Raw genomic sequence first — 52,053 nt, 5'->3', positions numbered from 1 at the left:
TTTACTCAGAAAATAATTTTAGATTAGTTAATCGTGTTCATTTTTCACATATTTACTTTTCTTGTGTTGTATGTTAAGGTGAAACCAGTTAAATTATTAAACCATAATCTAACTTGAATATTTGTACGACAATAATATTATTATCGATTTATAAAACTAAAGTTTTTGAAGTGTTTTGTTAAAAAAGTCCAAAATTCAAATTATGCAAAAGAGTCTGATATTTGAACAATTATAATATCTATATATTCCGCGAGAACATTATCCCTTTTAAGAAATAGAAGTGGCTTCACTCATAAAGTAATTTAATAAAATATTAGTATTTCCCAATATGGAAAAGTTAAAAGAAAATAAAAAGATCGATCTTTTTTTTTCTCTTTTGTCTTTTAGTGAAATCAAAGGGAATATAAAATTAGCAATGTGCCCAGCCACTTGAATAATATACTGTGAATTGTACTATCAAATATCAAGTCGTCCGCGTGAATTATCTCAGTCGAAAGTCAATGTCAACAGTGCGCGCCGGAGCATCAAACGAGAGATATAATTAATAAACACCGAACCGACAAGTTTGCCATGATTTGATGCCATTTTTGGTCAATTAATGAACACTCAACGAGCCCTTTAGTATTACCATTTCACGCCTCAAATATAATGGAACATATCACGTCAATGTTTATGTATATAGCAGCATGTGCTTATTTCTCTACATACTAATAACTAATAACCCCCCGTCTACACTAACTAGCTCTTGCCCTCATCTTCTTTACCACATGAATTTGTGATTTAAATTGAATGCCATTTACTCTCACAGAAGGTAAACTTATATAAATTGTGTTCCAAATTACATATTTCACTTTACATAATTAAATACTACTACCACTATGCTCATCTAATTTTAAGTTGAACATTCGTTCTTTATTTGTAAATTAAGTGAAAAGAAAATACCAGAAAATAACTAAAGAAAAAAGGTCCGTAGCTTCCATGATCACACGTTCACACTCATGAACTAATTCACTGACAAATGACTATTTCGTAAACAAATCTCTCTTCCTCCAATTCTGAAACAGAATCTATGCCTCAGGATTTTGTTGTGATGACTCTGTGATATGCTCACTCGCCCCACTTTCTCTCTCTTCTCTCGCACTAGCAAAAATTCTAACTCCACTTTCTTTAACCACTGCTTCTGTCTGCAACTTCAATAATATATACTTCAAACCTCATTCTTCAAATTATTTTACACAAATAAAGAGAAGTGAAATCCCTTTCACACAAAAGGCCTAAAAAATATTGAAAAAGGCGAAGCAAACCCCCAGTTTCGGAATTATTTTAATTTTTTGCTATTTTAATTATATACTCCACTATTACGGATAAGCTCGGTGGCTGATGCCGACGCCGGTGGGCACAGCCCGCCAATGCTTGTCGGACTCGGCGGCGGCGGTGCTGGACGACGCTGTGGCGGCGGCCAGGCGCCGCAGCCACGCTCAGACGACCACGCTGCACGTGGTATCCGCTCTACTGGCTGTGCCTGCTTCTCCTCTCCGCGATGCCTGCACACGCGCCTGGAGCAGCGCGTTCTCCCCACGGCGCCAGTTCCGCGCCCTGGAACTCTGCGTCGGAGTCGCGCTCGATAGGGTTTCGGCGTCAAAATCCGCCGCCGCGGAGGAGCCGCCGGTTTCGAACTCTCTCATGGCGGCGATCAAGAGATCGCAGGCGAGCCAGAGGCGCCATCCGGAGACGTTCCATCTGTATCAGCAGCAGCTGAATTCGAGCTCGCCGCAGGGTACGCCGTCGATTTCCGCGGTGAAAGTTGAGCTGAAGCATTTCTTAACCTCGATTTTAGATGATCCGATCGTGAGCCGCGTCTTCGGCGATGCGGGGTTCCGGACTCAGGAGATCAAGCTGGCGGTTCTGAATCCTCTCTCTGTGTCCAGATTTGCCTTCACGGTGTCACGGCCGCCGCCTCTGTATGCGTGTGGTCTGGACAATTTCGAGCTGGACAAACGCGCTCGCAGTTTCCCCTTCGTCGATGCTGCTGCGGTGGAGAAACTCGATGAGAATCCGAGAAAAATTGGGGAAATTCTGTTGAAGAAAACTAGGAGAAATCCATTGCTCATTGGCGCGGCTGGAAATGATGCTTATAGGAACTTTTTAGATTGTTTGAAGAAGGGCGAATCCGGAGTTTTGCCTAAAGAACTTGATGGATTGAGTGTGTTTTCGATCGAACATGAGATTTCCGAGTGCATCGGTGAGCGTTTCAGCAAAGAGATGGTAGGGTTGAAGTTCAAAAAAGTCGATGAATTAGTCGAAAATTGCCAGGGCACCGGGATTATCTCCAACTGTGGGGATTTGAAGGCATTTTTGGATGCTGAATTGGTGGAATTTGCTAGTAATGTGGTTTTGAAGCTGAAGAGGTTGTTGATCAACCATGGTGGAAAGCTGTGGCTGATTGGCTTCTTGGCTGATGATGATGGCTACAAGAAGCTGGTAGAGCTGTTTCCTTGTATTGAGATGGATCTGGATTTGCATCTGCTGCCTATCACTGCTTCATCCATGGGAGTAAAGCCTTTCAAGTCCAGGTCATTGCTGCACTTTTTTTATCTTGGTTGGTCTCTTCTTGTTGGAGTAATTATTTTAATGTTTTAGTGACCATGCTTCGTTTTGTTTTATTGTGTTGGACAAGTTGCTGAGTACTTTTATTAATAATTTAATTGAAAGATGGATTGGTGAGGTATGGAACAAGGAAGTTGCTGCTTTAAACTTGGATATTGGTTTTCTTTTCTTCTGTATTCATCTTTCAGATTGTGCACTTGTTAGATAGTTTTGATTTCTGTTCCTCACTTGCAAATCAGTGCAAGACGGAACCCTTTTTAGTTGAGCATTCTGTAGGCTGGGTGCATAGAACTCAGTTGAAGTATTGAAAATGTTTATGATGCTTTTAGTTTGTTGCAATCGTACACTTGTTGGATCTGGATACCTGCCCTAGTTATTTTGACATTGATATTTGGATTGAGGGTTTTGATCTGAAATCAATTTATTTCTATCGTTACTTAATTCAAGTGGAATTTAGATCATCTGAACACAGTCATGTAATGAGAGTGATGGATCTTGAATCCATCCAAACAACCAAAATGGATTAACTACCATGGTTTTCAAGTACATCACTGGGAATAATCGATCTAATAATCTCACCACTCTTTAAAATGTTTAAACTTTCTTTGTCTTAATTCTTCTCAATCTTGGAGAATATTGATAATTCTATACTACAAAATTCAAAAGGCTGGTTTCATTTATCTTCATGTCCGTACTGTTCCATCAGCTCCAATAATCTATGAAATACTTGTATAAATGGTTTTGCATGTTGTTTATATCTAGCATGTACGTTCAAGGTCAAGCTTCTAAAGTACTTTCTGGCTTGTGAACATGTTCTAAATATGTTTGACAGTTGTAACCTCATATGCCTGCAGCTTGATGAGGTCTTTTGTTCCATTTGGTGGATTCTTCTCTATGTCATCTGAGCTTAAAAGTCCATGCACAAATGTTACGAAACCCATGAAACTATGCAGCTCGTGCAATGAAAAGTATGAGAAAGAAGTTTATGATGTCCCGAAGGGAGTTTCAACCAGTTCAGTTGCTGATAAGCAATCAGTAAATCTATCTCCGTGGCTGCAAATTGCTGAATGTGAAACAAGCAAGAAATCCTGCGCGGAAGAGGTTCGTTACTCCTTCAAACTCAAACTTGTGTTTTGGCTTAGATTGGTAACATGTACATTTCTGAATTATATTGTTTGAGTTGGTAGGAGATGTTTGGTAAACAGGTGGTCTGTCATTTCAGTGCAGGCTAATAAAGACAAAACTATATTGGATGCAAAAATATTGGCCTTGCAGAGAAAATGGAGTGGCATCTGCCAGAGGCTTCATCACTCTCAGACATCTCAAGTGGATACAACTCTACCAAAGCCACATACTTTTATTGCAACAACGCTGCAGCATGTACCCATACGAAAAGACGCAGTTAGTGCGGGTTCATTATCCGATGGAAGCAATGTGACTAATATGAGTACTTGCATGCTGTCAGACTGGCAAAAGAACTCTCTTCTAAAGCAAAATTTAAGTGCAAGAGTAATTGTGCAGGCTGAAGTACCAACACAAGGTTTGGGGCTGAATGATTTTCAGAAGTCATATAGCTCTCAGCAAAGGACGAGCCTGCCCATTGTTTGCACATCTTCAACCTCTGTTGTCTCTGTGGCCACAGATTTGACGCTCGGAACATTTTGTGATTCTTCTGGGGAATTCAGAAAAAATCCCAGCTTGCGAGATGATTGCAATGGTCTTCAGAATTCTGAACCATCTAGAAGCCTTGAGAAATCTCTGAGCCAACTTTCTCAATCTTCATCTTATTCTCAACATCATGGAAAGCAAATGAATGCAAAGGACCTCGAACAGCAATGGCGTGTTCTGTCTGAAAAGGTTTATTGGCAGTCGGAAGCCATTCAAACTATTGGTCGAACCGTGTCACGTTGCAGAAATGAAAATGCAAGATATCATTGCTCAAAGAAGAGGAATCTTTGGCTGAGCTTTTTGGGGCCTGATAAAGTGGGGAAGAGAAAAATAGCTGCATCTGTTGCCGAGATAGCATTTGGGAGAGAGAACCACTTGCTATATTTGGATCTTTGTGCTCAGGATACAAACCCATTCAACTACATTGTTGATTGTTATGATTCAAAATACCTCAAAATGCAGCCTGGAAGGGAACTGATAGTTGATTACTTAGCTGGAATGTTGAGCAAGCATCCCGACTCTGTTGTGCTTCTTGAAAATGTTGAAAAGGCTGATTTCTTGGTTCGCTCTAGTTTATCTCAAGCCATCAAAACAGGTAGATTTCCAGATTCACGTGGCAGGACCATCTTCCTCAATAACAATATATTTATCCTCGCCTCAACTGTCGTAAAGGGCAGTCAAGATCTGCTTTTTGGTAAAGAAGCCTCTGAGTTTCCAGAAGAGACAGTTTTGGAGGCCAAAAATATGCAGATGCAACTTTTAGTAGAACCTGTTGGTGATATCAACAGAAGGAATAGCACTACACTCGTTTCACTTTTCTCAAGTGAAATAACGCCTAACCAATTCTGTTCGAGTAAAAGAAAATTGATGAATGTTGGCTCAAGCAAAGCTGAGGTATCGAAACGTGCTTGTCAACTGTCCAAATCCTTTGACTTAAACTTGCCTGTTGATAGCAGGGGAGAGGATAGTGATATTGACAAAAGTGATGATGATTACTCGGATGATTCAGAGGCATGGCTGGGAGAGTTGCTCGAGCTTATTGATGAAAAGGTGGTGTCTAAACCATTTGACTTCGATTCTCTTTTTCAAGAGATATTAAGGGAGATAGATGCACAGTTGAGAAAGATGGTTGGAGCAACTGTTTTTCTAGAAATTGATAGACAAGTAATGGTCCAAATACTTGCAGCTGCTTGGTTGGCAGAAAGAGAGGATGCGTTGAGGGATTGGATCGAGCAGGTTCTCTGTTCGGGCATAGATGAAGCTCGTAAAAGGTGCAATGTTGCTTCTGATTTTGTATTGAAATTAGTACCCTGTGACGACGGGCTTGTTGCGAAAGCACAAGCCTCTAGAGTGTGTCTTCCAGCAAAAATAAACGTTTAACCGATCTTTTTTCAGGTATGCATCTTATTAATTGTTATAAGATGTTGTCTATATCTGTCTATGTTTAGGTCATGTAACGCTATGCATTAGCTTATGTTTTGCATATAGTAGAAGGAATAAATAGGTTTATTGCAACTTGTCAATGACTTCTTCCTGTATGAGGTATAGCCAGAGAACTACTATATTTTTGTATCTTATTTTTCTCATGATGCTTAATGTAATGATATGAAAGTTGAAGGATTAGGCACCTCTTGCATGTGTATTTTCGGAATAAAACATTTTCTCGTCCATGTTTCCCTTGCTTTTTTTCCTTGAATATTCCTAGGTTGCAATTTGCAAAGAAAGAATGTTAGGATATATGCTTAGTCGAAGCAGCAGTTGCAGGTTTTTATAAACACAAAAAGCAAAGGAAAAAGAAAAATGAGAATTGCTTTTTATCTTAAATTGTCAAAAAAATCATAAAGTTTAGTCAAATTTTAATAAATCCCACAACTTTCATAAATAGCTAGTTATATCATCATTTTGATATTTTTCTTTAACTGTCCTATTTATTTGTTTTTAAAGGAAATTGTGTGTAGCGTCAAAGATGAAATCTATTATTTATTTATTTTTTGCAAATTTGTAGTATTTCATTCACAAAAGTCATTGATTTAGTAGGAAAAATATGCAGTAGAATAGTATAAGATCGGGCTAAATTATTTTTGCTTCAATTTATATATAATTTCCTTCAAATCTATCTCAATGAGATAATTTAAAAAATATTTAAACTTTTTTCAAAGTTTCAGAATAGACCAAAATTCGATCAAAATTCATGGTTTTTGTGATAATTGGCTAACTTTTATTAGGTATTGATTGAAGACTAGTAAAAAAAGTCTAATTTCGTCATTTTAATAAGTGAAATATTAAACGTTGAAGTCGCGACATTCATCTGAAGAAAGTAGTGACGAAGACTGATTATTTTATACTGCTGCTTCAATTTTCACTTTATTTTACTTCGTCCAATTTTGCAAGCTTCAACTTTCACTTTTTTTAGGCTTTTTATAATTATTGCGTTTCGGAATTGCACGCATTCTTTCTCAGTTTTGCAATACATAAAAACAGAGTGTTTTATGATTTTCCAATTTATTTACCCAAATTGAAATCTCAGCTTAATGTTGATGCACGGCATTTGCATTATTGGTTCGAAAGAGGAAACAACGTGGGAATATTAAAAAATGCCATTCCAGATTACTCAAAAGATCGATATATAAATAAAAGAGCGGAAGCAGTTTAATCTACGTAGAAACAAACCATAGTCTAGTGAGGGCTACCATGTCACAAAAGCTGAGTAGCAGCACCCTTCCAAATTAGCACACAAACGCTTGAGAAAGAGATTACTGATAAAAGTGCATCTCTTTATCCCAATATATACGAAATTATGCGAGCGTACATCTCACAATCCTTTATTAATTCAATACATGAAAGTCACACACAGCACGCAAGTTGGTTGAGTGCGCTTACCATCCTCTCTGAGAACCAGCAGGGTGTCCGTTTAACCTGTCAAGCAAAGCATTAAAATCGATCGCCTGGCCACTCTCTTCCAGCCTCTGAATGACACCAAGAACATGGTCGCTTCTGTATCCCATGCTGCTCAACTTCTCTATCAGCTCACTGTAAGGATGGCCGCGCATAGGCTGAGGTGGGCCTAACATGTTACTGCTAGGAACACGCGGTGGATTTTGTGGAGGGATGCTATTCTGAGGATAAACATTTTGTTGGAACTGAGGCTGTGGAGGCAGATGATGTGCCCTTCCTGATTCACCATCGAAAACCATGTATGTATTTCCAGGGGGAAGTTGGGGACGAGGCCCGCCAGGCATGTAACCATCTCCTGATTGAGCTGTGTATCCAGTCTTGTGTTGTTGGGTCGGGACCTGCTGTTGGATTGGCCTGGCAGGAGGAGCACCGTACCCATAAGGTAATCCATCAGAACCTGCCGAACCAGGTCGGGATGCTCCTGCAAATGATACCTGCATGTGCATGCTTCCAGGAGCCATTTCAGAAGGAGATTGATTTGGCTGACCAGAAGGATAAGGAGAGTAAACCATTGGAGAGGAGGCTCTAATCTGTGGCGGCATAGCTGACTGTTGGGATTGTTGAACAGGCTGCTGCTGGGACCATTGCTGTGGATATGACTGAACCTGCGGGCTCATGTTTCCCTGGGGCTGGGACTGCTGTGGTGCCATCCTGGAGAGGTCTTGAACTTGAGATTGTGCCGGCAGGTACTGAGTTTGAGATTGTTGGGGTGGGGGGATATTGGTCATTTGTTGAGGAGGTAAGCAGTATGCCTGTACTTGCGCCATACTCTGTGGAGGCATGGATGACTGGGGTGCAATTGAAGGATGCTGATGCTCAACTGGCCGAGCATGGTGAGAGGGCTGCGGAGCTACTTGATGAGGTAGTGCGAGTGCCAACTGCTGATCATGATAATCTGATGAGTTCTCTGCACTTTTAGGTTCAGAAGCAGGTGCAGAAGTTCTTTCCTCATTCTGTTGTTTAGTGTTAGCTGAAGTGGAATCCTTTTGTGCAAGCTGAAGTTTGGCTAACTCCTTCTGAGTATCAGCAAGTTCCTGCTTATCTCTTAAAATCTGCACAGACCTGTGCACCTGTATTCCAGTTATTAGTTCAATCATTCAGAAAGGTTGGATATGAATCACAGTAAGGTAGACAGAAAGAGAAATCAAAGAGTAATGTTTGAAAGATAACTCTTTATCCAACTTTGCAGTTTACCTAATGATGTATTTTAGACTTTTAGTTTGCAACGGTATCATCTCACTATCTCAATTTGCATAGCTTACGACTGGTATACAAATTGCAGTCTAGTTCCAAGAAAATATTAAACAAACAACTCGTGTAGAAACAGCAGCAAACACTATAAAACAAAATAACCACCGATTGTGACAGTATATACAGCATGCCGACCATAAATATCCAAGACAGTACATGCTTTAGAGTATAGACACACGATTTGAAATAAAGAATGCTCAGTTTCAGTTTCCATGAAAATCAAGATTCAACAGAATATTTATTCATACATTTTCTGGAAACTCTCCAGAAATGAAAAGCAGGGGGATGTCACTAATGAACAAAGAGCCCATTCCCGTATTATAGATAAAGGACATCAATTTATAAATGGTAATGGTGAATAGCAAAATTAATTGCAACACATACCTCTTGAACATGCTTCTCCAGAGATCTGAGCTTGGAATCTGCCTCTCCATGATCACGAACCCAGTCGGCATGCATTTCTCCAATTGATTTATCCAGATTGTAACAGTATAATTCCAACTGTGACAGTCGTGAACTAATTCCCTCAAGAAAACGCATGATGTTGTCAGTGTATTTCTTCATGGTGTTATCAACAGTGGAGATTACATCATGACTAAATGAGGATTCTTCAGGTGTACTATAAGTTGATGCAGGAAAAACAGCTGATCTGGCCATTCTGCTTTTGTTAAACTCCTGTTTAATCCAGAGCAGATATCAGTGATGACACTTGGACAAACTTAATTAAAAATTAAATAAGTAAAATAACAGATATCAGTGATGAAACAAGCCCAGCATTTTGAACACAGTCCAACGAAAACTAATGCTGCTGCCTACAAACTCAGAACCCGGAGGGAACAAGATACTGATGTGCACAGAATAGGTATTCAGCAAACCATCAACGGCTCATAAAATTTAAATGCTTTTGCTCTCAATCATTCATCTTTTTTCCTCAACCAAATATAACATCAGATCCCTCAGTTTAGAAACCCACTCCTTAAGTTTAATTGTATTCGGGAATAATACATTTAGCAGAGAAATCACAGGCAATAAGGAACTGCAGCACGAAAAAAAAACAGAACGTTGCATATGCACCAGATACTTTTTTGTCATGAGTCCGAGTTAATAGTTTAACAAAATAAGAAATATATCAATTCAACTGTAGAACCGATCAATCTCATCAACACAAAATAGTCAACACCTTCAATAAGCAGCAAACCCTAAATCAGACGTAATAATCCAATACCGCAACAGGCGAAAATGAAAACATAATAGAAGCTCCGAATCATCAACAAATGATAATTAAAATGAAATATACCTTGGAGGGATTGGATGCAATGGAAGGATCGGTGTGGATACCATTATTTCCATCCTGATTTCCGTAATCCTCGTGGGAACATAGAATATCATCTGAGCCGAAATCGAACGATTTTGAACCCGAATTTGGGGCGCGTGCCGATGCCATTGCTACTAGGGTTTGCTGCGAGAAAATATATTGGGAAGGGAGAGAGAGCGAGAGAGATGGAGAAGGAAGATAGAAAAGCAAGGTGTATCTTGTCAGATTAATAACAAATCTATGAGAAAAATATTACTACCACTAGTCCTATTATATTGTCAAATATTTAGGCTAAAAAAAATTATAAGAATGTCTTATTTTTTGTTACCAATAATTTCTCACTTATTTTCTAGAGGATGTTGACTTAAATTTCCTACTTATTATTAACTAATAATGGCGTTTTAAAACCTAGACTTGATAATTAGAGAAAAAATTTGAATGAACTACAAAAATGGTCCTTGGATTATCGGAGGTTTATCTCGCCCATAGTCTCTGGACTTTAAAAATATCGCCAGACATCCCTGGACTAAGGGTTTATCTCGAAAATTGTCCATTTTCACTGTTTTCGGTCGAAAATACCATTTTTGGAGTTTTGGGGGTTTGGGCAATTTGGTCTTTTTACACTTTTAACATTTTAAATTTGATATTATTTCAGTTATGTACTAAATCTGATATTATTTCAAAATTATCATTTTTCTTCCCTTTTGTCATCCTTCACTTTATTTCTTTATTTCAATATTAGATTTAGTTTTACAAAATTAAATTTTAAATTTCAATAAATTATTTTAATTATAAAAATTATATTAAATAACAAAAATTAATAGTCATAATCAATATTTGATAGTGTCTAATATTTAATCAATAAGGTATGACAACGCCTTAGTTTTAATCAATATTTAATAGCTTTAATCATAAATAGATCATATAACATGATTTATTCTGAAATAAATATGCATCTAATGTAAGATTAATATAATTTTCGTTTATTAATTTGAAAACAATCAAAATTTACTAGAAATTTTCAACAAAAATACTCCTGTATAAAAATTTTAGTAGGATCAAAATTTTAGTCAACTTCATAATATTCAATACAAGCAATTATAACAACTGAACGAAGGCTAAATAGAATAGCTCTTATTTTTCCATTATGATTAATATTAATTTTTTTTACTTCTTCAATTCAACTGAATATTATATTAAATAACAAAAATTAATAGTTTTAATCAATATTTATAGTGTCCATGAATTAATAGTTTTAATTAACAAAATTTATTGATATTTAAAAATTAAAATTTAAAATTAAATTTTATAAAATTAAATCGAATATTGAAATAAAGAAACAAAGTGAAGGATGACCAAAGGGAAGAAGAATGATAATTTTGAAATAATATCAGATTTAGTACATAACTGAATTAATATCAGATTTAAAATGTTAAAAGTGTAAAAAGACCAAATTGCCCAAACCCCCAAAAGGTATTTTCGACCGAAAACCAGTGAAAAATGACTGTTTTCGAGATAAACCCTTAGTCCATGGATGTCTGGCGATATTTTAAAAGTCCATGAACTATGAACGAGATAAACCCATAGTTCAGAGACCATTTTTGTAGTTCACTCAAAAATATTTACCAATTACATATACATATCATCATCTAAAACTGAGAATATTGATGTTTGTACCTGTGTTTTGGTCTAGTGGTATTGTTACTGTTTGAGGTTAAAAATAAATCTACTATGATTAGAAAATTGTTAATACATTTTATTTTATACAAAGTCTATAATTTGAGGCTTAATCAAATACATAATTTAAAATATTTTTGATAAAGTAAGTAATAATTAGAATTTAAAATTATATTTATGGACCACTGAATCTCAATATATCACCATCACCATCACCATCACCATTCACCACCGAATGCATAGCACAAAAGGGTTAAGAGCATCCACAACCGTGCTCTTGCCAGCGGCACGGTTGTGGGCCCGGGCGGTACTATTCATGCCTGCTCTCTGGCAAGAGCACAACACCCACAACTGTGCTATTCCGCAAGGACGAGCACAATTAATTTAATATTCAATTAAACATAAACATTTCCATAATACTAAAATTCATTAAAAATCACAATAAATATTGCAAAATACAAATAAAATAAAAAAGACATAATTAAAATCCTAAAAATTAAAAATTACATAATTAAAATACTAAAAATTAAAAATTACATAATTATTGGCTAATATTACCCGAGGAAGACTACTCATTCGGCGGCAACAACCCCAATTATTTTTGGAGACCCACTATCATGCCCTCGTGCGTTTGAAGTTGCGTGGGGGTCATAGTTGACCTATCGGCCATATTGAGTTGGGCCAAAAGGGCCCACAACGAGTTGTTCGGGGGTGGAGGTGGAACATAGGGTGCGGGTTCAGGGGCGGGTTCGGATGGAGTCGTGGAGCGCCGGCGCTCGGCCGCCGCCTTCTTCCTTCCTTGCGGTCGGCGTTGGGAACCGCTTGGTCCGGCGTCGGGGCTACCCAAGTTAGCTCCGGCGAGTTGGCTAGCCACTTCTTCGAAGGCGGAGTCGGATAGGGATACCGACCTTGACCGTTTGGAGGAGCCGCTAGAGGAGGATGTTACGCCTCCCAGATACCTCGGGTGGAACCGCGTTTCCTGCCAGACGTTGAGGTACTTGAACGACTTACCGTTCATGGATTGGTATGTGCTCAGCGCCGCAGTGATGATGTCGACCTCGCTCCGGCCGCTCCCGGCATTCCGCGACTCCTGGAGGAAATAGCCATTGAACTTGCCAATGCAGTTGCGCACCTTACTCTCGTTGTGCTCGATCGTTCCCGGCGGCCGGTTTGCATTGTACCGGCGAGATACGCGCCACCAAAAGTGATCGCCCGATTGGTTCGTGCCAACCGCCGCATCTTCGGAGATTTCGAAGTACGCCTTGAACAATTTATCCATCTCCGCCGGCGTGTACGGTGTGCGGACACCGCTGCCACGAGTAGGAGCTTGCGGAGGTTGGGAGGGGGCGGTCGGCCTAGGCTCCGGTGTCCACCCGTATCGTCCTTCGGAGGCACATTGGTCGTCGATTGGGTATGGACGATAGCCACCCGGAACGGCCGAATCTTGGGTTTGCGGAGGGGCCGAATATTCCGTTTCCGGACTAGGAAACGGTTGTGAATCGAACCATTCGAGGTTCCAACCGTGGGAGCCCGTAGGGTTATCGCCTTGGCCGGACATAGTGATGTTGTAGGGTATGAGAGAATGAAGATGAAAATGGATATGAGAGATTGAAGATGAGAATGGAGATGAGAGACTGATGATGAGAATTGTGTAGTTTGATGTGAATTTTTGGGAGTGAAATTGGGGGTATTTATAGATGAAAGTGTGTATTTTTTGGGTAAAAAAAATTAAAAAGTGGGAAAAAACGGTTATAAACGGATATAATTTTTTTGGGAAGTGAATTTTTTTTTATCGATTTTTTTAATTAAAACCCGATTTTTAAAAAAAAATTATTTAAACCCAACGGCTATGCCGTTGACGAATGATGGCGCGCCACGTCAGCTGCTCGCTGGCACAGCGCTGCTCGATGCATCGAGCAGCGCCGTGCCAGCGGCGCGGACGGCGGTGGCGAGCAGCGCCACCGTTGCGGATGCTCTAAGAAATCAAACGTGAGAATATTGAATAAGACGAAATAATACCGTACTCAATTAAAATTAAGAAAATCTCTAGGTACACCCAATTAATTCTAATCTGCCTTTTTTTAAATTTTTTTTAAAAAAAAGGCAAACGTTGGAACATAACTGTACTCCAAGTAGGATGGAGGGATTGTGAAATAAATTGAACTGCCCAGCCAAGTGCAAGCCATGAATTATTATCAAATAAAATTGAAATTGTCACATAATCTATTCCATGTTATAATTAGTAACCTGGAAAATCATGTTGTCTCAACATGAACAACCACACGAGTCTTAAAAAAACAAAATCACACGCCAAATTCATATTGCAAACTTTGTATCTCTATTAAAATATACTTAATGAGTAATAGCGATCCCTTGTCGATATCTAATCGCCAAACAAAACAGTTTACAAAGCCACAGCAACCAGCTCTAGAGTGCATTAGAATCATAATTTAGATGAACAATATCTAGGTTGACACTTCTCATTATCCAACTCCAGCCGGCCGCCTAAGACGGGTAAGGACTATCTGATATTTGTCTTTGTAGCGACCTTGCAATTCAGAACATTCTCTGAAAGTTACCTGCAAATGACAAACAAGAAACACACAAAGAATATAAGCAATCAGTATTCATTTTCAAATGTGAAACAATAGAGATCACCCAGATAAGATCTATTGAACCTATATGTGATGGAGATATAAATCGGTTCAGTATAGTAAATAATGTTCAATATTAATGTGTTTGTCTCAGTTTATATATCCAACACAACAATTCCCACCAACAACATCCAAAAAAAGTAGACATTCCTTCACAAAAAATCTGCTTCATGATTGGTCACGATCAAGTATCATGCATCGTATAAAATGGTGAGCTAAGAAAATTAAACTGATCCAATTATTTGAACAATGATAAATTATGATTTGTAAGTGCTCAAAGGCCAGCACTACCTTTACTGCATATATATCAACCGGTTATATACTCACATGAGATGAATAGATGAAGGTCCAGTGAAAGCTGCAACTTTTTGAGCACGATGAGACTCAGACTTATAAACCTCTTTTGTTTCCTTTTTCAATTGCCGTGCCTCGCGCCGTTCTAATTTCACAGCAGACTGCAAAACAATAGTTTTGTGTTCAAACGATGGTACATTAAGCATCAGAAATGGGAGAAGGGAGCGCATGCATGGTTGGAGGACAGGGCAGAGAGGGAAAATCATCAGGATAAATAATATGGCTAACTTAGTAGAAATATTCCTATATAGCTATCAGAAAATATGTAGGGGGCATGATAAACAGAGCTATTTATACCTTCCTCTCTTTCTTTTCCTCCTTCGACTCTTGAGCGCGTGGCTTCTTTTTATGTAGATCACTTTTCTTGTTATTCACATCTTTCTCATCTGTTGCCTTCTCTTCAACTCTTTTTCTATTAGCAGGCAAAAAGTCTACGGGAAGTCTCTCTCTCCCTCTGAGTGTTATAATTTGGCTGGTGCCAGTAGCAGATCCAGATAATGCCTCAGCCATCTTCTTCTTCCTCCTCCTCCCTTCTGGAGCTCCTATTTTAGCAGGGTGATTGTCGAGTGTTGAATAAGTAGTTACGATAGTCTCACAGTCCCAAGCTTCTGCTTCATGGCTGCTCTCTTCAACCAGCACTACTTCTTGATCATCTTGATCTTCAAACATTTCAGCATATTCTCTGCATCGGCGAATCACTTCAGCAGTTAATTCAGGGGGCTCATCATCAAGTCCTTCATTGTTATGATGCAAGACATTCGATGGATGGCCCTCAAGAGCATTGCTCAGCTTTTCTTTAAGGGACTCTTGGCAATCTTCCTCATCCATGTACCCCATAAATTCTTCTTCATTGTCAGAACCATATTCTTGGAGCTCAAGCTGCATTAAATTATTTCCAAGTGAGTTGTATACATATGCCTATAATACAAACAACGGATACTTGAACAAAATAAATACTCCCTCCGTCCCCAAAGAGTATGAACAATAGGTTTGGCACGGGTTTTAATAACTAAGGGGAAAAGTATGAGAGAGAGTGAAAAAGGGTACTGGAAATAATGTTAGTGGAGAATGGGATCCACACTATTGTAATGGTATAAATTGTTAATGGCAATGGTATAGGTTCTAAATAAAATGATGTGTAGGGGTAATATGTTGTTTGAATTTTTCAAATTAGAAAGTTCATACTTTTCAAGGACGGATGAAAAAGGAAATAGATCATACTCTTTGGGGACGGAGGGAGTAGTAAATATGAAATCATAAACTTACCATATCAAACTGCTCATCAAGTGGACGACGAACTCTAGGCCTCTCATTATCTAAGTATGAGGAAGGCCTATTCTCTGTTGAGCCGGATACAATGGTGTCCTGAACCCCTGGATGATTAAACCTTGAACGTGAAGTAAAACTCAACTTCTCATCAAGTTCTTCACCATTAAACTTCTCATCAACTTCTTGACCTACACTTCCTTCGAAAAGATTTGCTTTGACAACAAAATCCTCTTCCAAGTCCTCAACTTCAGACCCAAAGTCTGAAGAGTTACGATCATCCAGCAATGCCGCAATTTCAGGATCCAGCGCTTTATGCAATCTCACATTAACAGTCTTTGCTGCCACACTGTAAATAGATTTCTCAACAGCATCACTCACATTGGAAACCTCAACCCTTGAAGCATCATAGGCCTACCACATTGAAAATTAAAGTATTAGTTGCAGTACACAGAGTTACACAATAATCAATGCGCCAAAACCATGACAATATACTAGCATCAATACAAGCAATAAGGTGCTAAAACTCAATGATTGATTTTTCCGCGTAAGAAATGTAAGACTTTACAGCATCCATGTTCAGCCCAACAATTTAACAGATCGATATAATTCTAACTAGCATAAATATGAATTGTTACATAATATAAAACTGAATTTCAGTTTTATAGAACTCAGAGATAGATGAATTCAGTTATACCTTAACGTCTTGCGGAAGCTGATGGACATCAGCCTTGGGATTATTAAAATATGTTGAACCACCGCCTGTGTTCTTTATCTCCCGCATATGGGCCAGATAATTGTACCCATCATCTGGAAACCCTAGCTCCAGAATCTCCCTTCGTATATTATCAGGCAAGCCCGTAGTTTTAGATTTATGATCGACCACTTCTCCAGAGCCACCATATGGATCCTCCTCATCATCATAATCATCAGGGGCATCAGCATAAACCGAGTCAGGATCAGCAGAGTCTTCCATTGTGGTAGGTATATACTCATTGTTGTCTACACGTACAAAAACACGATCACCCATTGGGTCCGATGAGTAATTCGGATCAGATGTGTCCCTGGCCATGAGCTGGAATGTGGCTGATTTTTTCTTATCAAAGAATTTCTTCTTTCCCATGTTTTCAGGTATCCTTATGTAGCTTGAAACTAGACAAAAAAGAAAAAAATAAGTTTATATACCAGAAACTTAGAGCAACACATAACTATAACTTCGCATGACTAGGCCATATCATCGTTATCATCCAGCTCTTACAAATAAAATACTTTCCAGTTCCTATGGATTAAGTCCCAAATTACTATGAAACACCCCTGATCCTAATTCAAAGTCATGAATTCAAAACAAGTTTGAGCATTACATGAATCCAATTACTATGAAGTGATTCCAATTCAACTCATAAATTCTCGCTCCCTTCGCTAGCCCAATTCACGAACAACTTTCTCCTAATTTAATATTTTAATTCAATGCTAGAATACAAGAGGAATAAGATTTAAAAAAATCCTTACCGGCAATGGGTGTGAAGCTTCAAGCTTTAAGCTTTTAAATATATCTTCGAAGGAGGGTGGATAACGAGGGATGGTGGGCTGAATAGGAGAAGAGACACAAGCAGGCAATGGAGAAGTGCAGCGGAATTGATTCAGGCTTAAACACTGGAGATTCGGAGAGGGAGAAGGCAACCGAGAGTAGTAAACGTAAATGTGATAGAGAATGTGGAGATATTTCTAGGGTTTTATCTATCTTGCATTTCTTTTCTCTATTTCTCTTCGGATTATTTCATTAAGGCCCAACAATAATGGATAGTGAGTATATAGATAGCCCAGTTTATTTTTCTAAATTTTCCACTTAATTATAAGATGGTACATAAAACATATACACAATATATAAATATAATTAGGGAGTACATATTACTCCATTTATCTTTCACATTAACTAAAATAAATTCTAACTTATTTCGTTTAAACTGATTTTCACAGTGTTAGTGTAACATACATGCCCATAAACTCTGTTTCTATGTCTATTCATATTCATATTAATTTGTTGATACCAAAAGTGTTAAATATTTTTTTTAAAAATATAAACAATTCAATTTGAATTGTGTATTACTTGTTAAAAGTATGAATATTATAATGATTTTTTTGTTCTATACTAACTTATTATGAGTATTCGGTTATTGGTGAACCACTAATTGAATCTATTGCGGCGCATATATTTGTTTCACGGCCATAAAGTTTGTTCCATTTTATTATTTCCGTTCATCCCATAAAGTTTGTCCAGCTTGAAATTTATCAAAAATAGACATTAAATGCATTCATCGATCTCCTCAATGAGGATCCTTATTCAACTGCACACTTCCATTTAATATAAAGTTAAATAATTTCTTAAAATTCGCATTGGATCAAACTGGAACAAATTTTATGGGACGGAAGGAGGAACCAAATAATACTAGAGTGCAGTATTTTTGCTGTTTATCGGTTGTAACCAAATAATGGAGTGGGGAATATTGATAGAACAAAATATGACGTGGGCTAATCCCACGCAACTTAGCCAAAAGCCCAATCATTTTTTTAGATCAATCCCTAGCAAATCCAGTGGTGAACAATCATTTTTTTAGTAAATTTTTAATATATACGGAGTAGTATATTTTAGTTTGACAATTTCTTGGAGTAGCGTTTTCTAAAAGAAACAAGTGTAAGAAACCCAAAATATCAAGGGTTGACGATAACAGCAGTTTATCTATCTGGTTTGGATTCTATCACACGTGGTTGGTCCGATCACCACTTCCCCAAACCTCAAACTCTCACAGCTTAAATTTCATGATTCCCACGCTAATGGAATAAACCAATGAATTTCAACAACTCAACCATTTCATTTTTCTCTGGTGAGCCATGAACGCCGCCAGAGGTCTGCTCATTTCTCTCAACTCCGCTCCCAAGACCCACCTCCCCGGAAAGCCCGCTCTCCACTCCAAGCCCCGCCCCTCGCCTTTCCCGCTATGCCCCTCCCGGAGCTCCCACTTTCGCCGAATTGACGGCGGGAGCGCCTTCATTTGGAGGGCAAGATGGGGAAGAGTGCGGGCTGATGTCAAGTCGGATACTGTGGAGTCGGCGCCTGACTCGGCTCGGCTCGACAAAGCTCTTGCCGCGGATGACGGCGCCGCCGCCGACCTTCCGTGGTGGGAAGAGTTCCCGAAGCGATGGGTGATTGTGCTCCTCTGCTTCTCCGCTTTCCTGCTCTGCAATATGGATAGAGTAATTTCTTTACTCAATTTAACTGAGTGGTTGTTGTCAAGATAAATACGAATTCTCAATTCTTGTCATTGCATTCGTCTGTTAATACATGATTTTGAATTTTGGGATTCAAGGCTGTATCTCTCATGATTCTGGGAGTTTTTGTGGAGAAATGTAAGCAAATATAATTTCTTTCAGGTAAACATGAGCATTGCGATACTTCCAATGGCATCAGAGTACAATTGGAGTCCGACAACAGTTGGTTTGATTCAGTCCTCGTTTTTCTGGGGTTACCTTCTCACTCAGGTATATAGACGATCTTTACTTGTTTTGTAGTAGCATCATTTGTTTTCACCTGCATCATATGGTTTACTGGTATGGCATTGAGCTTGAGTTCATAATCTGATGTCTTGTTTCTTAGTTTGTCTATTATTTTCACCTGCTAAATGTGCTCTGAATCTAAGATGCATAATCTGAGTTGGCACTTGCTTTATCCACTATATGTGTAGTTGATATCTTATCAATTTTTCAATGACATGAATGTCAGATTGCAGGAGGTATATGGGCAGACACCGTTGGTGGCAAATTTGTTTTAGGATTTGGTGTAGTTTGGTGGTCAGCAGCAACAATACTCACACCTGTTGCGGCAAAACTTGGTTTGCCTTTTTTACTTGTCGTCCGTGCTTTCATGGGTATCGGAGAGGTTAGCGACATACTTGATAGATAAATGCTATTCTTGATGTCAATTGTTAGTTAAAAAACAATATAGTTATTACTATTATTATTGTCTGTGGAGTAAAGCCAGATCTCTTTCTTGCAGGGGGTTGCAATGCCTGCTATGAATACGATACTATCAAAATGGGTTCCTGTATCCGAGAGAAGTAGGTCACTAGCGTTGGTTTACAGTGGGATGTATCTTGGATCTGTCACTGGTCTGGCTTTTTCACCCATGTTGATTCACAAGTTTGGCTGGCCATCCGTCTTTTATTCATTTGGTTCTCTTGGAACAATTTGGTTAGCTTTGTGGCTTAACAAGGTAAGTTTTCGACTAGTATGAAACATTTCGAGACATTGGCATGTTCTAGATGAGTAAAATACTAAGACTCTTCCAGCTTTCAAATAGTCAATACTGATCTTGACAAGGATTGCATGATGCAGGCTCACAGTTCACCAGCAGAGGATCCTCAACTACTACCTGCAGAAAAAAAGCTCATTGTTAGCAACTGCATATCTAAGCAACCGGCTAAATCGATACCATGGAAATTGATATTATCAAAACCACCTGTGTGGGCTCTGATAGTATCTCACTTCTGTCACAATTGGGGAACGTTTATCCTTCTTACCTGGATGCCTACATATTATCACCAGGTAATGCACATTTGAGTTTTACTCAACCGCCTATGGCTGTGAGATCATGTTTTGATTCACATTGAAGAAAAATTCTATGAATCATGTTTTGATTCATAATGTTGAAGAAAAGTTCTATGAATCTGTCATGACCAAGGATACAGTCCTTTGTTGCTTATATTTCAATCATATATGAACACCAATGTGTAAGTTCAGTTTATGATGCCATATTCTTTTGTAGGTGTTGAAGTTTAATCTCACCGAGTCAGGACTGTTTTCTGTCTTTCCATGGCTTACTATGGCATTTTCTGCCAATTTGGGTGGTTGGATTGCAGATACTCTAGTAAGTAGAGGTGTATCGGTAACCGTGGTTAGAAAGGTATTGCTCTTTTACTTATGTATATAGCTAAAAGAATGCATGTCAAAGTAGTGAATGCTGTTGCTTACTTTTGATTTTGAGATGAATTACTGAAACTTGTTAAAATAGATAGTATAAGGTAATGTCGAAGTCTAGTGAACCAAGTCAACTTTAAATAATGAATCAGATAGACTGGAACTTAATAATCAATTTTATGAACATATTTTATGATGTAAGTAATATCGTGTAGCAATCACTATTTCTTTAGGAGGGGATTTTGTTGGCCTCTCCGTAGAGAAACTAAGCTTTTCGCACAGAAACACATACTCATCCCAGCCTCACTGCTTAGATATCCCACCTATTTCCCATGATAAAACATTTGCTCAAAATTACACTATCAATCAGACTAAATAGTGTGATGGTACCAAGTACTATATAATGCTCTATATTTTCACCTCTGTGAGTTCTCTCTCTCCCTCCGAAACAAGAGAGCTATAGCATATAAGGAAAGAAGAGTACAAGTCTAAAATACGTTTAAATATTATTGGTGCTCTGCATATATAATTCTATATGTCTAAACGTATTACCCTTTCACCATGTTTGATACTGGAACACAAAATTTACAATGCATTTACTTGTTTTGAGTGCTTCCCAGGAAAATGTATTCTTTTTGTTGATTTATGAACGTGCAAATCGCACCATTTCTGTAGTTGAAACTCTAGGCAGATATTGTGCAGCATCTTGAAAATGGTATATTTTATGTGTTTGGATAAATTGGCAATCGCACCACCTACATTTGATAATATCCCCCTACTTGAACATGGAGGAAACAAGGAGTTTCTTATTTCACTGTTCACATTATTCGTTGTCTTGTACAGATGATGCAGACGGTTGGATTCTTAGGCCCAGCGTTTTTCTTGACTCAGTTGAGCCATATTGATTCCCCTGCTATGGCAGTTTTGTGTATGGCTTGCAGCCAGGTATGTTTATTATGCTGTTCAGAAATCATAAAAATAATGGTGTAGTTTAGTCGCCGTCCTTGCATATGTGCTGTTTACTACTTTGCTTATAATTTCATCAAGTAATCCTTTTTGCAGGGAACTGATGCCTTTTCACAGTCAGGATTATATTCAAATCATCAAGATATTGCTCCTCGATATTCAGTACGTACTTCCACCTAATCTTTCCTGTGTTTGTGACTTGAGGGTATATACTGACATACTAAAAAACTTTGATAAGTTTTAGTCAAAGAAACATAGTTGAAGTTCTTAATATCAAAGTTAATGAGCTAAATACTAGTAGTACTTTCTGAAGAAACTCGGAAGACATCCGAGCTTCATATGTTGTTTCGAGTGAAATTAATGTACATGCTAATACGAGCAGAAAACATAGAAAGTAAGATATTGGGGATGGTTGGAAGAGAAGCTCTTTGACGACATCTTCTTCTGTAATAAAACCTTTACAGGGTGTATTGCTTGGTCTATCTAATACTGCTTGAGTGCTGGCTGGAGTTTTCGGAACCGCGACAACTGGTTACATCTTGCAACATGGTATGTCCTTTGATATTACTGGTGTGATATATGTGGTCAAAAAAATTTAGTAGGCCTAGGCCACAGATGATGAAACGCTACTAATTAAGCTCAGAAATTATATCATTACTGGACTATATCTTCCATGAATGTGTTAATGCAACATAAGCCAGCAAAATCCTCTGACAATCGGTTCCTGAAGTGCTCAGCTGCTTGCTCGTTGGTTTTTTACTACCATCGCGTTTGATGGGCTAGTTTGGTTTTTCAGGTTCGTGGGATAATGTTTTCGAAGTGTCTGTGGGGCTCTACTTAGTTGGGACCGTGGTGTGGAACCTTTTCTCGACTGGCGAGAAGATCATTGATTGAGCCTGGATATCGGACCTTGAAACATACAGGATAGAGTACTAAACTTAGGAATCTAGCTCTGCTGCAAACAAAGCCCATTTATAGGCTCGTTTTTGCTGCGAGGAGTCTTTCATGAACCGGGCAGAGCAGACCGACTCCGTGTCTTAGCCGGAAACCATGGGAAGCAAGGATTCAGGAATTGAAGGTGCCCTTGATGTATATATATGTATTATGTACACGAATTCATTGATAATATGTGATTGGAAAGGCTTCACTATTTGTGATGATAGATTAATTTTGTGCAGTCTTACATCTTTTTTCCTGACTGTTGTAAAATTGGTATTTACCGAAATTATTTGAAGTAACTTTTTGTAAGTTGGGTCGACTTTGTAGTTGTGTATCTTAAAGTAAAGTACCGAACTTTAAAAATTGTGAATAAATACACAAGTTTAAACATTATTGTGAATTAAACATGATTTGAATATCAATCAAAATTAATTATAGTTTGCATTTGAACTTTAAAATTTGTGAATAAATACACAAATTTAAACATTATTGTGAATTAAACATAAATTGAATATCAATCAAAATTAAATTTAACATAACAATTGATGGAAATCACTTCATCAGTATAAATGGTGTATGAATGAATAAATATCAATTTTATAAGATCTACACCGGTAAAAAAATGATATAATTAATGAGGAATGAATGAAAAATACAAAATTTGACAAATAATAAGGAACAAAGGGAGCAACATGATGTTCCTATTAATATGGTTAATACTTCATTCACTGAATTCGCAAATCCCACCATATTTTCTTTGGTATGAATGGTAGATATAATTTGACCTATGATCATATTGACCCCCCCCCCCCCCCCCCCAAAAAAAAGAAATAAATTGTGGGACAAACCATAATTTAACTAATTTTTTTGATTTTTTAATAAATTTATCTTAACTTTGGTACTCCTATAACTGTTTATCACTTTAGTTTGACATACACGTGCACATATAGACATCTCTGCCTCAATAACAAACCACAAATGTATTTTTTATCTTAAATATTATGATCACAATCTTAATATGTTTGACAGCAATGTAACATATAAAATATGAGACCATTTGAATAGTCTAAATCAAGACTACTCTTGATATTTATATATTCCATGATTAGTTGGTTTAAATTACAATATCATAGTATAAATTTATAATAATAGCCATAGTATTTAATGATCGCTTTCGTTTCACCTTCCAATCCCTACAGGTTTTGATACACGTTTGATTTCACCACCATTCTAAATTTGCAAACCGTTACAACAATTTTGCGACCAATCATCTTCTTTCCCCAACATGTCACAATTTTTGATCTTGGGGATGCAAATAAAAACATACTTCATTCGTTCAATAATAAAAGTTTATTTTATATTTTATCTATCCACAATAAGATTACAAGAATTTGATTTAAGTAGACTTCATGTTCCATTAATTCATTTTAATTACCTATCAGGCTATCAATACAAGATTAATAGTACTTTATGGGAATGATCAATTGCTAACTCATCATTTAATTGCTAACTATAACTAATTTAAGACTAAAGGATTTTAGAAAACTTATGGTCTACAATTGGTACGTGTAATTTTTATTTTTATTAATTAAATCGAAAAATATAAAAAACTACCAAATTAAGATTTTGGATGAAATTGTCAATATAGTGTTTCGAAAATACCAACACAATGTTTTGAGAATGTAAAATACAATGCATTGAGAGTGAACACGTTGCTTATATTGACATTCTACATGTATTATATTGATATCATGTTGACATTTGTTGTTGTACGAAAAAATTGTAAATTTTTGTTTTTTTTTCAAATTTTGACATCGGAACATATGCAAGTGAGATCTCGTTAGAATCATTATGAAATTATCTTTAATTTGATATATGTTGTGTGAAAAAAATAATTTAAATCGAGAAAGTTATATGCGTTTTAAAGTTATGAGATATTTTTCAAAAGTTAGTTACAACTAATTTGTTGTAAATTGACCTTAATACCCTTATTGACGTTTTTTGTTGATTGTATCGACATTCTGAGGCTAATGATCTAGGCCCATTAATTTGAATATCTGAGGGCTATTATTTAATTATAGTTAGCAATTAAATATTGAGTTAACAATATAACACTCCAACTAAAACGATATTCAAATTAAGAGCCTAGATCATTAGCCTCAGAATGTCAATACGATAAAAAAAGTCAATAAGGATATTAATGTCAATTTTCAACAAATTAGTTGGAACTAACTTTTGAAAAATATTCCATAAATTTAAAACGCATATAACTTTTTCGATTTAAATTATTTTTTCGCACAACATATATCAAATTAAAGATAATTTCATAAGGATTCTAACGATATCTCACTTGCATATGTTCCGATGTCAAAATTTGAATTTTTTTTGAAATTTTTCAATTTTGTCGTAAAGCAATAAATGTCAACATGATTTATAAAATATATCAATATAATACAGGTAGAATGTCAATATACGCAATGTGTTAACATTCTCAAATCATTGTGTTAATATTTTCGAAACACTATATTAACATTTTCATCCAAAACCCTAATTTGATAGTTTTTTTTATCTTTTTCGATTTAATTAATAAAAACAAAAATTACACGTGACAAATTGTAGACCACTAAGTTTTCTAAAATCCTATGGTCTTAAATTAATTGTAGTTATCAATTAAATATCAAGTTAGCAATTGATTACTCCCCTATGAGATAAACTATGATTAAACTAAATTTCATTGTATTAACAACAATTATTTATAAAACTTACCTCTATTCGATAAAAGAGAGTTGTATAGTAATATAAACTAACGTGGAATCAATGATGCAAAATATTTAGTAGTAGTCAAATGATCTAAAATATTTGAACATGGAGTACTTATTTTACTATCGCACCCATCAATTGCAAAATATTCCCAAATTATCCAATTCCACTAATTCCAACGAAATAGTGTGACAAATCTGCCCCTGAGGTTATTGAGGTATTTGAAGTCAGTGTCACTCCTCAACTGCAAAGTTGGAGCACTGTTATGTGCTTTAGCAGAATCAGAAGAAATGGATCGGGTCCCAGCCGCAAACGGCCTCTCTTTCCGGCTCGGGTTCACCGGCCACAGCGGCCACCTCACCGTTGAGCCTCTGCCACCCGTCGACCGCCCCAACCGCCTCCACGATCTCCCCAACTTCGTCCTCGTAAGTATTCCGTTCTTCTATGCCAATCAACTACTTTTATTTCGCTCAACAGTTATGAATTCTGCTTGCACCGCAGAGCTATTGAACTAGGGCTGGTTTTGAAGAATCCATCGATATTACTATGCGTAGCATGTTCTATTTCTAATGTAGCTGAATTTTTGCTCCGTTTAATTCATTTTGGGGCGTCCGAACCATTTGATGGAAGAGTTTGTGAATTGGAGTTAATTCATGTCGTGGTTTGAAGCACTGATTGTATTGAATTCGTATATTTGTGGTTAGCCGCCAGCATTCCCTGAAGAAACACCGGAGACGATAAAGGAATATGTGAAGGAGAAGCATCTATTGCCGAGGCTGGATGAAGATATTTTTTCGCCGCAAAATGCTGGCAGACAATGGGAATTTGACTGGTTTGACAGAACTGAAATTCAACCAGAGCCGTCGATTCCGCGGTCTGTGATTGTGCCATCTTGGGAAGTTCCTTTTAGGCGCAAAAAGAATGGGTCTGACTCACAGAGGTGGGAGCCTCAGTCAGTGGAGGTATGAAGAGAGAGCTTCTTCCTTCTTGTCTCTTCTAGTTGTTTATTATTTTTCACGTTTCTGTATTAACCTAGGGTAGGGCCTCTGCAGTTTTGGAACTGTGATCATAATTTCCGAGTTAGATCTTATGAACCAGGACTTGAGTGTGTTAGTACTTTGGGTACATTGACCCTGATCAATTGACTAGACAGTTTGATTAGTGAAATGGATAAATCTGTTTGGTCTAGGTTCCATGTAATTGCAACACTGATTCTGTATCAACCTAACCACTTTCAGCACATTTTCACTTAAATATCGAATAAAAAGCCAAGGGTAGTGAATTATTAAAGAATAAAGTTCAAGCATAGAGGGATCATTCATAACCTTTGAGATTGCAGGCTGTGAATTGAGATGGTAAAGAGATAGAAATCAAGCAACTACATATGTTAGCTGTTGTTTTGTGATTTATGTACACTTAAGTCGCAAGGTTGTGCGATTACTAGAGTTCTCAACTTGCAGAATTTATGGATTTTGCTAAGAACGCATGTTCTTTGATTTTTATTTACTCTGTAAATCATCAAATGTACGTTACAACTCTACCACAACCCATTATGACACACTAGTTGAGCAACCCTCATTTATAATGCATGATGGAAAATATGCCCCTCTGAATACCTGATCCATCCTCCACTTTTTTATCGTCCATGACATAGGTAACAATCAGTCACTCACAAATTTACGGCCCGTGCTAGTTTAAAACTGTTTGTTTGAACTGAAAATTGCCAGTGTTCCTAAAAGCCATGCCTAGATCCCATATAGCCCTTGGCTGGCCTTGCTTGTTTAGAAATTCTTGTCTGGATCCTGTCTAGGTCCAATCTTCCAGCCGCAAGGAGCATGTCTAGCTATTTAAGAAAGAAGCATACCATTATTAATTAGGTATTACAAGATTTAGCATCCCAAAGCAACTAAAATTTTCATAGGCCTGGATTTGTTTGATGGCGTTTGAAAGTATGAACCTGAAAAAGTAATGATAATAGACTATGTATAGCATTTACAATGATGGAGAGGAACCCAATAAGATATGTTCTCTGTGACAATTAATGCTATTTGAACAAGGGTAAGCTAATTAATAGGAACCATTGTAAAGACTCTGCTTAATTGCTTGATACAGTAGCACTGATCTTCTTCCATCTTCCAAGTTTCAAATGTAATCCATGTTAGCCCTTAAAGTTTTTTTTGGATCTTACTTGTTGAGGACTACAAATAAATGAAGATGCAAGTAAGATCTGTGACAACTGGACTTAATTTAAACGGGCTTGATTCATACAGTAGCAAAAGGTGAATGGATTAACACATAAATCACATATATTGCCTTTTGCAACTAGTTATGATTACTCAACAATATTTTGATTTGTTATTGACTTATTGTTTGAGCCCTGAGCTTTTATATTGGAGTTAATAATGATGGCAACTACATTACTTGTACTTTATTTGCCGAATCTAGAAATTATAATTGTCCACAAATAATTTTGTATGGTATTTCCAGGTGGATGTATCAGAAGTGGTACTTGAAACCCAGGACTCAGGTGCTCTGCCACGAATTGTTGGACCTGCAAAGGATTTTGTGAGAGGAAGTATAAATAGCCGTCCTTTTCGACCTGGGGGACTTGATAATGCTGATTCTTTGGGAAAAATTTATCCCGATGGTGCTTGCAATGGTGAATGGGCTCGTGGGCTTCTGCATGGAGAGGCTGCACTAATCCTTCCACCAGGCTTTAAGGATGGACCGGATCTAGGCAATCTCAAGGTATTGCATGCAGTGACCCAATTTTTTTGTCCTTGCAAAAAATTGCTATGTTCTTCATACATCCATAATATTGCACAACTTCAATATTGTTTTTAATATTCATAAACTTTTGAAGGCACATCCTTTGAGGTGGGAAGTTTATGAGAACCTAACTGTGGAGAGAAGGGCGCCAGATGCAAGGCTGGTAAGTTTCAATACCTCATTCCATTGGCACTTTATTAAGGCATTTTATATTTATACATAAATTACTCATGCATTTTCTGTGTTACTGAACAGAAGCAGTCTATTATTGTTCTTTTATTTTGATGGTTTCGATGTTAATGTTAAGCGCAGAACGAGCTATCAGTGCAGTTTGATGACTTGTTCAAGAAAGCCTGGGAAGATGATGTCAAGATATCTGAGGAAGATGGTCTGTCCAACTTGTACATGTTGTGGTCCTATTTACATTTAACTAGGCTGTATTTTAGATTGTCTTTATGCTTTATCTGATAGATCTTGGCAATACCTACCCATCTTATGCAAGCTAAATAGAGAAGAACACGTGAACATGTGGTTTTTGGTTGTATGACGGTCTCTTCCTCGTTCCTTAAATATGTGATAGTTCATGCTGGTTGATCAAATGAAAATGCAGCTTCAGTATAAATGGCACCCAATTCTCATGCTGAGAAATCTTTTTCAATGACTGATCAGTTGAGAACTATGGGTGTTATGTATGTGACAAGTTTCAGATTATATGAACAGTCAGATATTATAAGTCTAGACATATGTGGCCTTTTTTGTTGTTGTACAAGGCTAATGTCGGAGCTGCTATTCAGGTAATGTGTCAGGACCAGAAGATCAGTTGGAGTTGCCCAATGAATCTTTCCAAACAGAAACTGAAGTAGAGTTAGTTGCAGTTGTTGACGCTTTCAAGAAAGAACCTTCTATTCTAGATGAAATTTTGACTGTCGAATCAGCTGAATCAACTTCAAGATCTGGAGATACAGATACTGGTCAACGACAGAATAAAGAAGCAGTGGTTTCTCAAATACCCATTATTTTTTCAGCGTTGTATATTAAATGATCCTGATTGGTCAGATTTAATCTGATATTTATCTTCAGGTTTGGGCGGTTACTGGCAGTACTGATGAAATTATCGAAAGGTTTCCCGAACTTGTTCCTGATATGGCACTTGATTTTCCATTTGAACTTGATCCTTTCCAGAAGGAGGTAATCATCATTGCTAAGTTAATATTAACAAATTCAGACGGTAGAAAATATTACTTAATTGAGTAATCATCTGCAGGTTGGAATTATGATAGTTTGATGAATTGTGATATATATCTTGATTCTTGAATGGTAGCCTAATGCTATTTTTGCTGGTAAATTTGTGGGGCTGATCTTAATGGGTCTGAATGTATTTGCACCTTGTTATAAAAAACTTATGTACGAAATTTTCTACCGTATCTCTTGGTCTTTTGATAGTCTTCATTATGATCATGGGACTTGAGAATCATAATCTTTCTTGTGTGTAAATCGTCACACAGATCTTTCTTGCAACCTGACAGTTTTGAGTTATTTTTGTAAAATGATTTGGAAACCACTCATTCTGACAATGAATCAAGTTTTTTTTGGACTTATGTGATGCATCTGTCAAAGAGGACAGAATTTATGGTTGGCTACAAGTAGCCTACAACTCATGCAGTCTGTTGGTTTGGCTGATTGGAATGGGATAAATGCATTTTTAAAGATATAGCAGATTCCCTTGGTTGATGTACAAGAAATGAAATGGAGAAGATAAATTGGCCTTTCAGATTTTAAGATGGTGATTGGTATGAAAGACTAAAATAAGTTTTGAATTGAATGATATTTTTAGGTGTAAGGTGCATAAACACCTGCCAATGTTTATGGTGATTCGAAAATTCCCACCTACAGGCTAAAGTATGTCATAGTGCAAAAAAAAAGTCCAAGAATCCCAAATTAATGGTGTAATTACACCCAAGAGTTGTTTACGTCACTTGACATGCAATTTTGCTGTAATAACTTCTTCATCCAATTACGTTGTCAGCTAACATCCAGCCATATAATTGAGGGTGGTGTTAGAAGGCCCATTGCAAGATAGTTTCGGTGACACCCATATTTTTTAATCTTTAATGGAACCCGTAAATTCTATATTGATGCCGGAAACACTGGATTGCTTTGTCTGATGAAGTTATTTTCTTTTAATACATCGCAGGCCATATTTTACCTTGAAAGAGGGAAATCTGTTTTTGTGGCTGCTCATACATCAGCTGGAAAAACAGTTGTTGCAGAATATGCATTTGCACTGGCTTCAAAAGTAAGTCTTCTGTTTCATGTATGTGTTTGTTGAATTAATTTGATCATATGATATCCATTTAATAGCTATTGTTTGTTCTGTTGATTTTGCCCCAATCAAGGGCCTTATTTTGTAACCCTTTTGAGATTGACGATAGTGTTTCAATGGTCTGTAGAGATTGTGATTGATAATTTATCAAAATACTGTTTTAATGGTCTGCATGTATTGTGAATGATAGTAATGCTAAAAGCTTTTTAAACTTGCAGCACTGTACAAGAGCTGTGTATACAGCTCCTATTAAGACCATCAGCAATCAGAAGTACAGAGATTTTTGTGGAAAATTTGATGTTGGACTCCTAACAGGGGATGTTAGCTTGAGGCCTGAGGCTTCTTGTCTGATCATGACAACGGAGATATTAAGATCAATGCTCTATAGGGGTGCTGATATCATACGTGACATTGAATGGGTGAGATTTCCTTTTGGAGTGTGTGTCATTTGTCTCAATATTGATTGGATCTCCCATGACCCATCAACCTATGCTTAGTTATTTATTCCTTTTGCCTTATTGTGTAGTGTGTACTTCTGAGACTCTTGCTGTTTGTTTACTTTTTGTTTGGAAAGATAGGTTATATTTGATGAAGTACATTATGTCAATGATGTTGAAAGAGGGGTGGTTTGGGAAGAAGTTATCATCATGCTTCCCAGACATATCAACTTTGTACTACTTTCAGCGACGGTATGTACCTCTTCTGATTTATATTTTTTATTACTGATATGAAATTGGTGATAATATTGCAATTTTTCTTCTTGGTTGAATTTCTCACTCTGCACTCTGAATTTGATCTTGTTACATAAAGAGTAATAGTAAGTTCACTGCTATCAGTAATATGTGCACATTCATTTTGAATTTGAGCTTACTGTTTGACTTATGTATCATATTCAAAAGGTTGTAACATTAGGTGTCAAATAAATTAATTGATGTGGGTCATAAAATTGCAGATTTAGCACAGCCAAGCTATTTCCTTCTTCTTAGGATATTCCATCTTTTAATTAGATTATTCGAAAATTCCTTCTACCAGAAGAAGACGACCTAGGGATAAGAGTGTATGCTTCCCCACCACCAGAAGAATATTGCTGCATCTGCAATTTTTTTCATTTTACACTTGCTCACAATTCTTCTCCATATGAAACAGTAGTCCTAGAACCTTCATTTGAAACAATCTTCCTATCATGCGACGCTGATCCTTCATTTTGTTTTATGGCACCTATTTGAATGGTCACTTTGAGACCTTTTTTGAGAATTTTTAAATGGCCAATATTAGATTGAAAACTATTGTCTTGTCATTATGCACATTGACTTGTTTGAATCCGCCACTTCTCGATAAAGATTTCCGGGTTTTTGTTATATAATTTTTTCCAATTAATGTGTAACTGCAAAGTGATTTAATTGTGTGACTAGAATCTGTTATTTTATCCTGGTGGTGTCTAGAATGATATTTTCAGTACTATAGGTACCAAACACAATTGAATTTGCTGACTGGATTGGGAGGACAAAGGAAAAGGAAATTCGAGTTACTGGGTCAGTATAGTTTCTTGATGTGTCCATTTGCATTTTTATGAGTCAAACTGCCTGCTGTTCTTATGCACAAAAGTATACTCCCTCTGTCCCGCCAATTTAGTCCACTTTAAGTTTAGCGCTTATTAAGAAAATACATGCAATAATTTGGATGATGTACTTTGCATAGTTTTTCTGTTGGACCCTTATTTATTCCACAAATAATAAATAAGGATATTTTGGTAGAAGAATGTTTTAGGATAATTAAAATTAGGAAAATGGCCTATAATTTGGGGCATCCCAAAAAGAAATAGTGGAATATATTGGTGGGATGGGGGAAGTACTTTTTTTGTGGGATTAAGAAACGATAGTTTATTGGAAAAGCAAAGTTACAGAACAAATAGGTTAATGCGCTGTTTGCTTGATTAAAGAATATGATACACAGTTCTATACATACAAAAATATGCTTACTTCCTCCAGAAAAGGAATATGCAAAAATAAGCAGTAAAACATACAGAAAATAGAGCTGTGTTAGATCTCCTATAATATAACAAAAAATTAAACTAAGATGTTCTAATATCTTTGCTTGTGATCCCTAAATAAGTTAATTCTACCCTTATACTCTCCAATTCCTGCAACAAGTGGAATAAAAATAAATTCTGGGTACGCACCTAGCATCTTAAACTTAACTCTATCCCTCACCTCCTCTGAGGATGTGATTTTTTAGCTCGTTTTCTATCATATTGCTTTTTCCTTCTATCTTCAATTTTTCATTTATGATTTTAAAACTTGTTTAGGACCACAAAAAGACCAGTCCCGCTGGAACATTGCCTCTTTTATTCTGGAGAGCTTTATAAAATCTGTGAAAATGAAAAGATGATCCCTCAGGGATTAAAAGCTGCCAAAGATCTTCACAAGATAAAGAACTCACCTACAGTTAGTGGTTCAGGATCTTACTCTGGGTCTTCAGTGGCCAATGAAAGGGCCAAGAGGCATGAAAGTTTTTTTCATGCAAAACAGAATAAGCATGCTGCATCACAGAATGCAGTGAACTTCTCTGGAGCTAACCGGGGGACTCAAAGGGGCACAAGTAACAATTGGGGTTCGAGGAGATCAGAAGCTTCTATATGGCTGTCACTTATCAACAAGCTTTCAAAGAAGTCCCTCCTACCTGTATGTTTGAGAAGTTATACACTATATTTTTCTTTGGTCCCCTGAAAAATAATTCTATTTTATAGTGATACATCATACTTCCTGAAGTCTGAATTATGCCATTTGTTTAAGGTGTTTCCAAGTTTTCGATTGCCTAGTCTTTGAAAAATAAAATTTAAGAACTTCTGGTGATGTGTCATAGATAAACTGTATTAGAAGGAAGAGTTGGGAACTAATTTATGAGTATTATCTGTTTTTCAAGTCCACTTCATAGTTTGGAACTGGTGCTAAGAAGCTGAAATCCATCATGATGTAAAAACACTTTAAAAAATGCTAAACGGAGTTGTTCTTATACAATAAGTACTCAACTCTATCCATCAAGTCAGATACCTTCTACTTAACACTATGATATGGATTTCATTTCCTGTTGAGAAGAAAGAGCATTTACTCAACTGGTTGATGCATGTACACAGGTTGTTATTTTCTGCTTCTCCAAGAACCGCTGTGATAAATCTGCAGACAACTTGACTGGGACAGACCTCACAACTAGCACCGAAAAAAGTGAAATCAGGGTCTTTTGTGATAAAGCATTCTCGAGGCTCAAAGGATCAGACAGAAATCTGCCACAGGTTTGATATTTGAACTGAATTGATTGCAACAAGTTGTGGATGCTGGGCTTGATATGCATGTATTCCATAGGTTGTTAGAGTCCAAGGTCTTCTGCGGAGGGGCATTGGAGTACACCATGCAGGCTTGCTTCCAATAGTCAAGGAAGTTGTTGAAATGCTCTTTTGTCGTGGGGTTGTCAAGGTAACATCCTAATTTCACATATCTCGATGGAGTTAAAAGTGTTTTCACCGCCTGAGTCGAATTATCCATAGGTTCAATATCAGAGGAATTAGCTTTCTTCAATGCTGGCCAGCTTGTTTATAGCCCTTTCTTGTCGGAAGTTATGCTTTTTCGATATATTGCCACAGGTGGATGTACTAGAGCGGGCCCACACGTGTATTTTAGTACTTGAGTACATATATACATGTCTATATAGACACATACAAGTGTGTGTACCCGCTTGTAACTATCCCAACAAATATACTCTCTCGGTCCCATTCGAAGTGTCTCACTTTCCTTTTTGATTGTCCCATTCCATTATAAGAAACAACAAGGGCTTTTAGTTGTGTAACTGTCTTTGACTTTTCTCTCTTTCTAAAAACACATGTGGTCCAATACACTTTATACTCTAATACAGTAACATTTTACTTAACACTCATGCCTAGAAGAAATGAGACACTTTGAATGAGGTGGAGGAAGAATTTAAATTTAAGTTAAATCTAGTAGAAGATAAGGGCCAAAGTGAGAACAATTGTCTTATACAACAATTTGTCTTATTTTGTCGTCCACAAAATATACCACAATTCTTTTTTAGGACATGACCCCACACTCTAATTTTTATTTTAACCTTACATACCTTATCCTTGCATAAGGTAGTCATTTGCATGCACCTGAATACATTATACTTGCATAAGCTAAGTAGTTGTATGAATAAGGTAACTGCCAGTTTTGCGAGATTCTTGCATGATTGATTTGAATTTTGCGAAAAATCAGTATTTAATTAGCAACTGTAACCGCCTGATTAAATGGACAAGGACGATTGTTGATTCTTAGGTCTCATTAAAGATGTAGTTCTTATTTGATCCACACCCTATGTATATATATTCATTTCAATATTATATTCCTCATGCTGGGAATTAGGATATGGTTTTTATGCAAATCAATTCTTGTGCACGGTTTTTTTCTCTTTGGTTTGTCTGATGTGTCGTACTTCCATGTTTGTAGATCCTATTTTCAACAGAGACATTTGCAATGGGAGTCAATGCCCCAGCCAGAACTGTAAGTTGCTCTGAAGATGACTAGAGATGAATCTTCATCTTCCTTGGACACTATCTTCTCTGGCTAATATTTCAAGTTCAATGTTTTAGAATATTCTCTAGGTTTGCCTCTAGTAGGTCCAGAAGGAGCTCGGTTAAGTAAAACCATTACCTAGATTTGTATGTTGCTCATATCATTCTGATAATCATTATGATAGTGAAGGTTTTGCAGAACAAGTTACTTGACTAAACTTTGCCTGACACTAAGTCAATTGTTAACCACCTCAGTTTATTTTGGGTCTAGTGTTCCTTGGGGGAAAATATTTGATTATATAAACATGAAGAAAACTGAACAGTATACTTTGTTTTTTTGTGAAGAAATGATCTATTTCACAATTTTGCTATATTCTGTTGCTTGATTGTAATTAGCTTATGTTTAGGCTCTTGTGTTGGTTCTTGGATACTGCTGGTGTTGCTGAACAAATTTAATAATTCGACTCTGATTAAAGTACTAAAGATTGTTTGAAGGCAGCTATAACAACACTATTATGCTTCTAATTCAATATAAAATAATAGTGTTGTTATAGCTGCCTTCAAACAATCTTTAGTAATATATGATTTGCAGTTCAGCCTCAACACTATTTTGAGATGATAACCCCTGCTGAGACATGAGTAATATATGATTTGCAGTTCAGCCTCATACTTAATTCAATGTAATAAGCTGATAAAATAGAGCATTAAAATAAGGCTAAATGACGAGCACCATACATCTTGTCTTTTGCTTGTTGTCTAATATTCCAATTCACTGCTGCTTGGTTATAGTGCCACAAGTCCTCCTTAACTGTCCTTCTCCAGTGGACCTAAATCTTGTACTCTGCAATGGCAAAATTTCATTCTGACTGACAGAATGCCTTGTAGTGTATGCCCCTCATCTTCCACTTCCATTGCCATGCTTTGATGAATGATATGAGCTTCTCCTGTCTGTCTCCTTATACATGATGAAAAGAACTACAATCTCGTTTTTACAGCCATCATTGATAACTTCTTGCTGCAAATGAATGCCTCATCAATCTATTTTCTTGTCTCTTTATGCTTTTCAGTTTACATCTAGTGACATTTTTTGTTGAAAACTTGCAGCTACTTTGATCTCATTTGTTGGTCCGCAGTTATTTTAGTAATAGGCTAAGATGTTGAAGAACTCCCTGTTACCGACATCTTATTTTGAAAATTCTCACTTGTCTTTGACAGGTTGTTTTTGATTCCTTAAGGAAATTTGATGGCAAGGAATTTCGACAATTACTTCCTGGAGAATATACACAGATGGCTGGTCGTGCAGGCAGGAGAGGACTTGATAAAATTGGTACTGTAGTTGTGCTGTGCCGTGATGAGATTCCTGAAGAGAAGGATTTAAAGCATGTTATAGTTGGCAGTGCAACTAGGCTCGAATCTCAGTTTCGACTCACTTATATCATGATCTTGCACCTTCTTCGGGTTGAAGAGTTAAGGGTAGGAACCTGATGCACCCTAATGAGAATGAATTATAAATTTTCCATGACTGCCAGTTCCAATACTTTATACAACCTTTCTAAATTTTGAGCAGTAGTGATTACTTTTTCATGAATAAGTTTAAGTCTTTTTACAATGATCTTGAGTTCACATCTTTTCTCTGGTCTTTGTATCAGTCTTTTCCCTCTAAAGGTTGAAACAACATTAAAGTGATCTAAGATCAGTAGATATCTGATAAGAAATTTTTTCTCTATCCATTTCAAGAAAGCTTGTATTTTCAATGGTATGTTTACTAGAGAGAACATTCTAAAACAATTTATAAAACCTATTATGATTGTCTTCGAGTCAGTATACAATAGTTAGTCTATTAACTATAGGTATAATTTGTGCATTTGAAAACTAGTTTCAACTTCATATCACATGTCATTGCGTGTGCAACTGTTACTCCAAAATACACACCATAATTGGCCGCTAATCTACTTACCCATCTATTTGTCTAAACTGTTAGAATAAAATTTAGTGGTTTATTTCTGGGTTTATTATAGAATGTGCTTTGACTACTAGGAATGGGCTTAGCTCCTTTTTCTCCTATGAATACCTTTATATCAATGATAGCAAGCAAAGGTGAGAATTTTTGTGTTTAGTGTCTAGTGATCTGATCTTGATGTGAGATAGATTCTGAGTGTGTTCTTTTTGTTAGTTAAAACATCATATTTGCTGATGCATTGACCTTGCATAAATCAGTTGCTCACATTGCTGGTCTCTTGTGGTATTGTTACTCTAGGTGGAAGACATGCTGAAAAGAAGTTTTGCTGAATTTCATGCTCAGAAGAAACTTCCAGAGCAGCAACAACTTCTAATGCGAAAGCTTGCCCAACCTAAAAAAATTGTTGAGTAAGCATTAAAGAATCTACTTTTAGCAGCTTGAGTGCAAACTATTTGACATGCATTAGCTGGTGGCTTGAACATTAAGATTTACTAATGCATGGCATACTCAAAGATCCGTGAAATTGTAGCTGCTAAGCAGTGTGACCCTTATTAAATCTGCTCTAAAATTCACATCCTTATTTTTCTTAAACACATCTATTTTCTATAAACATTGCAATGGGAGATAAGTACAGTTTAGAAAATAATTTTGGTGTATGAATGCCTGAATGGTAGTACTACATTTTTTTATGGTATTACATTATTGTGAAGCCTTTGTTACATCATTGCTATTTGTCAAATGCATGGATTGTTACTTCTAGCATAGCAGCATGTTGAGCTCTGAAAGCTCTCTAAATGTCCAACCTAGCATAACCTCAGATATCCCTGGCAAACCTTTTCGGCACCATTTATTACGAGTCACCTTATTTTTAATCCCGTCCCTAAGCTAAATACTATCTAAATTGCCACAAAACTCCAAGCCTTCTGGTGATCTGTTAAATAATCTTAGTGTCAGTACGACATCTTTGCAATACCACTTATTTCTTGAAATTTCATTAAGCTTGTAACGTGGTTGCAGATGCATTAAAGGTGAACCAGCTATAGAGGACTATTATGTGATGTACTCAGAAGCTGAAAAGCACAGCAACATGATAATAGAGGCAGTTATGCTCTCTCCAGCTTCCCAACAATATCTATCTCCGGGAAGGGTTGTAATTGTCAAATCACAATTGGTGAGTCCACAGTATTACTACATTTATCTAAAAATATGCATATGGATGAGTTCGCAATGCTACTAGATAAAAAATTAAGCTACTGCTAAAATAATTTTGATTTAAATATATTCTGTTTTCTAGGTTATGGCCTATGGGTATCGCTTATGTAATCATAACCTTTTGTTGTCGATTAGATGTATGTTTTCTAGTTGCTTTTTTTATGATCAAAATCCAAGCTTACACTTTTTTCTCTCTTTTTTTTTAATGAATTGCAGGCCCAAAATCACCTGCTTGGTGCTATTGTGAAAACCCCTTCAGCTAATTACAAGCAATACTTGGTTCTAGTGCTAACTCCTGAATTGCCTTCGATCTTGACAAGTCAATCAGATAGTAAAGACAAAAAAGATGTAGACTTCCAAGTTTTAGTTCCAAAATCCAGACGTGGCCTGCAAGACGAATATTGTTCAACAGTCACATCACGTAAAGGGTCTGGAACCGTCAACATAAAACTACCTTACTGTGGTTCTGTTTCTGGAGTCAGTTATGAGGTTAGAGAGGTGGGGAATAATGAGTTTTTATCCATATGCAATAAGAAAATAAAGATCGACCAAGTTCGACTCCTTGAAGAGGGTAGTGCTGGTGCCTTTTCGTCTACTGTACAGCAGCTGTCGTCTCTGAAATCTGATGGAAACAAGTACCCCCCAGCTTTGGATCCAGTAAAAGGTATGAAAGTATACTGCTTTGCATTTTTTTTCAGTCAGATGGTAGTCTTTTGTTTTCTTGAGCTCCATATGGTATTCAACATATTTGCAAGAACTGTAAGGAATTGTCTTTATTAATGTGACCTTAGGGTTGAAGCATTTTTAAACAGATTGCAAAATGTTCTCATAATTGATAAACACTGAGCAAAATGAATTTTAAACTACCAGTTGGAGTATGTATTTTATTAGGCAATCAAGAATGGAATCTCTAACTCCAGCAGTCTAGCTACTGTATCACAGAATCTGATTATGACTTTATGAGCTATCTTCTAGCTCATGCACACCTTAAGATTAGGATTTTTGTTACAGTATGGCATGTGAGATGTGACATCCATTGCAGCTATTTCTTCATTGTTTTTTTGTTCTGCTGAGTGAAATAATGGAAAGCTGTGAACTAATTTGCATTTGTTCTGATTTCTGGGTTGCATATTTGTTCATTATTTTCATATGCTTTCAGCTTTATTGGCTGTCCTTGGACTGTAACTTTTTGTTCTTTCCATATGTTATCATCTCCTCGTCTGTTGTGTAACATAACTAACCTAAGCAAAGGTATTCTATGCCAGATTTGAAGCTGAAAAATCCGGATGTTGTTGAGGTTTACTATAGATGGACAAACTTATTGCAGAAGATGTCAGAAAGCAAGTGCCACGGTTGTGTCAAACTGGAAGAGAACATTAAGTTAGCTCGGGAATTGAAACGATACAAAGAGGAAGTAAATGATCTAAAATTTCAAATGTCCGATGAAGCACTTCAGCAGATGCCTGACTTTCAGGGCCGGGTATGTGGCCTAGTCTCTCTGCACTATCAGACACCTCTGTTAGCAAAACTTAAATAATTTATTTAACAAGAAAGTCTTGTCCCTGCAGATTGATGTTTTGAAAGAAATTGGATGCATAGATGCTGATCTTGTAGTACAACTTAAAGGTAGGGTTGCTTGTGAAATGAATTCTGGAGAGGAGTTGATATGTACGGAATGCTTATTTGAGAATCAACTAAATGACCTGGAGCCAGAAGAAGCTGTGGCAATTATGTCTGCATTCGTCTTTCAGCAGAGGAACACTTCTGAACCTTCTCTTACAACAAGGCTCGCTCAAGCTAAAAAGAGGTACTAACTAATTTAACTTTTTTGGTATTTATCTCATAAAGTTACCTTATTACTCCCTCCATCCGTGAAATGTTGTCCAGTTTTGCTATTTCGGTCAGTTCGTGAAATGTTGTCCACTTTTCTTTTTTTTCCATTTTTAGTAAATGGACTCCACTTTCAACTTACTCATTACACTCCACTTTCAACTTACTCATTACACTCCACTTTCAACTAACTCATTACACTCAAATTCTATTATAAAAACAATATATAAATGTGAGACCTACATTCCACTAACTTTTTCCACTCACTTTTCTTCACATTTCATAAAACCCGTGCCAAGTCAAACTTGGACAACATTTCGTGGACGGAGAGAGTACTTGTTCCCCTAAAAATGTGCCTATGCAAAGCTTAGCTCACAATTATATCTATGCGATAGAGTGTGTGTGTGTGTGTGAGAGAGAGAGAGAGCTGGGCTATTTCTTTTATATTGATATTATGTTATATGGTAAAGGATTTCCGTGAAACTGAAGCAAAAATATTGCATACGTTGGTTATACTGGGGGTGCGTAGATGCATTTTATACCACAATTGAGGATAAAAGAAACATTTAATTATTTTCATTTACTGTCATCATAATAGCTGCTTCACAAAGTCTTAATACGCTAGACCTTGAATAATGACAAACTCGAGCTTTGATACTGTGATTTATGATGCATACTTAATATTCCAAAGTATTAATTCAATTGCTAGACCTTGCATAGTCCTTTATAATAAAAATCATGAAAGAAGCACATGTTTTCAGTCTATTATACAAGTACATATTTTCTTGTATATATGGAGGGAGAGGAGGCTGGGTTAGAATCTAATCCTCAAATAAAAGTGTCTACCTACCAGGATACCATACGAGGTCTATCTAAATAAGTAGTGATATATACCAGGAAACATAAATACAAACTGTTCAACAGTCCTCACCTGTTTAGTTTTGGACAAATTGCAGCTTATTTAATTCAAAATGCTCATCTAATACCTACCTGTATCATGAGCAAGCCAAATGGAGTAGATGTAGAATGCCAGAGTAGCACCTCATAATCATTATTGTAAAAAATATTTTGTTGCTTTTTCTTTCTAATTGTGCATCACACTGTAGTGAAGATACTAAATAAATATATTTACTGTCTCAGTCTAGTTTAAGTTGATACTTAGCTTGTGATCATTATTTGCAAGAATAGTAATTATCTTTCCAATTTGGAATTGGATTCTTTCAAATTCCTTCATATTTATCTGAATTGTTACTGTACAATAATTACATTGGCTCTTTATTCATGATCTTGATATAAATTTGTTCAAAGGTGTAACTGTATGTTTTGATGTCTGCTTCTTGTATACTTATTAAATAGTAGTAATATCTTTTGCTTGTACATTAGGTTGTGTGACACGGCAATAAGACTCGGAAAGCTTCAAGCAGAATTCAAAGTGCAGGTTGATCCTGAGGAATATGCCAGGGATAATCTAAAGTTTGGTCTGGTTGAAGTTGTGTATGAATGGGCAAAGGTATCGTCTCTTCCCCTTATCTAAACCTGCCCTGCCACCTGTTATCCTACTTGCTTTATATACTAGCCAATTTAATTAGGTTTGAATCCACGAAAACTCCGGACCTTATATCCGTTGGACCCTTGATTTCTAGAAACACCATCAGAAATGTTTTCTGATGATGAATCCTTGATAAATAAGACACTATCATTGGGATTTGGAATTGAGTGAGAACTATTGGTGTGCAAGGTTTTGGAGAAAGTAGAGCTGAGTGAAACTGTATATTTGCTTGATAATCAAATCTGGTTTTCCATGAATTCATTAAACTTATCAATGCTCATTTTTGTCTAATGCTGGCATGCTGAATTGTCAGGGCACCCCGTTTGCGGATATCTGTGAACTCACCGATGTTCCTGAGGGCATGATTGTTAGGACGATAGTGAGGTTGGATGAAACATGCCGCGAATTTAGAAATGCAGCAGCGATTATGGGGAACTCTGCACTTCACAAGAAAATGGAAACTGCTTCGAACGCGATAAAGAGGGATATTGTGTTTGCTGCAAGCTTGTACATTACTGGGGTCTAATTCACTTGCACATTGCTTTACTGATTTTAACCACACTTGTTGTACACTAGAATTGCGAAGATAGTTGTTGTGAGATGAGAGTTACGTAAATTTTATGAAGTTGATTTCGGCAGAAATAAGTTTTAGATGTTAAGTAGCAAAATAGTGATACACCTTTCGTCTTTCATATATTATGGCAACATTGTTTCATCAAGATAATATCTTGTTTTGAGTGATGTTTTACTAATTCATTGTTGTACTACTATAAATGAAAATATGAAGTTATTTTGATGATATTTGAATTTGAGATATTAAATCTCATTACAGACTTCACTCAGATAATCCTCAACTACAAGACATGAGTATATGCCTCTATATTTGTTTTTATAAAATTGCTACAATCAATTCCTAAATAAAACTTTTGTAAAAACTAGACTAAATCATCTTGTAGATTATAAATAAATATTTGGATTCCTTTTGGAAGCAGATATTTAGTCTTTTACTTCTCATATTTGTATGGATTGTGGAAAATATGAAGAGACATTGCAGAATTATCCTAATATTTCCCATAATCACAACTATTTTGTAAATTACAGTTATGTTTTTTTAAAATCAATAGGGCAGAAATTTGAATATCACATACTTAGTCTAAATGAAGAATTATTATTGACCAATTTAACTTTAAATTATTTTCATTTCATTTTTTTATACTGTGCGACTGCGCGATAGAGAGATTCATAGGGTTAGTGAGTGAGAAACCATAAACCTCAAGAAACAGCAAGCCAAATCAGGTGCCCTTACAAAAATGGCGACTTCCCTCATTGCTAAAAGGGCCACCACTTCCATAGGAAGAGCTTCTGACCTCTTTAGAACATCATTCGCCTTCCTACGCGGTCTTAGCACCACCACCAGCCCCGCCGCCGACGTGGCGTCGGTCGACGGAGCCAAGAAGCCTAAGCGGAAGAAGAAGAAGAACCTATTCGAGGTGGCCCAGTTTCTTCCCAATTGGGGCCTTGGCTATCACATGGCCAAAACTCACTGGGCCGAGGTCTCCTACGAGATCACCAAAATCAATCTCTACAAAGTAATCCATGCTTAAATTATATGCGATTTCTTCTCCTCCCGTTTTGGCCTAATGTGTGAGTGTTTTGGAGTCTGTTTGTAAGGAATTATTTATTAATTGATGAATCTTGTAGGATGGAAGACATGGGAAAGCTTGGGGGATTGCTCACAAAAATGGTAATTGATTTCTACTACTATCTTTGTTATGTACATTGGGACAATGTGTATGCTTTACCTTTGTTTGTATGGTTTTGTTGATTTGATCTAGGTTTTTCCTTTTATTGAACTTACATTCATTCACATTGTGTATGATAAATGTATTGGACTGTAGTTGCAATAATCTCTTCTTTTTTACAGAAAAAGGTCTCATTTTCCTCCGGGAGATGTACGAAATTAATCTTGTTAGGTTTTATAAAGTTCTAAACCAATCTTACTGCCTGTTGAACTTATAGATTTTTGTAATTTGTCTTTAGAGAGGGATCTTACGCTTCTGTGAGGATCAATTCTGCAATACAAAGGTTAAATACCTAAAAGTCTCTAGGGTGGTCTTTGAACTGAGGGGTTTGATATGAATTAAATGGATTTGAAATCCAATCTCAAACTGAGCAGTATGCCAGTATCCAGTTTCCCCAGAATTTGAAAAATATCATGTCCATGTGCATTTTTTTAGTGTATGAATTTATTTATTTTTGTTGAGTTAGGTGTTTAGCTCCGACCATGGAAATGAGGGTGAGAGTTTGAAAATTCATCTCTTAAATTCTTCACTGCAAAAAATTGTAATGGGTCAAGAAATCTTGTTGAATGGGTCATGGCCATTATCTGAACACTATAAAACACTGTTAAAATTACAAATATGGTATCGTTATGTGCTTGAATCCAGACTTTTGACCCATCCGACAGGTTGAGCTTACAGCCTTACACAAGTTTTTTTGACAATGGATCTGCTACCTTGGACCCCAAATCCATCCTCATATAGGCCTCACATAAAGAAACATACTTCAAGAGGATTTATTTTTGCTAGCTCTGTAGCTTTAGATTCAATATGATTAAAACAATTGCTTTAGGCTGTCTTAATGGTGTCCTGAACTGCCATTCTGCGAGGCAGCGCACCTAATTCTTTATACCATGAAGTTAACAGAAACTCACTGTTTGTATGATTTTAAGTTGCTTGTGCTGTGACTTTGTTTGGCCTTCAACAAGCAGTGGATGTTTAAGCACTCCATTTCTTTTTGCTGCTTAAGCATGTTTTTCTAGATTCTCTAATGGAAGATGTTAACAATTATGATTTGCTTATATTCACTGTTAGTTTGCTGCAAAGCATGCGACTAGGGCAAATTGAATAATCTTTGAGCAATTGCTTTGGGCTGTGCTACTTACACTGTTTGCCAGCCTGTATTTTGAACTCACAATCTCGACCTTGGCGAAATCTAGTCCCTGAAGGTGTCTGTAAATTCTTGTCAGACACCGGGCTGGAAGCACTAACCTTTCAAGTATGGTTAGGGCAGCTGTCTCAACTGGCCATAGATTGGCTTAAGTCTTAAGGCGTTAATATGACTTTCCAGTAATGTGTGTGTTAAAAAAGGACCCGGTCATCCTGTTTGATATTCAAGAATTCAATAGTAGAGATGTGTGTGCCGTGGTACTTATTTATAGTACTAAACTAAGTGTGATGCAATTCCTCTTCATGTTTCTTTAATTGCCCAATGCTACAGTAACACGGTTCTTACATAGAATGAAAAACTGCATGTTAACAACAGTAATCACCCACCACTTCTATGTTACAAGAAAACATTTGATTGGTTTTCTTATGGATGAAATGCCAATGATGGGTCAAGATTAAATGGGTTTGACTATTGCAGGTTTGCCAGCTGCAGATGCCCCGAAGAAAATCAGCGGTGTCCACAAGCGCTGTTGGAGATACATCCCCATGACAAAACAAATAGAACAAAGTGTGCCAAAACAGGAAGCAAGCATCCCAAAACAAGAAGTGGAAACTGCGTGATCATTTTCAAATTGTCCGTTCGGCCCAGTTTGCATTAGAAGCTGTAGTCTGTAGAAGCAATTTATATAGCATTATGTTAGATTCCATAATGAAGGTCAGTCGGCCCTTTTAATGGAGATTCTGTGGAGAAGATCAATGGCAATCAATCTAGTTTTTCGACCATCGACTGTGTCGATATCTAGACTCCAATCCTGTATTTCTGGTGTTATTGAAGTTGGTTTGATCATTATTCCGGTTTTTCTATCACATGATCACATTCTTGCTTAGCATAAATGTAAACACATTGTACTCGGCTAATCTTAAATTTGATTATCAACGTGGTTGATGAATAGAAGATTGATTTCCTCTTAGTGATACTTTTAAAATTCTCTCTGGTTCTTTTTTGGTTGTCTAATCTCTGTTGGATTCTCTAAGAGAAGTGGATTTGGGTATATTGTGCACCCGTATCAATGGCAACAATCCCAAGTTACATATTTACTTTCCAATAGTTATTTAAAATATCATAATTTTATTGCAATGTTTCAAAAAATTATATCGAAATTGCACCATATAAGTGAAATTTGTGCATTAACTGCAATTTAAATAAAAATATAATAAATTCATAAATCTATCTTCTTCAAACAAAATTAAAATTTATATCTATATCTATATCTAGTCTAGGCTAAAAAAAACCACAGTAATGGGCCAAGCCCATTTAGCTAAAATCTGGTGTGTATATTAGACGCAGATGCCAATTTGATTCTCATACCTTCGTTGCATTTCATCACAGAAAGAGAGAGAGAACAGTCGCTATGAGGAAATTTGATCCGTGGCCGGTGTTCTTCAAGAGAGAATGGAAACGCTGCTGGCCGTTCCTAGTTGGATTCGCAGTCACTGGCACCATTGTCACTAAGATGTCCCTCGGCCTCACCGGTATTTCCCTAATCCACCATCCCCATTTCTCCCCAATTTTTTTGGATCGATTGATCTGTTTCATTGGTAACTTTGTACGTTTATTTTCAGAGGAGGATGCGGCGAAGTCTCCATTCGCGCAGAGGCACAAAAAGCGTAAGTTTACGTCCTTTCAATCTGGATGCAAACCCTAGAATTTGTTTTATTGAACAGAGATCTAAATTTGTGGATTGATTTTTGAATCTCGATTCAGAATTGTTGCGCTGTAGTGTAATTTGACTATTAGGTCAGAGATGTTCCAATTGTTTGCGATTTTATAGGAATGTATAATCTGTTAATTGACCTAGCTGGATGATAGTTTTTGGCTTAAGATTTTATTTATTTTTTTTCCTGGTGTATGAATTTATGTCAATAATTACCATTTGAGGACAATTGAGATTATCTCAAAATATCTCTTACGAGGTGCATAGATGTGCTTCTGTTATAAGTTGTTGAAGCCCATTTGATGTAAACCCTACACAAGTCACTGTGCAGATAAAATCTCTCTATATATACATATCATCATGTACTTCACATCATTTACCAGTAGATTCAGTGGACTCGTAGTGTCTAGAGCAGTGTTGTTAGGGTCGTGGGGCGCACCGGGTCGATGAGGTGAAAATTCGGGTCGCGGGTCGACGAGTCGACCGGGTCGAGAGACCCACAAATCTAGGCTAATTTTTTTGCCTTTTAATATTAAATAGAATAAATATATTGCTCTAATGTTTATAATATATCAAATAATATAAATGTAGACGCAATTCATGTGAATAGAGATAAAGTGAAAAATAGAAATGATCAAAATATCAAAACAATTCTTAAGTCATAACATAATAAATAATTGAAACCGTTGTCTGAAAATATCAAAACAAAAGAATATATGAAGGGTGACAGCCAAAGATCTTTGAATTGTTTATTTGTTTAGGAGTGAAGAGGCCGAATTCTAAAGTGTAGAAAATAGGTTTTAAAAGTTTGATGTGGTGCATGAATATATATAGAGAATTGTGAATGAGAGAGTTAGAAAACATGTGAGAGATTTGAGAACATCAGAGATAGCATGCGTTTAGGGCGACCCGGGCGACCCAGCGGCGACCCTGTATCTCGATCGACCCACCCATGTTGGGGCGGTGATGGTCTCGACCCGGGCGACCCGAGCGACCCGAACGACATTTTGACAACACTGGTCTAGAGTCAAATAGATTTGCCCAGAAAGTTGGGGCAAAATGAATTGTTTGTAGGCAAGGCATTAATCACAAGAAACCAACTGTTTGCCTAAGTTTGGGTCATTGAAATATCATCATAACCACGACCAGATTGGTTGAATCCTAAATTTACTTCCCTAGCCTTCTAATTTGTCAAAACACTGGCTTGATTATTATGCTGATTTGTTGAACTTAAATTTGTTGATGCCAAGCCTTAGCACCATTGCATAATGTGGATGTACGACAGTAATCTCTATATCTACTTGTTAAATAAAATGGAAAAGGAAAAGGCAAATGGTTTTCGGATAAAGCTAGGTTTAGACTAACTACATTTGGAAAGTTGAACTAAAGTGACTAAGGGCTTACAATGTTATCAATATTTACTGGTATAGATATTACTGATGCGTATCACTTGGAGAACGGTTGTGGCTCCAACTTCATAATAACTGCAATTTGTTGTTCTTATTCTGATGGTTTGATTGTACATACATTAAACAGTGAATGCACTTTTCTGACTGCACATCCTTTTCTTTGCAGATTGACTTGTGAATGCCTAATTTTGGTGAATGAAGAAGTCCGTTCATCTTGGACATGGATTTTACATTATGGTTTTTCTCTTTTAAATCAATTACTGCCTGATCATGACACTCCAGTGACAGATTTTGAGCTTTGTTTGTAGAAACCGAGTGTGTTCTCTGTTCTTTGATTGGGTCATGCAAATAACAAGAATGCTCTTTCGTGCTGTTGAAAAACTCTTATTATATATGATAAGCGTGGCATCTTGAACTCAAATTACCTTTGCTAAAGCCTTTTAGCTGCAGCCCTCTGTACTTAGTGATAATTTACAGGGTGTGGCGAAGCTCATAGTCTCATTAAAACATGTTAATGAGATGCTTACAGTTTGTCAGAAGTTTATTTCTAGTGTTCAAATAAAATCTTTCATTTGCTGCTCGATAAGATGATGCATGTTACTACTATTTGTTGCTTCTCGAGGAATAAAATTTAACGAAAGTCGACTAAGACACTCAATTCAAAATTCTCTACGTCTGCGAGGGAAGAATTGATAGAAGTTCCAAAAAAATATCGATTTGTTACATTGAAATTTCTTAAATTGTAGGTTAATCTCAGATCTATTCGCAATTACTCTCCCCGTCTCATGATGTATGTCATACTTTCTTTTTTAGTTTGTCCCACGAAAGATGTTATATTTTCATTTTTCTCTCTCACGTCAATATAAAAATTATATTTTCTCTCTATATTTAATAAACAAAACCAAACCTCTTAAAATCACGTGTTCAAAAACATTAAATATTAAGGTGGCCTGAGACAATAATTCAAAAACATAGATGCGTCCTTCACCTGTCAGTGTGAAGTAGTATTTTTGTAAAATCTTGAATGTTATTCTACTGTTTTCTTGAATGACTTTTGTTCACGAAAAGTATGAAATGTTTAGTTCATTTTATTTTCAGTATTTTTTGTAGAAATTCTGTTGATTTTTCTAGAGGAGTGTGATTTGATGTCTTAGAATTACTAAGATTTAAAAGAAAACAGGAAGTATATTTGTTATATTTTGAACAAACATCAAACGTAATTGAAAACGAACAATTTGAACTGTATATTCCGCATAGTTAATGTTTTTTGAAATGGAACAAAAAAAAAAGGATCGGCTAAAATTTGATCGAAGTTGCGAATATAAAAGTCCCCAAGTAAAAGTAACTTTGACTTAAATCACCAAAATCTGATCTCGATTCGATTATAGAGTAATAGTAGTAGCACTGACGCATAATAATCAGATAAACAGTAGGAAGTACCATATTGAACTGTTGACAATTTGTCTTTATGTGCGTGTTCTTAAGGGAGTGGATCACCTGCTTAGCATCAAATGCTGTGGTCAAAACGCATGTTTTTTAACATAAAACGCAGCTCATTTCTTTCTTTTCTCTTGTTTTCTATTTTCTTTTCTTTTTTTATTATATATCCATACTAAATAAATGTTATTAAAGTCAAATATAAAAATACTAACTGCGATTATGATTAGATCATATATACTCCATTCAATAACTCATGATTTGCTTGATCAATAAACAAGAGAAATGAGCTGCGTTTTAAGTTAAAAAACTTGCGTTTTGACCACAGCATTACACAACAAGTGATCCATTCCTGTGTTCTTAATCTATTATAGGAGTACTAAGAGTGTCCACAATGGGGGAGCCGCGGCCCGCGGCTCGGTGCGCGGCCCCCCATTGCAGAGAGCCGGGGCGCAGGGCCGAGAGCCGAGGGTGAGCCGCGGCCTTCACGAGGCTGAGCCGTGTGAGCCGCGGCCCTCCACTGCAGCGGGCCGCGGAATTTTTTTTTTTAAATTTTCGAAAATAAACAATACACTTCCATTCCATTTTTCCAACTCCATTTTACTTCCATTTTCCTCCAATCTTTCCTTCCAATTTCAATTCAATCTTGGAATTATGGATTCCGACGATGAACAACAAGCGGTAGATCTGGAGTTCCAAAACCTTGTTGCAGCGGTGCAACGTGAAGCCGACGAGGCGGAAGATGCGGCGGAGGCGGCGGCGGTGGCAGTCCCTCGGCCATTTCATCATCGGCGATTTTTCGACAGTGATCATGCCGGAGCTGACCGCCGATTGATGGAAGACTACTTCAACGAGAACGCCCGTTATCCGGCAGAAATTTTCCGTCGGCGATTCAGAATGTTGCAACGTCTCTTCGTCCATATAGCGACGTGTTTGGCGCAACGGTTCAGGTGCTTCAACTTGCGATTTGATGCCACCGGCCAACCCGGCTTGTCGACATACCAGAAGTGTACGATGGCAATTAGACAGCTTGCATATGCCGGGCCCGCTGACATGTTCGACGAATACCTACAGATGGGCGAAACGACTGCCCTACAGACGTTGAGGCAGTTTTGCAGGGGCATTAAGGATATCTTCAAAGGGGAGTATCTACGGAAGCCATCGGCTGATGATTGCCAACGTCTGATGGATATGCACGGGACTGTACATCATTTTCCAGGGATGTTGGGGAGCATCGATTGCATGCACTGGGAGTGGAGGAACTGCCCGGTGGCTTGGAAGGGGCAAAGCACTTCTGGTTTCAAAGGCTGACATCCCACGATGATTCTTGAAGCAATTGCTGATTACCGCTTGCGAATCTGGCACGCGTATTTTGGGGTCGCTGGATCGAACAACGACATCAACGTTCTACGATCGTCCCACCTGTTCAATGACGAGAGCCAGGGTGAGGGTCCGCAAGTTAGATTCATGGCCAACGGCACTCAGTACAACATGGGGTACTATTTGGCCGATGGGATATACCCTCGCTGACCAGTGTTTGTGAAGACGATCCGACAACCCCGTTGGGCCGAAGCAAACCTACTTCGCGAAAAAACAAGAGGGTGCTAGGAAGGATGTTGAGCGAGCTTTTGGTGTACTCCAAGCGCGATGGACAATTATACGGTGCCCGGCTCGACAATGGCACGAAAATGATGTCGCAGACATCATGACTGCATGTATCATATTGCACAATATGATAATAGATGACGAAGGATTTGCTGCAGAGCGATGGACACCGGAAGATGGTGCTAGTTCGAGCTCGGGTACTGCCATGGAGCCCCTGCAGATGGGTGTACCACGTAGTAATGAATACTTGATCTAGCGGTACACCGATATGCGGAGCCAAATATCGCATTCATCACTGCAGGCTGATATGGTTGAAGAGGTCTGGAACCGTAGAAGGAGCGCCGCAGAGTGATTTGGGTTTTGGGTTTCCGGGTTGTTGTTTTTAAACTAGGTCACTTTCGTTGTATAATTTTCCTACTTTAATATAATACAACGAAATTATTGTTACATTTTTTTTAGATTGTGAATTTTTTTTGTTTACAATCCAAATTATTTTATTTTAATTACATTTATAAATATCATAAATTTAAAGACTAATAAAATTTATTAGACATAAATTAAAAAATATTATTAAAAAACAAACAAATTAATTTTGTTTTTTGGAGAGGGCCACATTTCGTGGCCCTATTGTTTTTATTCATTTTACCATTGTAAAGGCCACAAGAGAGCCACAAATGGTGGCCGGGCCACCATTGTGGACACTCTAATAGTTACCATCTCAAACAATGAATTAATATTTCAATCATAATTCATCAAATCAAATCAAATAATTGAAAATCACGATAAAATTGAAACTATTGTTTCAGATAAAATACACAAACAGTATTTTAAAATCCATTTGAAAAGTAATAGGGCAATTATTTATTAATTCATCGAGTGGGGGACTGTATTTAAGGATTGAAAACTACTCCTAATGGCATCCACAGTGGGGCGGAGTATCGTCAGCCACTGTAGCCATGCAGACGATGGCACATCCATCGTTCGCGCCCTATGCTTCATCCGTGGACGATAGGGCTTCGACCACGCATCGTCCGCCCCACTGCGGGTCACGTGGACGATGCAACGAGTTTTCTTTTTTTTTTTAATTCCTCAAAATTTATTATATATATACACCCCAACTTCACTCTTCCATTCACTCCATTCTTCCATTCTCACTCTTCCATACACTAAAATTGAATCCCGGTGATTACCCAAGTCCGAATAGTCCGATGTTCAGTGGTGGTGCACGGTGGCCGGGTACAGACCCTGATGAATACCGGCCCTTTGACTCCAACACCGGTGCTTGCGTCGTACATTTCATTGTACGACGATTTCAAGCATTACAACTCTTGGCTCCTCTTGAAGGATAAGCAGAA

At 37.1% G+C, this 52,053-nt stretch overlaps 6 protein-coding genes across 9 annotated transcripts; 4 read left to right on the top strand and 2 right to left on the bottom strand.

Moving 5' to 3' along the window:
* Positions 1 to 953: 953 nt before the first annotated feature.
* LOC121748265 (protein SMAX1-LIKE 6-like) lies at positions 954 to 5,898 on the top strand. Of its 2 annotated transcripts, none has more exons than XM_042142508.1 (3): positions 954 to 2,599; positions 3,440 to 3,708; positions 3,835 to 5,898. In XM_042142508.1, the coding sequence occupies exons 1-3, from the start codon at positions 1,381 to 1,383 to the stop codon at positions 5,653 to 5,655; spliced, it is 3,309 nt and encodes a 1,102-aa protein (XP_041998442.1). In that variant the 5' UTR covers positions 954 to 1,380; the 3' UTR covers positions 5,656 to 5,898. The 2 variants fall into 2 exon arrangements, with proteins under 2 accessions (XP_041998442.1, XP_041998443.1); XM_042142509.1 differs by having other exon boundaries at positions 956 to 2,573; positions 3,462 to 3,708.
* Positions 5,899 to 6,882: 984 nt separating this feature from the next.
* On the bottom strand, positions 6,883 to 10,032 carry LOC121748383 (RNA polymerase II degradation factor 1-like). The gene is made up of 3 exons (XM_042142700.1): positions 9,779 to 10,032; positions 8,866 to 9,156; positions 6,883 to 8,300 (listed from the first exon to the last, which is right to left on the bottom strand). The coding sequence occupies exons 1-3, from the start codon at positions 9,923 to 9,925 to the stop codon at positions 7,152 to 7,154; spliced, it is 1,587 nt and encodes a 528-aa protein (XP_041998634.1). The 5' UTR covers positions 9,926 to 10,032; the 3' UTR covers positions 6,883 to 7,151.
* Positions 10,033 to 13,792: 3,760 nt separating this feature from the next.
* Positions 13,793 to 17,481, bottom strand: LOC121746781 (protein LTV1 homolog). Of its 2 annotated transcripts, XM_042140712.1 has the most exons (6): positions 17,257 to 17,480; positions 16,445 to 16,899; positions 15,748 to 16,161; positions 14,779 to 15,360; positions 14,455 to 14,582; positions 13,793 to 14,052 (listed from the first exon to the last, which is right to left on the bottom strand). In XM_042140712.1, exons 2-6 carry the CDS (start codon positions 16,868 to 16,870, stop codon positions 14,049 to 14,051), a joined length of 1,554 nt encoding a protein of 517 aa, XP_041996646.1. In that variant the 5' UTR covers positions 16,871 to 16,899; positions 17,257 to 17,480; the 3' UTR covers positions 13,793 to 14,048. The 2 variants fall into 2 exon arrangements, with proteins under 2 accessions (XP_041996646.1, XP_041996647.1); XM_042140713.1 differs by lacking the exon at positions 13,793 to 14,052 and having other exon boundaries at positions 14,451 to 14,582; positions 17,257 to 17,481.
* A 1,024-nt stretch (positions 17,482 to 18,505) lies between these two features.
* On the top strand, positions 18,506 to 22,932 carry LOC121746495 (sodium-dependent phosphate transport protein 1, chloroplastic-like). Its single transcript, XM_042140355.1, has 10 exons — positions 18,506 to 18,999; positions 19,177 to 19,284; positions 19,526 to 19,681; positions 19,799 to 20,014; positions 20,137 to 20,346; positions 20,567 to 20,704; positions 21,562 to 21,663; positions 21,781 to 21,846; positions 22,149 to 22,233; positions 22,481 to 22,932. Exons 1-9 carry the CDS (start codon positions 18,637 to 18,639, stop codon positions 22,179 to 22,181), a joined length of 1,392 nt encoding a protein of 463 aa, XP_041996289.1. The 5' UTR covers positions 18,506 to 18,636; the 3' UTR covers positions 22,182 to 22,233; positions 22,481 to 22,932.
* A 2,692-nt stretch (positions 22,933 to 25,624) lies between these two features.
* LOC121748236 (DExH-box ATP-dependent RNA helicase DExH11-like) lies at positions 25,625 to 42,336 on the top strand. 2 transcript variants are annotated; one of them, XM_042142467.1, is made up of 23 exons: positions 25,625 to 25,808; positions 26,088 to 26,345; positions 27,871 to 28,131; positions 28,247 to 28,315; positions 28,465 to 28,540; positions 28,947 to 29,146; positions 29,233 to 29,340; positions 30,347 to 30,448; positions 30,694 to 30,894; positions 31,054 to 31,164; positions 31,940 to 32,007; positions 32,781 to 33,156; positions 33,609 to 33,764; positions 33,835 to 33,945; positions 34,969 to 35,022; positions 36,249 to 36,506; positions 37,291 to 37,400; positions 38,011 to 38,164; positions 38,422 to 38,869; positions 39,471 to 39,685; positions 39,774 to 40,012; positions 41,419 to 41,545; positions 41,898 to 42,336. In XM_042142467.1, the coding sequence occupies exons 1-23, from the start codon at positions 25,674 to 25,676 to the stop codon at positions 42,108 to 42,110; spliced, it is 4,050 nt and encodes a 1,349-aa protein (XP_041998401.1). In that variant the 5' UTR covers positions 25,625 to 25,673; the 3' UTR covers positions 42,111 to 42,336. The 2 variants fall into 2 exon arrangements, with proteins under 2 accessions (XP_041998401.1, XP_041998400.1); XM_042142466.1 differs by having other exon boundaries at positions 28,947 to 29,149.
* Positions 42,337 to 42,810: 474 nt separating this feature from the next.
* On the top strand, positions 42,811 to 45,503 carry LOC121746492. Its single transcript, XM_042140351.1, has 3 exons — positions 42,811 to 43,173; positions 43,286 to 43,328; positions 45,011 to 45,503. Exons 1-3 carry the CDS (start codon positions 42,895 to 42,897, stop codon positions 45,151 to 45,153), a joined length of 465 nt encoding a protein of 154 aa, XP_041996285.1. The 5' UTR covers positions 42,811 to 42,894; the 3' UTR covers positions 45,154 to 45,503.
* The last annotated feature ends 6,550 nt before the right edge of the window (positions 45,504 to 52,053 follow it).

Source organism: Salvia splendens, chromosome 9 (genome assembly GCF_004379255.2).
Source record: "Salvia splendens isolate huo1 chromosome 9, SspV2, whole genome shotgun sequence".
Taxonomy (NCBI): Eukaryota; Viridiplantae; Streptophyta; class Magnoliopsida; order Lamiales; family Lamiaceae; genus Salvia; species Salvia splendens.
Note: the sequence above shows the minus strand (reverse complement) of the source record. Positions and strands in the feature narration are given on the sequence as shown.

Coding starts and splice junctions, on each gene's coding strand:
- LOC121748383 (XM_042142700.1), bottom strand. CDS start 9,925: ATGGCATCGGCACGCGCCCCAAATTCGGGTTCAAAATCGTTCGATTTC. Junction 9,157..9,778: donor TTGCATCCAATCCCTCCAAG/GTATATTTCATT, acceptor TGGATTAAACAG/GAGTTTAACAAAAGCAGAAT. Junction 8,301..8,865: donor TGGAGAAGCATGTTCAAGAG/GTATGTGTTGCA, acceptor ACTGGAATACAG/GTGCACAGGTCTGTGCAGAT.
- LOC121746495 (XM_042140355.1), top strand. CDS start 18,637: ATGAACGCCGCCAGAGGTCTGCTCATTTCTCTCAACTCCGCTCCCAAG. Junction 19,000..19,176: donor TGCTCTGCAATATGGATAGA/GTAATTTCTTTA, acceptor AATTTCTTTCAG/GTAAACATGAGCATTGCGAT. Junction 21,847..22,148: donor ATATTGCTCCTCGATATTCA/GTACGTACTTCC, acceptor AAACCTTTACAG/GGTGTATTGCTTGGTCTATC.
- LOC121748236 (XM_042142466.1), top strand. CDS start 25,674: ATGGATCGGGTCCCAGCCGCAAACGGCCTCTCTTTCCGGCTCGGGTTC. Junction 29,341..30,346: donor TTGATCCTTTCCAGAAGGAG/GTAATCATCATT, acceptor AATACATCGCAG/GCCATATTTTACCTTGAAAG. Junction 36,507..37,290: donor TTCGGGTTGAAGAGTTAAGG/GTAGGAACCTGA, acceptor TTGTTACTCTAG/GTGGAAGACATGCTGAAAAG.
- LOC121746492 (XM_042140351.1), top strand. CDS start 42,895: ATGGCGACTTCCCTCATTGCTAAAAGGGCCACCACTTCCATAGGAAGA. Junction 43,174..43,285: donor CCAAAATCAATCTCTACAAA/GTAATCCATGCT, acceptor TGAATCTTGTAG/GATGGAAGACATGGGAAAGC. Junction 43,329..45,010: donor GGGGATTGCTCACAAAAATG/GTAATTGATTTC, acceptor TGACTATTGCAG/GTTTGCCAGCTGCAGATGCC.
- LOC121748265 (XM_042142508.1), top strand. CDS start 1,381: ATGCCGACGCCGGTGGGCACAGCCCGCCAATGCTTGTCGGACTCGGCG. Junction 2,600..3,439: donor GCTGCACTTTTTTTATCTTG/GTTGGTCTCTTC, acceptor TATGTTTGACAG/TTGTAACCTCATATGCCTGC. Junction 3,709..3,834: donor AGAAATCCTGCGCGGAAGAG/GTTCGTTACTCC, acceptor ATTTCAGTGCAG/GCTAATAAAGACAAAACTAT.
- LOC121746781 (XM_042140713.1), bottom strand. CDS start 16,870: ATGGGAAAGAAGAAATTCTTTGATAAGAAAAAATCAGCCACATTCCAG. Junction 16,162..16,444: donor AGCTTCCGCAAGACGTTAAG/GTATAACTGAAT, acceptor TCAATGTGGTAG/GCCTATGATGCTTCAAGGGT. Junction 15,361..15,747: donor TTGATGAGCAGTTTGATATG/GTAAGTTTATGA, acceptor AATTTAATGCAG/CTTGAGCTCCAAGAATATGG.